Source organism: Nicotiana tomentosiformis, chromosome 12, assembly GCF_000390325.3.
Source record: "Nicotiana tomentosiformis chromosome 12, ASM39032v3, whole genome shotgun sequence".
In the NCBI taxonomy this organism is placed as follows: domain Eukaryota; kingdom Viridiplantae; phylum Streptophyta; class Magnoliopsida; order Solanales; family Solanaceae; genus Nicotiana; species Nicotiana tomentosiformis.
This window is the reverse complement of record NC_090823.1, coordinates 114,680,691-114,752,779: the sequence shown is the minus strand read 5'-3', so window position 1 is coordinate 114,752,779 and position 72,089 is coordinate 114,680,691. Positions and strand designations below refer to the sequence as shown.

Genomic DNA, 72,089 nt, shown 5'->3' with positions numbered 1-72,089 from the left:
GGATGAAGAGCATGGAGAAATTCCATATGTGGTAAGGTAGTAGGCTGGTCGCTCATCGTTGCAATTTTAGTTTAATTGATAACTTATTGATTGGGCGTGTTATGGTATATTTGGGGGTTTTGTTGTATTGAAGGTCCCAAATTGTAGTTGGGTTATTTTTGAGTTGCGGATTGTATTGTGTTTGTATCTCGCCTATAGTACACTTGAGGGAGCAGTGAAATCAGGGGAAACGCTTCCCGTTTTATTTTAGAATCGAGTTATCATTTGAGATACGTGATATACCACCGCCATCTAAGTTGTACACATATTTCTTTGTTATAGGGTTGGCGCGCTAGTTGTCATAAGCTTGTTGTTGAGTTGCATTGATGACTTGAGGTATGTTAAGGCTATCCATTCTTTCCTTTTGGCATGATCCATATGATACAAATGAAACATGCAAACGCGGAACTTTCATAAATGATTCTATTCATAGAAGTACTAGGGGTGCCTATGTTTTCGATTCTCCATGTGTCATATTATTATATCTTCTGTTCATGGGTATCAGAAAAATACGTAAGTTTCTAAAGTTTATCCGAAGGCATATTGATCTTATGATATTCCGAGAAATCTTACTGATTTACTTCATTATGCATTGCATTCATTTGTACATGTACATTGACTCGTGACCAGATAGCATTATATATGCGTATATTATATGTATATGGGATATGGGGAAAGGTTATGGCGTTATATACGCACCACCACCTGATCAGCTGGTGTACACTGATGATTTCGCCCACAGTGTTTGAGATCAGATGATGGGATGTCCACGGAGGCTTGGTGATGTTATGTACGCATATACCTATGCATAGTATGACATTTAAACACACATGCATGACATTATAAATTTTTCATGTTTCATAGAGCCATTCAGAATTATAGGTTGAGTTCTTTACTCCATATTTCTTTCATGTCTTTTATATACCAATTTCATGCCTTACATACTCGATACTTTATTTGTACTAGCGTCCCTTTTTCCTGGGGACACTGCTTTTCATGCCCACAAGTCCCGATAGACAGGTTGAGAGTTCTCCTATTAGGCTATCAGCTCAGCGAAAGGTGTTTGTGCACTCCACTTGCTCCGGAGTTTCCTATTTGGTCAGTATGATTTGAATATGTATTGATTGGTATAGTGGAGCCCTGTCCTGACCTTTATGATATTTATGTACTCTTAAAGGCTTGTAGACAAATATCATATATATGGATACTTGTATGGCCTTATCGGCCTATGTTTTGAGTATACAAATGATCATGTCGGCCTTATAGGACCGTATGTCACATGTATAAGTTTTTATATCATGTTGGGTCATCCTATGTCTAGTATTCCCTTATGCTTTATTCCCGTTATCTCATGACGGCCCTTTTGGCCCACTTACCCATGACGGTATGATAAGAAAGATATGTTACGTTGTTACTCGATTGTGTAAGGCATCAGGTGCCCGTCATGACCCTACAGTTTGGGTCGTGACAATATCCAGTTGGGCCTCGGCGTGAAACCATTCCTCATACAAATCCCGCGGAATATCAGGAAAAGCATAAGTACGGGAAGAGGACGGCGGATCCAATAACTTCACCTTCTCGGCCTCTAGAGCAGCAACTTGATCACTAAGGCGTGAAGCCTCCTTTTCCAGCTCCCTTATCCACTCATCAAGACGCTTCTCTCTAAGCCCGGCCATCTCCAGAGCACCCTCCCGCTCAGAACGGAGAATGTGAATCACGATCTCCAAAGCCTCCGCTTTCCTCATAGCCGACAACTAGGCAAACTCCGCCTTCTCTAAATCCGCTCCCTTCTCAGAGACCTCGCCACTCAGAGCGTCCTTTTTGAGTTGACACTCCTCGAGCTCGGCGCGTAATGAGACCACTTGGGCTTGAAGGTCGGCACATTGGGTCTTGACCCCCTGCTCACCTCAAGATCCTCCTCTTTTTCCCTCAACTCCCCCTCAAGAACACTGCATTTTTCTATGACTTTTACCAACTCGCCATCCTTCTCCTTTAGTTCTTCTCGGAGAGCCTGGAAGCTGCCGCTCTCACCGAACCGTCTGCAGATCTTATGATGCTTGGCACGGTATTCGCGATATTTCCACTCTATATTTTGAAAATAGCCCTACGCCTCTCCACTCGTCGGGCGCTCTCAATCTCCAAAATTACGGTCTGAAGAAAAATAGAAAATGAAGAGTAAGAACAAAACTTTGAACTCTCCATACGAAAACGAAGAGGGATCAAAAAGCTTACCCTAAGAGCGAGGTCGTCTATCCTCCTAGATAGAGTGGCATCCTTCAACTTCTCGAGGGTTTTACCCTCCACATCAGAGCAAAAGGGACCAAAAGAAGGGACCACGTCCTCCGTGTCCACCAGTAAGTCCTGATCCATGGGGATTGCAATAGTCCGCGTGGTCCCTTCCAATCTCACCTCGAGTCGGGTGAATCCTTCTCCCATCATCCTCACCTTATCGGTAACCAAATCAGAGCCCATCTCGTAACCTTCCTCGACTATGCATTTTCCTTTTATGACAGCCCTCGAAGAAAGATCCTCGGCCGGTCGCGAAGTGGATGGCTCGTCCTGCCGTAAGTCTTTAAGGACTCTCTCTGATGGTCCTTCAAATCCCATCACGGTCTCAGGGAGAGATGTACCCTCTTCGACTTCAGACGAGGATGGAATCACGAGCGGCAACTCGGCATCACCCCCAAGCTCTATGGTCGCCGTCTCTCGGACGACGAAATCATCCATCACTGATCTCATCTTGCGGGGAAGAAAGTTATCTCCACTCAGCGTCGAATCCGCTTCATCGTCCTTGTCTACTAGATGATACAGAGGGGAAGTTGGAAGTTTTGCTGCATGTGTGGTCGATGACCGGGTAGACCTAGATGCGGTAGAAGAAGGAATAGAACCGGACAGTTGGGCGGGCTTGGTCATGGTCATAATGGGAACCGACCCCGAAGAAGCAGCATTCCTCTTACGAAATACAGGAGGAGGGGACCTCGGTCTATATGAAGGTCCTCCAGCTAAAAATGTTAGAATAAAAGATTCACTTCCTACACAAAACCACAACGGGCAAGCGACCGTGAGATCAAAACAATATAGATGAAAAGATATACAGGTGAACTCACCGGTCGCGGAAGGCGTAGGCCTGAACTTCTTGAGAAAGGCCGGCCATTCACGAAACCCCATTGTGTGAGGCAGAATCCGACTGACCCAGTCATGAATGTGCCCGAACAAAGGAGGGGGCATAGTCTCGGCTGCACGAAGAAGGTACAGAAAGTCAGACCACGACTGAAACAAGCAAAACAAATGCTTGGGTAAAAAAGAGATACTTACGGGCGTAATTCCAAGTCTCAGGGAATTCGCTCGCGTTAGACACCACTTCCTCCGTGGAGAAGGTGCAGCATCCTCCCCTATAGAAACTAGGGGCGAAGAGATGCATTAGGTGGCGAAGTGTGATCTCGACCCTGACCAATTTTGTGAATTATGTTAACATGCGGATAAGCTTGTAGATGTATGGAGAGAGTTAGGCAGGGCAAATGACATAATAGAGGCAAAATTCCTCCGCCATTGGGAGAAGAGGAAAGGAATATCCGACGTAGAAAGGATACGCATATAATTCCCAATACCCATGGCGGTGTATTTGTACCACATCGCGCCCCGCTGGGATCAGATCGATATGGGCAGGAATCTTGAACCTCGCCCTAAACTCAGCAAGATCGATCTCTTTCATCATCAACTCCGGGACCTCAGGCATCTTCGAGAAATCGGATCTAGTTTTCTCATTACGAGGAACTATTTCCTCCACCATAAGGAAGTTCTCTTTATCAGCAGCGACAAAAATCCTATCTGCGTGAGGGGTATTAGCACCGCCAAAGGGGTAGGATCAGTTGCCATACCAGGAATAGAGGATTCCTTAGTCATGTTAATTAGGAGAATATGCTCGAACATGGAAATGTGGGAAGCAACGAGAATCACTAAAATCAGTAAGAAGTTTCAAACAATGGAGGAAGAAAATGCAGAGTTTGCTGGATACAAGAAATTTCGTAAATGTCAAGATGTTACCCACACACCCCTATTTATAAGGATGCAGCCATAGAAACCAAGAAACTGACCATCATTGTGTGATGTTGTAACTGAATCGGCAGGCTCTATTAGGAGGCACGCGCAAAACAAAGCAACATCTCGGGAAATTGCGCCATGATGACGTCAACCGCCATGATGTCACCTTGATTCACGGGATTTACGACCCCAGAACTTACAGTTCATAATGGGACACGCTACCTTCTCGCCCCTAATCATTATGGCTCATCCATCTCGTCTAAGCACTTCGGTCACGTTACACAGAGTCCGCTCACCAAGGCCTTCTCGTGTCGGCCTTAATAAGCGGAGGGACTAACTGTAATTTGGCATTGAGGAAAGAGTCGATCGAGGTCGCCCAAGATGCAGCAAAGTCATTGGTCGAGGAGTCGACAAGAGCCGTAGTCGAGATGTCAACAATGGTCGAGGTCAAGGTTGACTATTGACGATAGGAGCTGTAACGGCTAATTTGTCAGGATAAGGTATGAAAAGGGAATATTCTAGTGGATATTCTCTGCCTTTGTACTATTAAGGTTTCTTAGGAAAAAGGCCACATATATATAGAAATAAGAGACAATGATAGGGGCATGTAATATTCATTTGATAAGAACACTTCTGAGAAGAAGATTCTCTCTCTTACAAAATTACAAAGATTATATTTTGATAAAGATTCTTGCTCATATTATTCCCCACCTTTCCACCAGATCCGAGAATTGTTCATACGAATCTTGGACCTTTCTGTCACTCATCATTGTCAGGAGAAATATTTGTCTAATCCATCCATTATTGGGCGAATCATTCACCTTATTTACTTAAATGCTATATATTGTTAGTTATATCACCATTAATGTCCATGCTTTAAGAGTATTTTGCACTTATTGTCATCAATCATTCAGGGGATTTGTCCCCATCTCCTGTATGTTTTCGATATTAGCATATAGAGTTGTTATCCTTAACTAGATTTAACCAATTGTTACATAAATTTAATAGTTTAACCGGAAGTTACATTTTTTGGTCAGAAAATTACAAATTTATTTTTAGTTTTATGACCCCATCTATTTTTTTACACATGAGAGATTTACTTTTACACACAAGAGATCTAAAATAGATACTTTCCCTTAATTTCAACATTGTAAAAAGCCATAGAGACCTAAAACCTAAGTATTATTTCTACTCCCTCGTTTCAATTTAGATGAAGTAGTTTGAGTCGGTCACTTGGCACAGAGTTTAAGAGAAAAAAGGAAGACTTTTGAAACTTGTGGTCTTAAAATCTTAAGGGGTAAAAGCTTTGTGGGACCATAACATTTGTGTGATTATAAAAGCTTCTTTTTTTTTTTTTAAATCCCTCCCAATTTAGGAGGATCTATAGTATTTCCACACTTTTTCTTCAGTGTGACTCAAACACAGGACCTAACGGTCATGGGCAGAGGTGCTTTTACTTCTCATTAAGGGTAAAAATGGGTAAAATAAAAAGTTTAAAGTTTAATTATTTTCAATTATAGAAATGTGTCACTTTTTGGAACGGACTAATAAGGAAAATGTGTCGTCTAAATTGAAATGAAGGGAGTACTAAATATTCCTGTCATTTTTAATCATTGTATTACGATCTTATCATTATTGATTTTGAAATAACTTGTGCACAGACCAAACTACCTCTTAGGATAAAATTTTGGGATAATACATAATACATTTGCAGGGGTCCTATGACCTCCCCTGGACTTGTATTGGAGACGATGAAGTTTTGCATAAAAATGTCTAGGGTTTTCAGATTATGAAGTACAAGTACTACATTGTACTTAAGTCTAGGATATACATATGAGGCCACCCGGTTCTATTTTGGGTCATCTTTGCATTTTGGGCCTGCTTACTACTAGCATTCTTACGGGCTTGCTCGGTTGATATTTGGAATTGGGCTTCAGTCACAAAAATATTATTCCAGAATATTCTCATAGTACACAACACATTACACCATGTATTTAAATTATTTTCTCCTTGTATTTATCTTATGTACAACTTTGTACTAGCTAATAGGACATTGCCACTTGGCGAAATATCATGTAGCCCTAGATTCATTCCTTTTATATATAATCCTAGGTATGTACAGTGAGTGATTACACATTATTGAATATACAAAGAATGAATCTTCAAATCATTCTCTCATTTTGTCATGGTATCATAGCAGGTTTGATTCTGCTATCATTTTCTGCCTTCTTAGTCATAAATCAGCTTTCCTTCTTCATTTTTCTTCTTATCTTAAGCTTATATGCTATGGGTTCTTCACCACAGTCGGCTGATACTCTAGCTTTCGCTACTACCACCACCAATTCTATTGCACCTGCAGTTACCATTGCTTCAGGAGTGATTGACTCTACTCACCCTTACTACCTTTAGTGTTCTGACTATCCAAGGATGAAACTTGTGTCCTCAGCTTTTGATGGAAAAGGATATGGGGTTGGAGAAGGGCAGTCATTATTGCCTTGTCTGCAAAGAACAAGCTTGGATTTATTGATGGTACCCTGGTTGTCCCTAAGGCTAATTCTGGACTCCAGCAAGCTTGGGCTAGATGAAATGACATTGTACTTTCATGGCTTCTCAACTCCTTGTCCAAAGAGATAGCTGAGAGTGTTCTCTATTCACAGAGTGCAAAGAATTTATGGAGTGACCTGGAAGACAGATTTGGTCAAGCAAATGGAGCAAAGTTGTTCCAACTACAAAAGGAGTTAAGTTCAGTGGTGCAAGAAAATTCAAGTGTGTCAACTTACTTCACCAAAATGAAGAGCCTATGGGATGAACTAGATGCACTCAACACATTTTCTGCTTGTGTTTGTGAGTGTGAGTGTGAAGCAAAAGTCAAAAGCTTGAAGCACACCAAGATGAGAGACTACTGCAGTTACTAATGGGACTGAATGACATATTTATTGGGGTAAGGAGCAACATTTTGTTGTCATCACCTTTACTTTCCATTGTGATTCAAGATGAGAAACAGAGGGAGATACATGTTTCCCCTACATACTCAGGGCAATCTGCCTCATTCATTGTTGCAAACCAACCAGGAAACTTCAGGAAATTTAATGAGAACAGGATGCAAAAAATAAGATTTGAATCTAAGAAAAATGCAGGAATTTATACCTAATTCAAGAAGCCTGGACATAGCATAGGCAAGTGCCATAGGATTCATGGGTTTCCAGCAGATTTCAAGTTCACAAAGCAGACAAGATTTTAGGGAGATGGCCATGCAAACAACGTTGTCTTTTCAAATGAGAAAAGTGAACAGGGAGCATAAAATGCAACAATAGGTCAGAATCTTACCAAGGAGAATGTGGTTGAACTGCTGCAGCTCCTTCAGCAAGTAAAAATGGGACAAAATAGTGCAGGAACCTCTGATGTTGCAGCAAATGTGAGTTGTGCTGGTATAACCAATATTTTTGACTCATTTTCCTCTTTAATTCAAATCAATGATGATTCTTGGATATTGGATAGTGGAGCAACAGAACATATGTCTTTCAACAAACAATTTTTCACAGATTTGAAAATCTTGCCTTAACCTCTCATGGTTAAACTCCTAAACTCTTACAGAGTTAAAGTCACTCATTCAGGAACTGTTTCTCTTTTGCCTAATCTGATTCTACCAAATGTTCTTTACGTTCCATCCTTTAAATATAATTTGTTGTCTGTACACAAGTTGTGCAGACAACTCAAGTAATATGTTTTATTCACTCCCTCTTTCTGTTTCCCTCTGCAGGGCCCTTCAATGAAGGGCCCACTGGAGATTAGTAAAGAGGAAAAAAGCCTCTACAATCTCAGATCCAGATATACAACAGCAATTTCTAAGAGTTCACCTACGTTTAGGAGAGTTTTCATTCCAAGAAGGAATTTTGTTTCCAGTCATGATTTACATTCATGTTTTATTTTTTCTAATTCAAGTGTAAAGAAAAAGTTGTGGCACTACATATTAGGCCACATGCCCCTTAGCAATATGAAAAATGTTTCATCAGTTTCTATATCCAAGCTTTCTAAATTTTTTACTCCATGTATTATTTGTCCTATGGCAAGGCAATCCAAACTTCCCTTTCCCTCTAGTTCATTTTTACAAAGAAAGTGTTTGAATTAATTCATGTGGATACCTTGGGACCATACAATAGTGCTACATATCATGGATTTAAGTATTTTCTTACAATTGTTGATGATTTCAATATAGGGACATGGACTTATCTACTAACTAATAAATCCAATGCATTCACTATTCTAAAAGGATTTCTAGCTATGGTAGAAAGGCAGTTTAACAGCAAGGTCAAAACTATAAGGTCGGATAATGACTTTGAATTGGGAAATGGGAACATTCAATCAAAAACAATTCTATTAGAGACATACAGATCCTTGTTATACCAATCACACCTACCTATATCATATTGGGGGGACTGCCTTCTTACAACAACCTATTTGATCAACAGGTTTCCTTCAAGTGTCTTAAAGTTTAAAAATCTTATGAAGTTCTCTTTAAAAGCAAGCCAAATTACTCTAACCTTAAATGCTTTGGGTGTTTATGATTTGCTTTTACTCTCTCAAATCATATAACTAAGTTTGAACCAAGGGCTACTCTTTGTATGTTCTTAGGTTATTCTCATGGAAAGAAGGGTTACAAAGTGTTGAACCTCAAGAATTTAAAGCCCTTCATTTCTAGAGATGTTGTATTTCATGAAGAATTCTTTCCATTTGCTTCTATTAAGTCTAGTTCTTCTTCTGATATTTCTTTACCCAGTGCTAAAGTTAATGTAAGTAACCATACTCCTAAAGTTTCACCCTTTGCTACTAGACCTCACACTGAAGTCTCCCAAGAGCCTACTGAATCATCAATTGATTTTTGTTCTTCTCCCATTTTCTCAATTCATCCTAGCACACTTATTTTCTCTAGCTCTTCTTCTAGGTTTTCTCCAGATTCTCTAGTATCATCTAGTCAATCACATACATCTGCGCCTATTTTTCCTTCTCTAAATTCTGATCCTATGATGGATGTTCTTATTAGGAAAACACAACTCCATCTTATCTCAATGATTATATCTGTAATGCACTCCAACTCACAGATGTTAGCAACTCTTGCTTTCTCACACCTATTACACCTACTTGTATATCTTTTAGTGGACTATCTTCTACTAATCAACACATACTAAACACATTGTCCAATATACAAGAACCTATCAACTATTTACAGAGAGCACATCACCCAGGGTGGCAAGAAGCAATAGACAAAGAGATTGAGGCTCTTTAACTTAATAAGACTTGGGAAGTAGTTGAATTACCACATGGGAGGAAATCTTTACCATGCAAATGTATTTATAAGGTTAAACAACATTCAGATGGCAGTGTGGAAAGACTAAAGGTAAGATTGGTCATTAGAGGAGACATACAGAAAGGGGGTATAGACTTCATTGAAACTTGTTCACTCGTGGTGAAGATGACCACAATCAGATGCATATTGGCCATTGCAGTAAAGAAATGATGGGGTCTATACCAACTAGATGTGAATAGAGTTTTTTTACATGGAGACCTAAATGAAGAAGTGTACATGAAATTCCCATCTGGGATTGTACCTCATTCACCTACTAATGCATGCAAGTTAAAGAAATCGCTTTATGGCCTACGACAAGCATCTCGATAGTGGTATGCTAAACTTACAGCTACTTTGAACTTTAAGGGATTCACTCACTCGTTAAAGGACTATTCCTTGTTCTTTAAAAAGTCAAATTTTTCCATTTCTATAGTGGTTGTCTATGTGGATTGATAACGCCCAACTATGCCTTATAAAAAGGACTAAGCGGTCGTTGCAAATATATTCCGGCTAATAAGTCTGGAGTCAAATCCCACAAGGAATTAACCTATCAAACACAGCTATTAGACTCGCACAAATTCACACAATCAATCTTCAGAAATATTTAAGTAACATATTGGGTTTTATTAACTAATTATTACGTAATGAAAATGTAATAATTAATAACTAACTACGAACAGGTTGTAAACAAGAATTGGAATGATCTAAGATTATGATTTCCCCTATTGTCGGAATCCTTTCCGCTATGTTTCCTATAAATTTGCTTAAGTCTTCTCTACCGATCATGAGCACTCTAACTGTCGTAACTCTCTTCCGAGTAATTACCACAATTTACTAGACATATTCTCTCTAATTACGCTAGATGGAATTAAGTACAGCTCACTCAGATCGCACCAAGGTTTCGTTATCCCTAATCCCACATTTAAACCTCTGTATTGATCCCTCATATACGTTTAGGTGTGATGTTGTTTAACAACTACCTAAATATGCACTCTCTCCCGAGTAATACATACTAAATAAGCACAGCTGATTGAAGGGCCCTTCAATCAACCACAAGAATAATATAGTTGAACAAATAGAGAAAATATTACAGCAAATCTATATTAACGTAAGAAGAAAATCATCCTTCAATAGGTTCCATCAAAACCCTAGATTAGAATTTTAGCTACTCATACTCATAGTAAAAATATCCCAAATATTTTACATAATTAAAATACAGAGTAAATATGAAAAGATGTAGAAATAATGATTCTAACTCCAAGGGGTGATTCCACCAGCTCTTCTTGCCTCTAGCTGCCCAAAAATGTGGCTGCTGAAAAAAAAACCCTCCAAGTGGTGTTTTTAGGTCTATTTATATGTGTAGAAGGAACCCTAAACGTGTGGGCCGAGTCTTAGTCAAATCCGGAACGAATTAAATCTTCAAAAGTCGGATTGGACTTGGCCTCAGGCCTGGCGTCGCCAGCCTAACCCCTGGAATTTGGCTGGCCTCGCCAGGCTAAAGCCTGGTCCAGCCTGGCCTTAGGCTGGCCTCGCCAAACTAAAGCCTGGTCCAGCCTGGCCTTTGGCTAGCCTCACCAGGTGTCTCCTTTTCACTGTTCTCGAGCACACTTTCAATGTTTAAGTATCCATTTTGTTCTACTTTCATCTCCAATTCACCTACACATAAAATAGACTCCATTATGCACAAATAAAGTGTAATTTATCATTAAAGCATGTAAAATGCAAGGCATATAATGTACGAAACTATGGAATTATAGCCACACATCAATACCCCACACTTAAACATTGCTCGTCCTCAAGCAATCAAACTACACTTATAGATACGACCTTTTAAAGCAATTCTCCTAACTCATTACACCAAGAATTTTTTAAATAGTTTAAGCACACAAGTGTGACATCCTCGCCTCAAGATTCGACTCACAAATACCATGCCTTATTCACAATTCACTTACTTACTCTAACATGGATGTCAACACCATTACCTTTCCTTTATGAATCACGTGCCCTCACACAACAAAAGAGATTAGTTCTACACACAATAAATTTTAAGACCGTAGGAACTCAAGATAGGAAGTATTCACTCGCTCTCAGAAATAACATCCGTATGCTACCAAGTTGCACCATAGGCTTGCCCGTAGTGTAATACTCTACTAATCGAGTTTATTCAGTCTAAGATCAAGTAGGACTTTCATTGGTTGTAATGTAAGCTGCGGGTCGGGTAGGATACATTTGGATATGAGTGACTACACCTCCCTTAAGCACTTTAATACATATACTTTAACACGCATCCCATACTTATGTCAAACCATAACTTTCTACCTTCACTTCAATTTATATTCCCCATATTTCTTTAAGCATAATTACATTAAGAGTCGCCACTTTTCAAAGAATATTCTTTTTCCCAGCAATGCAACTATATATATATATATATTTTTTTTTTTTTTTTTTTCGATTCAAGCGGCTCTTACTTTTTTAAAACAGTTTACTTTTCTCCTTATTTCATTAGTTCCACTCAAAAACCAAACCAATCACCCCACACTTTAACTTTTACAAAGTTCATAATAATTCGAGTGCTCATTAGAGGTGAAAAGGTTCAAATCTTGTAGTGTGGTTGCCAAAGAAATATGATTACATGCTCAAAGGGGTTAACTACGTTACATAACTTTTAGGTGGGTAAACTATATATATCTGGCTTAACAAAGAAACGCCTATATCACTTCTCAGACTGAACAAGACTACTATTTCGCTTTGCACACACACAGAGCAAGTTCTAGACATCAAATGCAATACACAGAATACATACAAAGCTCACACACGCATGGCAGATAACTCATTCAGGATTGGTTTCATTGCGACACTACAGTCGAAGCAGTTAAGCAAAATTAGGAATCTACGATTTAAGGTACTTATGCGAGAGTTAAAAACCGAGCCTAAGCGTCACAACCATAATACTAACTATTCTCAAGGCATAACAAAGCTAAAAGATATTGCTACAATTAAATGCATAGCTTTGTGGTTCCTACTCCTAAAAATTAAAACTAACTACGCCCGGTTCAACTAAAAGCCCCTGGAAAAGAACCGCGGCCCAAAGAAACACCAAGGGGAAATTACTACACTACCTGTACACAAAAAAAAAAATCTTTTTGGTATTTTCTTTTGACTTACTTCCCTCAAGAAAACTGTCTGGGAGATTCATCGTCGGGATGAGTCTAATTTTTTTTTATAGCCAAATCAATTACTAAACTACTAAAACACATACTAAAACATTTAACACTAAATAACTAAATGACTAAAATTAACCATGTACAAGTCCCCACCCCACACTTAGATCATGCATTGTCCTCAGTGCATGCACAAAATGACAAAACACGAAAAATGAGTAGGGTGTGAAGAAACTCCCTGATCAAGCAACGTCTTCATCCTCTGACGCTCTCCACTCCTCATTATGTTCGTCCTCATAATCATCATCATCATCTCTCTCACCATCTGACTGCTCTGACTCAGCTTCAGACTGCTCCGGTGTGTTGATATCTTCATCATTGGGGAGTCTGTATCCATCTCCTAACCAAACCAGCTGTTGGGCATGAGCATTGAGCGAGTACCGATGCTCCACTTCAGTCCTCTCCTCAGATGTGGCCTGTCGACCTCCTATCCTTAGCTTCAAATCCATCATCCCATAGAGATGGGCCATAAAACTATCATCCCGAGCGTTGCGCTTGGTACTTATCAACGATGTCATGGCAGTCTCTTCTTTCATTCGAAGGCTAGTGATGTCCGTTTGTCGTTGGGGCTGATCAATGGTGTGGTCAAACTCTGGCTCCTCCTCAACCTCCTCGTGTCTTATGTACTGAGTTAGAAAATTGGCAAATGGCATTCGATCGATCTTTTTACTCATTCTGACTACAGACATCTGGTAGCGGATCAGATGACCTACATTTACCCTTTGACCCGTCATGAGGAAGTAGAGTACATAGGTCCTCTCACGGCTAATGAGTGTGTCATGATTGCACGGTAGGAGCCGTGCATTTATCAGTTTAATCCACCCTTGAGCCTCCGCCCTCATCTTCTTCTTGGAAAACCTCTTATGCCGATTAGTTATCTTATCTCGGACCCATGTTGCCGTAGATACGGCACCACAAAGCATGTGTCTCAACTCTCTGTATGTAGGCCGGCAAATGAAGTGGTCCAATGGCTCTACAGGAACATCCGGATCACCTAAGAAGTTACATATGGCCGTAGGCGAAAAATCTATCAATCGTCCATGAATCGACACCAGCTGTTCAGTACTCTACGGATCAAACCCTACATAGAATTCTCGTACTAAGTTGAGATTAATGTTCCATGTGTTCTTGAATACATAGCTCAACCCCATATCCTGAATGCCCCTCCAAATTGCCGGATACTTCGCTTTCAAGCTGCATTTACTGATAGCTGCTTCCGGGTGTACATGTTTAGGCCTACAACGCCTATACCAATCCTTAGTGTGTGGTGGTATGCTGTTGATGCCAAACTCCCATTGGCCTTGTGGTTGTTGACGCATAGCTGCTATAGCTGCCACAGCTTGTACTCCACTTAGATCGGAGGTAGCTTCCCCCCCTTTTCTCTTCTTTGGGGGAGGTGCTGAGGTCGCCTTTAATTTAGCCGGCGCAGTGGAAGTAGCCTTGGCTTTGCCTGTGTCTTTTCTGGGAGGCATCGTTGTTCCTACACAAATAAGCAGTAGTTAGATAAAACTGCATTACACATTACACATAAAAATTTTCCCGACTTTCCGAGGTTACTCAGACTTCACCTCATCTTTTCTTAATATTAGAATCAAAGAAGAATACATGGGCTACCCGCGAGCCACCCCACACTTAAGATTTTATCGTGGTGTATGACTTCATAATACTAGTCTATTAATCCCGGAGACTCGGGCTCCAATGGGGACAAGGAATTCCATTGAGGCATTATATCAATCACTTAACATGCATTAGTGCCATGGGATTTCTTATGGTCATAAGGGATTTCCTCATCCTCCCAAATTGGCTTGGGAGTTCCGTACTACCACATGTTTTCATAATCGCAACACCATTCCTATGGGGTTTCATGGGGTTGGGGCATACAAACTCAAAACCACAGTGAAGAACAACCACCAATTTTTGTGTGTAATTACCTGTACCTCTCTCGAAATTACAAAGTAAAGAGATTAAATCATACCTTTGAAGCTTTTGAGAGGAAGAAGCTGCCTGAGAATTTCTGATTAGTGTGAAAGAATAGCAAGACTAAACTTGACTTCAATGGGGATGGGGGAGACCACTATGGCAATGTGTTGTTGAGTGTTTGTGGGTAAGGGCAATTCATGTAGTGTTTTTGGTTAAGAGCAACGTTGATGAGAAGATGTGTGTGCTTGTGAATTTCTTTTCTAAAGCTTGATGTGTTTTTGGCTTAAGTGAGGTTAGGGTTATATGTATTGTGTTCAGTGTTAGGGCGTGTAATGTGAGGAGGTTCGGTTAAAATAACGTAAATTGGGCCGAAATAACTTACCTGGCGTCGCCTGACCCAGTACCTAGCGTTATCCCGGCGTCTCCAGCCTAAGGCCAGGCAGACCCTGGCGTTAGCCAGGCGTCTCCCGCTCCAGCGCCTGGTGTCTGTAAGGTGATGATGAAACCCTGTTCGACTTGCCCAGCTTGCCTGCAAACTTGTTAGTACCTAAAAACAAAACAAACAAAAGGAAAAATTCTAACTACACTAAAAAAAATCAACTACGAATTGGGTTCCCTCCCAACGAGCGCCTGATTTAACGTTGTGGCACGACGCAGATAATTACACTTAAGGCTCGCTTAACCTTGGTGGCTCGAGCAAATGAGTCACCAACACTACCTTCGCATCTTCCATGCCCAAATAATGTTTTAACCTGTGCCCATTGACTCTAAACGTGTGAGAGTCATTTGATGCAGCAATCTCTATGGCTCCGGTGGGGTGAATCTCCACCACACTAAATGGTCCCGACCATCGTGACTTTAACTTGCCCGGAAATAACCTCAACCTCGAGTTGTATAGCAATACCTTATCTCCGGGTTTAAAACTCCGCTCAAGAATATTTTTATCATGCATTATTTTCATTCTCTCCTTGTATAATCTTGTGCTCTCAAAAGCGTGGTAACGAAATTCATCAAGCTCGTGCAGCTCTGTGACTCTACTTGTGCCCGCAGCTTCTATATCAAGATTCAACTGTCGCAGTGCCCATAAAGCTCTATGCTCCAACTCCACTGGTAGGTGACATGCCTTCCCAAATACCAATTTATATGGAATCATACCAATCGGAGTTTTGAAAGCGGTACGATAGGCTCAGAGTGCATCATCTAACTTTCTTGCCCAATCCGTTCTTGTAGCATTCACAGTCTTTGTCAAAACACTCTTTATCTCTCTGTTCGACACTTCTACTTGCCCACTCGTTTGTGGATGATATGGGGTGGCAACTTTGTGACGTACACCATACTTTTCTAACAGCTTTGCGAAGGCTCGATTACAGAAGTGAGTGCCTCTGTCACTGATTATCTCCCTTGGAGTGCCAAATCGGGTGAATATGTTCTTTCTCAAAAAACCAATTACTCCCTTAGCATCATTTGTCGGGAGCGCTGTAGCCTCCACCCATTTCGACACGTAGTCCACAGCTACGAGTATGTATTTGTTGCTATAAAAGCTGATGAAAGGACCCATGAAATCGATTCCCCACACGTCAAACACGTCTACCTCTTGAATTGGGTTCATAGGAATTTCATGTCGGCAGGAAATATTCCCAGTTTGTTGGCATTCGTCACAACCTTTCACCCATAAGTGTGCATCCTTGAACATTGTCGGCCAGTAGAAGCCTGATTCCAGCACTTTCGCGGCGTTCCTTACTCCTCCGAAGTGGCCACCATATGGTGATGCATGACAAGCCTGCAAAATAGAAGATTGGTCTATCTCGGGAATACATCTCCGGATCATGTTATCAACACAAATTTTGAACAGTAAGGCTCATCCCAAAAAAACATGTGACAGTCACGAAATAACGTTTTCTTTTGAACAGAGGAAAGGTCATAGGGAATAATACCGCTTGCTAGGTAGTTTGCAATGTTTGCATACCATGGCGCTTCCTCCAATATCACTGTTAGCAATTGTTCATCTGGGAATGTCTTAGTTATATCTTCTACCTCGACTTTCTTTTCAGCTCCCTCCAACCTTGAAAGGTGGTCTGCCACTTGGTTTTCTGCCCCTTTTCTATCGCATATCTCCAAATCAAATTCTTGTAACAAAAGAACCCAATGGATCAAGCGTGGCTTTGACTCCTTCTTTGCTATCAGGTACCTAGGTGCTGCATGGTCAGTATAAACAATCACTTTTGAACCAATCAAATAAGACCTGAATTTGTTGAATGCAAACACCACAGCCAACATCTCTTTCTCAGTCACGGTATAATTGAGTTGTGCACCACTTAGCGTTCTACTTGCATAGTAAATTGGGTGAACCAGTTTTTCCTTCCTCTACCCCATGACTACTCCTATAGCATAGTCACTCGCATCACACATGAGCTCAAATGGTTGTTCCCGGCTGGGTGCAACGATGATTGGTGCAGTCACCAGTATCCTTTTCAGCTCCTCAAAGGCTAACCTGCAGTCATCAGAAAACATAAAAGAATGATCCTTTTCAAGGAGTTTACATAAGGGGTTAGCAATTTTAGAGAAATCCTTTATAAATCACCTGTAGAACCCAGCGTGCCCAAGGAAACTTCTTACTACCTTAACTGAAGTGGGCGGTGGCAACTTCTCAATCACCTCAACCTTAGCATGGTCAACTTCAATACCCTTACTGGACACCCGATGCCCAAGCACTATACCTTCTTGTACAATAAAATGGCACTTCTCCCAGTTCAACACTAAATTTGTCTCCACACACCTTTTTAACACTCTTTTTAAATTGTGCAGACAGTCTTCAAATGAATCCCCCACCACAGAGAAATCATCCATAAAGACTTCCATAATATCTTCAACCATGTCAGTGAATATGGCTAACATACACCTCTAAAAGGTGGCCGGTGCATTGCATAGGCCAAACGACATTCTCCGAAAGGCAATGCCATACGGGCAAGTGAATGATGTCTTCTCTCTATCCTCGGGGGCTATGGAAATCTTATTGTACCCTGAATATCCATCCAAAAAGCAGAAGTGAGACCTCCCTGCTAGTCTATCCAACATTTGGTCAATGAATGGTAAAGGAAAATGGTCTTTCCAGGTGGCTGTGTTCAGTTTTCTATAATCCATACAAATTCGCCAACCCGTAACTGTACGAGTTGAGATCAACTCATTATTATCATTGGGCACTACAGTCATTCCACCCTTCTTTGGCACACACTGAACTGGGCTAACCAAGTTACTGTCAGAGATTGGGAAGATGATTCCCGCATCTAACCACTTCATCACTTCTTTATTCACCACTTCTTTCATGTTGGGATTTAGCCTTCTTTTATGTTCTCTGGAAGGTTTGTGCCCATATTCTAATAGAATCTTATGCATACAAAATGTCGGGTTGATCCCCCTAATATCTGCAATGGTCTAGCCAATTGCAGTCTTGCATTCCATTAACACCTGCAAAAGTTGTTCTGCCTGCACATCTAACAAGCTGGATGAGATAATAACAAGTAAAGTGGATTTAGGTCCCAAGAAAGCGTACCTGAGGTGAGGAGGTAACGGTTTTAGTTCCAACTGTGGTGGCTCTTCAATTGACGGCTTAGCTGGAGGTGTTTTTCTTTATTCTAAGTGTAAGGGCTCAAATTCGAGCTCTCTTTTCCAGTACCCTTGCCCTTCAAGGGCCAAAACCCACTCTGCCAAGTTTTCACCATTCATTTCTTCTAAGTTCATGAGGCATGCTGCTAGAGGGTCTTTTGCATTTAGAGTCTCATCTTCCTCCTCCAAGATCACATCCACAGCTTCTATCAGAGAGCAGTTAGCAAACTCACTGGGTCGCCGCATAGATTTCTGCACATTACACGTTATCTCTTCATCGTTCAATCTCATCTTTAGCTCCCCAGTTTCACAATCAATTAGGGCTCTACCAGTGGCCAAGAATGGCCTTCCCAAAATTATGGGAATCTCCTCGTCAACCCGGCAGTCTAAAATGATAAAATCTGCTGGGAAAACAAACTTCCCCACCTGTACTAATACGTCATCAAGGATACCAGAGGGCCTCTTCACTGTCCAGTCGGCCAGCTATAACAACATAGACGTGGGTCTAGCTCTTCCAATGCCTAACCTTTTGTATATAGTCAAGGGCATCAAGTTTATGCTTGCCCCCAAATCACAAAGTGCCTTAGCAAATGCATAGTTACCTATTGTGCATGGGATTGTGAAACTCCCTGGATCAGATAACTTCTCAGCTATGGGTCTTGTCACAACAGCACTACATGTCTGAATCAGTGTAACCATGGCCAAGTCTTGAAAGTTGAACTTATGAGACATCAAGTCCTTCATCATTTCTGCATAACCAGGCATCTCCTTTAAGGCATCAATCAATGGAATGTTTACCTGAATTTGCTTCAACATCTCCAAGAATTTCTTATATTGCTCATCTTTTTGATATTTGGCCAATCTTTGGGGGAAGGGTGCTGGAGGCCGCTTCTTTAATGTGGTTTGATTTTGAACCTGCTCTGGCACTGTTTCTATTGCCTTCTCTTGCTCTGACTCACTTTCCTTCGCGACTTCTTTTTCTTTGCTTGTTTCGGCTGGCACATGTTGTACCGTCACCTCTGTTAACCCTGTTGAGTCATCTATCTCGATGGGTATAGGCACAAGTGTTTCAGTAGGCCGGCTTTCGCGAGCCATCTCTTGCTCCAGATCTAGGTCTCTACCATTTTGTAGACTCACTGCCATAAGCTGTTTCGGGCCCTATTCTTATGGATTGACTTGTGTATCTGCAGGTAATGCCCCTTGGGGACGATTGTTTAGGGCCATAGAAATCTGTCCTAATTGAATCTCAATACCCTTTATCGCTGATTCATGTGAGTCTACCCTCTGTTGCATTTTTCCTATGGACCCAATCAATTGTTGTAGCATTCCCTCAAGTTTAGTAAACCCATCCTCTGGCCTCATAATCTGTTGTTGTTGAGGTTGTTGATAAGTCAGCTGCTGATTTTGCTGGATGTAGCCCTGTTGCCTTTGGTAAGGCGCAACTTGACCCATTGGTCGCATAGCTCCAGGATTGTTGTTGTTATTGTACTGCTATTGCACTGGTCTATATTGTTGATTATGTTAACCCTAATTCAAACCACCTTGCCTCTGTCCCCCATAGTTGGCTACATAGTTCATATCTTCATGATATTGCTGGTTGTCACCTTCCGCACTCCACGAGAAAATATATAGTTGGTTAATGCATGGTGTACATAAGCCCCCATTAGTTGTGTCAACTATGTGAACCTACTGCCTCTAGCCTGATTCATCAATCTTTTTGGTGAGGATACTCATTTGTGTCATTAGAGTGGCCACATTCTCAGCTATGGAGTTGTTTGGGTCCAACGCCACTGAGTGAACTACCGGAGTGATCGTGGAGGCTCTAGTCATCCATCTTGAGTTTTGTGCCATCTTATCAAGTAGGATCTTGCATTCTGGGAATGTTTTACTCAGAAATGCTCCACCTGTTGAAGCATCAACATTGGCCTTTAAGCTGTCAGCCAGTCCCATGTAGAATCTCTGCCCCAACATCTGATCTGGAATACCATGATATGGACACTTAATCAGCATGCCCTTGAACCTCTCCCATGTTTCTTGTAGTGATTCTGCTGATCTCTGCCTGTAGCTTAATATATCATCAATCTGTTGGGAAGTTTTATTTGGTGGGTAGAATTTGTTCAATAATTGCTTGACTAATTCCTCCAAAGTAGTGATGGAATTTATGGGGAGTGAATTAAGCCAAGTCTGAGCTTCTCCTGTCAGCGAGAATAAGAACAACAAAAGCTTTATTGCGTCTGGTGTTACGTTAGGTTGCCTTTCCGTTAAACATATTGACATGAAATTCTTCAAGTGCTGTTGAGGATCTTCTGTGTGACCCTGAGAACAGTCCCTTGTTCTGCAACAAATGTAGCATGTTATTTGTGATTTGGAATGATTCTGCTTATATCTGAGGGACTGCAATTGCGGTTGCCAGATTGTCGGCGGTGGGTTGTGCCCAATCACATAATGTTGTTTCTGGTACAAGAGGCACCACACCCCGAATGTTTGGTTCATTCTCATTGTTTTTGTTGTTTATTGGATTTTCTATTCCGTCCGCCATGTTTGGTTCGATTTGTTCTCTCGAGTTTCGTTGTTGTTTGCTTCTGTTGTTTGCACGATTTAGTGCCTCGAAAACTTTCTCAGGATCTGATATCGCTTCAAGCAATTCACCAGTTCTTGAGGAATTCCTAGGCATGCACCTGTAACGCCCAAGACTACAAACGTTAAAATTTCAATGTATTTGGTTTAAAATAGGAAAATTGACTACACTAAGAATTCTAGCACTTCTTTTAGCTGTAATTAATATCGTTAACTCCCCGGCAACGGCGCCAAAATTTGATAACGCCCAACTATGCCTTATAAAAAGGACTAAGCGGTCGTTGTAAATATATTCCTACTAATAAGTCCGGATTGAATCCCACAAGGAATTAACCTATCAAACACAGCTACTAGACTCGCACAAATTTACACAATCAATCTTCAGAAATATTTAAATAATATATTGTGTTTTATTAACTAAATATTACGTAATAAAAATGTAATAATTAACAACTAACTACGAACATGTTATAAACAAGAATTAGAATGATCTAAGGTTGTGATTTCCCCTATTGTCGGAATCCTTTCCGCTACGTTTCCTATAATTTTGCCTAAGTTTTCTCTACCGATCATGAGCACTCTAACTGTCGTAACTCTCTCCTGAGTAATTACCACAATTTACTAGACATATTCACCCGAATTACGCTAGCTGGCATTAAGTACAGCTCACTCATATCGCACCAAAGTTTCATTATCCCTAATCCTACCTTTAAACCTCCGTATTGATCCCTCATATACGTTTAAGAGTGATGATGTTCAACAACTACCTAAATATACACTCTCTCCCGAGTAATACATACTAAATAGGCACAGCTGATTGAAGGGCCCTTCAATCAACCACAAGAATAATATAGTTGAACAAATAGAGAAAATACTACGGCAAATCTATATTAACGTAACAAGAAAATCATCCTTCAATAGGTTCCATCAAAACCCTAGATTAGAATTTTAGCTACTCATACTCATAGTAAAAATATCCCAAATATTTTGCATAATTAAAATACAGAGTAAAGATGAAAAGATGTAAAAATAATGATTCTAACTCCAAGGGGTGATTCCACCAGCTTTTCTTGCCTCTAGCTGCCCAAAAACGTGGCTGCTGAAAAAAAAACCCTCCAAGTGGTGTTTTTAGGTCTATTTATATGTGTAGAAGGAACCCTAAACGTGTGGGCCGAGTCTTAGTCAAACCCGAAACGAATTAAGTCTTCAAAAGTCGGATTGGACTTGGCCTGAGGCCTAGCGTCGCCAGCCTAACGCCTGGAATTTGGCTGGCCTCGCCAGGCTAAAGCCTGGTCCAGCCTGGCCTTTGGCTGGCCTCGCCAGGTCTCTCCTTTTCACTATTCTCGAGCACACTTTCAACATTTAAGTATCCATTTTACTCTACTTTCATCTCCAATTCACCTACACATAAAATAGACTCCATTATGCACAAATAAAGTGTAATTTATCATTAATGCATGTAAAATGCAAGGCACATAATGTACGAAACTATAGAATTATAGCCACACATCATGGATATTATACTCTTGATAGGAAATGACAGTGCAGAATTACATGCATTGAAAGAATTTCTCAATCAAGAATTCAGTATTAAAGATCTCGGGGACTTAACATTTTTTTCTAGGGATGGAAGTTATCCGAGAAATAGATGGACTCATCCTTTCTCAGTGCAAATTCACTTTACACATTCTCCAAGAATTTGACTCCCTCCATTTGTCACATGTTTCTTCTCTACTTGATCCATCCACTTGTCTGTCTACTCAAACAGGGGAACTAGTGAAGGATCCCACCTTGTATTGTCATCTCCTTGGAAGGCTTAACTACCTCACTCACACCCTGCCAGACTTGTCCTTCACAGTCCAGCACCTCAGCCAGTACATGCAAAACCCAAGACAGCCACACCTAGATGCAGCATTCTATGTGCTTCGCTATTTGTTCAAAGATCCTTGGCTTGGGTTCTTTAGGTCTTCTTCCTTATCATTCTGATTGGGCAACCTGCCCAGACTCGAGGAGGTCGGTGAGTGGTTTTTACATTTCCCATGGTACCTCTCCTATGTCTTGGAAATCTAAGAAGCAAACTTCAATCTCGCTTACTTCGGCCGAGGAAGAATACAGATCTATGAGGTGAGTGGTCGCAGAGCTTACATGGTTGGTTCATCTTTTTGAAGATTTATCAATTCCTATTTCTCTTCCAGTCACCTTCACTCTAACAGCCAAGCAGCAATTTATATAGCGAAAAACCCCGTTTTTCACAAACTGAAGAAGCACGTTGAAATCGACTATCATTTTGTGCAAGAACAATATCTAGCTGGGATGATTTCATTATCTTTTGTTCGATGTTCTGCCCAGTTGGAAGATCTCTTCACAAAACCACTCACATGACCTTTACATCATGATTTATTGGGCAAGTTGGGTGTGTTTTCTTCCTCCTCCAACTTGGGGAGGGGGGGTATTGGAGACGATGAAGTTTTGCACAAAAATGTCTAGGGTTTTCTGATTATGAAGTACAAGTACTACATTGTACTTAAGTCTAGGATATACATATGAGGCCACCCGGTTCTATTTTGGGTCATCACTTCATTTTTGGCCTGCTTGCTACTAGCATTCTTATGGGCTTGCTCGCTTGGTATTTGGAATTGGGATTCAGTCACAAAAACATTGTTCCAGAATATTTCCATAGTAAACAGCACATTATACCCTGTATTTTAATTATTTCCTCATTGTATTTATCTTATGTACAACTTTTGTAACGGCCCGATCGGTTATTCTGAGCTCTAGCTCGTCGTTCAGCGGTTTGAGACCTTGAGTAGTATGTTCGGGTTAAGTATCGGGTGGTCCGGGAGTATTTCGACGCTTATTATGGAAAGTTAAATTTTGAAAGTTTAAGAATTCCTTAAATTTGATTTAAAGTGGACTTTGGTGTTATCGATGTCAATTTGAGTTTCTTAGTCTTGGAATAGATTCGTATTGTGATTTGTGACTTGTACGCAAAGTTTGGCATCATTCCAGAATATTTTGGTATGGTTCGGACGCGTTCTTTGAAGTTTGAAAGTTTAAAAAACGATTTCGATCATCGATTCGTAGTTTTGATATTGTTTGGCATGATTTAAAGAAACGACTAAGTCCCGTGTCGTGTTTTGGGATATGTTGGTATGTTTGGATGGGGTCCTGGGGGGCCCGGGTGCAGATCAGATTGAAAACGGATCAAGTTTGGGCTTGGGAGAAGTGCTGAGGCAACTTGGATCTAGTTCAATCGCACCTGCATAGAAAGGGACGTAGGTGTGAGCCCGCAAAAGCGGCGCCGTGGTCGTAGAAGCGGCATTTGGACTGAGTTAGGATGGATGCAGATGCGAGGATATTTCCACATCTGCGGGCTCGCAGATGCGACGAATGATCCGCAGAAGCGAAATGCGAGCTGGGCAGCTGGGGTCGCAGAAGCGGACAATCTCTGCACGTGCGGGAGTGCAGGAGCGTGAGGTGGACCGCAGAAGCGATCGCGTAGGAGCATGATTATTTTACTTCGACGTGTATTTACCTGGCCTTAGAGGGAATCGCACCTGCGATGGATTTGTCCGCAGGTGCGACATTTGGGCCGTAAGTGCGAAAGTCGGGCTGGGCAGTGTGGTTGTTTTAAAGACGAGGGTTTGGCCCATTTTCATCTTATTTCTTCCATGGGAGCCGACTTTGGGGCGATTTGTGGAGTGCCATTTCCATCATCAACCCCGAGGTAAGTGATTTCTACACATTGTGAGCTAAATACATGGATTATGTATAGATTTAAGCATGAAAACTAATAGAAATTGTGGGGGTTTAGTAAAAAATCTAGAAATTTGTATTTTTGAATTTTTGACCATGAAATTGGACATAGAATTTGTAATAAAATTATATATTTGAGTTCGTAATGTTATGAGTAAAGTTTATCTTCGAAAATTTTTGGAATCTAGGCACGTGGGCCCGAGGGGTTCCTTTATTGACTTTTATAGCAGAATTGGGGATTGTTATGAATTGATTAATTATAAGCATTGAAGTATATTTTGATTGAGTTGCACATTGTTTGACTAGTTATGTATCGTTTGACTTTGAGTTGAGGTGTTAGAGAGGTGTTGGATCCGGTTATGGAACTTCGTAGCGAGGTAAATTTCCTGTCTAAATTCGTGAGGGGGAAACTACCCCTAGGTGATATTTAGTGTTATGTGCAACTAGTTGTGGGTACTACATACGCACGAGGTGACAAGAGTCCGTACATAGTTAAAGCATGTTTGTGTCTGGGCAGACTTAGGACTTTATAATGTAATATTTGAATTGTTTGGACTCATTTTGCTAGCTTAATTAATTAAAATTTTAACTGAAATTGATTTAGAAACATATAAATATATTAGGCCGAATTTTGTCACTTTGAGTTGTTGCCAAGATATTTGATAAATGTAAAGAGGTATATTTATTATTGTGCCCATGTACTGTGTTGTAAGCACGTGTCTCGTAATTCGATAACTTCCTTTCTTGTGGAGCGGGCCGAATGCCTCGGCAGTATAATAGATGTATCTATGGTTTGTGCCGCTCGATCCTCGGCAGTGTACATATTATTCTGAATCGTGTCGAACGACCTCGGCATAATCATGCTTTATATCATTGGTAATCCGAAGAGTCACGAGATTATCTTTCCACTGATGCCCGACATTTTATATGGTATTCCTTATTCATTTGATATTGGCACTTGACATTTTCTGAGTCGTTAAGGTAGAATACAAGATTGAGAAATTTATACTTTAAGAGAAATATTTGGAAGATTATGTAACTTACAGATTCACCCCATTATTATTATGTGCTTCATATCTGCTTATGAATTATTATATTGCTCTATTGGACCTATAGTAAGTGTCGATGTCGACTCCTCATCGCTACTTCTCTGGGATTAGGCTAGATACTTACTCGCTATGCGTTGATTTACGTACTCATGTTGTACTTCTGCACTAAATGTGCAGGATCTGACAGGTTTATTTGGTGATCATCTTAGCGCGTAGGCGCACATGTTGAGGGGATTTTATGTGGGTTTCATTCCAGGCTACGCATCGTAGTCCTCCAAGTCTCCATCGTACTATGTATTTTATTCTGTCTATTTACATTCTAGACAAATATTGTATTAGTATTGTACTCCTTAGAAAATGATCATGCACTTATGACACTGGGTTTTGGGGTTAAATTAGTTGATGCTTACGGTTTCATATATTATTATCGTCTTCTATTTCTTTTATAAACTACATATATTTTACGTTTTCGTGGATTAAGAAGTGTAAATATCCATCCTTATTAAAATCTATGTTTACGAAAGTAATAAAATGAGTAAATACATTGATAAATCACTGTTGGCTTGTCTGACGGTGGCGTTAGGCGCCATCACGGCCTATAGTGAATTTTGGGTCGTGACAGCTTGGTATCAGAGTGTTAGGTTCACTTAGGTCTCACGAGTCATGAGCAAGTCCGGTAGAGTCTTATGGATCGGTACGGAGACGTTTGTACTTATATTCGAGAGGCTACAAAGTTGTTAGGAGAACTTCCTTTCTTGATTTCCTCATCGTGCGATTTGATTCCATTGAGGCTTGTGCCTTTATTTCCTTCCTACACAATCTTGCGCGACGTGGGACGTTTGTTATCAATTTGGTCTTTAAGTCATTGTAGTGGTACTGCATACGTGGTGCAGGATGTTTTTCCCTGCGTGTTTGGGCGGGCTATTATTGTCGCCTTGCGGAAGGATGTTCTTTTGTTCCAGCTCAGTAACTGTATTTCGTATGGTTTCGAGACCGTGAATGGATTTATATGATGTCCATGCGTTGTTATCGTACAATATTGGTGTAATGGTAGGGTGCTTGTTTATGTGTCAAGGCAATGAATGACCTGAAAGGAAGATTTCTCAGTGAATGATTTAGAGGTTCAGCATTAAATTCCAACAGAGGAAAGGCAATCGATCTATGGACGTTCAGGTTTGGGTTGATGGGGTAACGAGACTTGGTATTTTCGGGCATGGTGGAATTCTCAATTGTGATGTGGTGTCATCATCTTTGTTGAATGCATTAAAGTTTGCCGGTGTTACGGTCTTCTGCGATTTTTCTTCGGGGAAGGGTCTTATGAAATTGTGTCGGGGGAGCAATTGTCAGAGATAGTGGTGTGTAGAGCTTTCGGGATCAAATTGGTGTTTCTAATGGTGATGGCTTGAGAAAGATAATCTTCCAGGAGGTTTAGAGTTGGAAGCAATTTATTAGTTCAGGGGCTACAGAGATGGATTTTGATTTGATGCAACATTTGGGTAGCGAAGGATGAGGAAAGACATGGTGAGAGGTGTCTCGCGATAGTCAAATTACTAGTACGTCAAGTATGAAGAGTAGAGGTCGAGAAGTTGCTTAAAGGAGGTGGTTTAACCGAAGTGGGAGTGACAGAGTAGCATATGGATTCTGTGGTAGGAAGCCACTTGCCTTGAAGAAAGTTTAGAGTGATTTGGGAATCATGGTGGATAATGACTAAGCCTATGCATTTCATTTAGGATGGTGGTTGCTGGATGAAAGAAGCTTGATTATGGCAGGGGGGTTTGCTGGAAATGGAGAGGTGTGAAACGTGACTTCGAGTTTGGAAATGTATTGTCGGACTGTCAGTTGATGTCAAAGGGGGATGAACAGACTTTTACAGTTGGTGGGCGAACATGGGCTCAGGAGAGTTTACTGATTTCGTGGTAGTTGATCAAGGATGATCTAGTGTCCGTGTTCTATTTTTTTAACTGTTAGTTGCTGTATTTTTTACTGTTAGTTGTTCAGATTTCGGTGGAAACAAATCTGGTGGTAGAACAGGTCTTCAGCAACCAAAAAGCTAGGTAACAGACTTTTAAAAAGCTCCTGATTTTTGGCAACAGTCCTGATGATTTTTAGGAACAGAATCAGACCCTAAGTGGTATATAAAAAGATATGTGTAGCTGCTTGAAAAACACAGAGGGATAGATGTGTTTTGCTATGTAACTCCTCTCAATTTCTATTATAAAAGAAGGTCTTTCAGTTTGAGTTTCATTGTCTTTTCTCTTCTTTTTCCCTGATGTTTTGATTATACTATAGAACTATTGTGTTCATTGAACACTACTCACTTAAGAAGATCATATTTTGGTATCAGAGCAAATAGATCCTGCCTGTGGATGGTGCAAATGAAGTCCGGGTACAAAACAACAGGTGAACAACTTTTTGAATTGCACGTACATCGACGTTTAGTGCAACAACTATTCCCTGCAATGGCCAACGATGACGAGGCTCTAACTTCTAATTTGCTTGAGTAAGTTTCAAAGCTTACTTCTGATATGGTTGTTGTCCTTAATTGGATAAAAAATCAAGCAGCTATGCCTCCAAGAGAAGGAGAGAATATCAATTCCACTTTCAGGGAAATGGTCGACACCCAGAGAAGACGAGAACTTGGCGATGTTGATGATGAAGATGCTAGCAGTGATGGTACAAACACAGCCACCTTAGTTCCAGAAATATTTAAGGTGGAAGCGAAGGTTGAAATCCCTGTGTACAATGGAGTAGTTGATCCAGAGAAACTAGATTCATGGCTAGACTAGCTGGAGACATATTTCACTCTTCAGAGGTTTAGAAATTCCCAAAACGTCTCCTACACACCGTTAAAAATGACGGGACATGCAAAAACTTGGTGGAAGGATATTACTAAAACTAGAGAAGTTGATGGCCTTACTTGGAGTCAATTTAAGCGACTCGTACGAAAGGAATTTTATCCTATGGGGTACTTAGAAGAGCGGTGGAACTAGTGTCATCGACTACGACAAAAGAAATATCAAACAGTACAAGACTACACTACTGAGTTTAGGCGATAAGAACTAACCTTAGGAGTATCCTTGAATAACCCGTCAACCTGCACAAAGTATCAATCTGGTTTACATGAGCAAATTTGGGCTGAACTAAGTCTGTTTCCAGTTCAGGATTTATCTAGTGCAAGCACCACAGCTATGGCTATTGAAAGAAAAAATAGGGCGTATGGCGAGAAGAAGTCACAAACATGAAATTTCAAGCAGACCAAGAAATTCAGACCTAAAAATCAAAAGATGGGTGACTCTTCTTCACTAACATCCAAATCTGAAAAGTATTATGGGCACTATAAAATTGCAGGTCATGACAAGAAAGAATTCTAGAAGTTGCATTCAAAATTGTTCCCTAAGAACTGGAAGAAAGAGGAGAAAGGGAAGCATACAGCAACACTAATTGTTGTTGAAGATCTTGTTGAGCTCGGGAAAGTAAGTAATGCGGACATGAATTTGTCTTTGATGGCCATGCCGAAGGAGATAGGCTCGCGACCTCCCTCTACACCAGACATTAAAGAAGAACTATTCGTTGTGCGTATTCAAGTTAAACAAGATGTGATTGGAGCTATATTCGACCTAGGAAGCCAGAAAAATCTGATATCTGCAAGCTTAGTGCAGAAGCTAGGATTGGAAACAGTGACTCATCCTCGTCCTTATAACTTGGTATGGATTCACAAAGGAGCAGAGACAAATATCCAGAAGCAATGCAAATTGCGATTCGCCATCACTGGCCAATTCATTGATGAGGTGTTGTGCGAGATAGTTCCCCTTTATATTTTCCAAGTGATCTTCGGTAATCCATATCTCTGGGAACGAAATGCAATCTATTATCAAAGAGCTCAGAAATATCACCTTCGAAAGTATGGAAAGACATATGTCGTCCATGGAGATATTCCCAAGCAAAAAAATAGAATTGGTAACAGCTGGTCAGGCTAAAACATTACTAAATGCAAGTCAACGGTTCGTGCTAATGTTGATCAGGTCAATAGAGTCTATACCCAAGGTTGAATCTGTTACTTTTTATTGCAATGAAATAGAGGGTGATTTTCAGCATTTATTAGATGAATATGCTGATTTATTTGAAGAAATGTGCAGATTACCACCAATGAGGGCAGTAGAACACGAGATTCAGGTCCTCTGTGACTCAACCTTACCAAACCTCAGCATGTATCATAACTCGGTATTGGAAAATGAGGAGATTAAGCGGCAAGTGCAAGAGTTACTAGAAAATGGTGTGATTAAGCCTAGCAGCTCACCAAGTGGCTCACCAGTTGTCTTGGTTCCAAAGAAAGATGGAGGATGGCGTATGTGTATCGATTACTGAGCACTTAACAAGATCACCATCAAGAATTGTTGCCCCCTTCCTCGGATTGATGACTTGCTGGACCAACTAAAACCAGCAACTGTGTTCACCAAACTAGACTTGAAGTATGGTTATCATCAAGTTTGAATTCGTGAAGGCGATTCCTCGAAAACAGTATTTAAGACACACCAAGGGCTATATGAATGGATGGTAATGCCGTTTGATTTATGCAATGCTCCTGCAACCTTTATGCGGTTGATGAACGATGTATCGAGGCCTTATATTAAGCAGTTTGATATTGTATACCTTGACGATATTTTGATCTATAGTCATTCAAGGGAAGAGCACATTTATTATGTGACGCAAGCATTTCTTCTATTACGACAACATCCGTTGCATTTCAACAAGAAAAAGTGTGAATTCTGGAAGAAAACACTGGTGTATCTTGGGTTCGTGGTAGGAAATGGCTACTTGCAGATTGATCCAAATAAAATCAAGGTGATCACAGAATGGCCAAGACCAAAGACAGTAACAGAGGTGCGAAGTTTTGTGGGAGCTTGCCAATATCTTCGAAAATTCATCAAGAATTTCTCCATCTTGGCATCACCTTTACATTCACTGACAAAAGCTAATCAACAATTCCAATGGAATAAAGAACAAGAAAAATCTTTCCTTTTGCTGAAAAGAAAAATAAATGAGGCACCAATATTGGCGCTACCCAATCTCCAGAAACCTTTTGAGATAGAAGTAGATGCTTCAGGTTATGACATGGGAGCTGTGTTAATGCAAGAAGGGCGGCCAAATGCTTATCATTCTGAGTTATTTCAAGGATCTCAGAAAAATTATCACACTTATGACAAAGAGCTATTGGCCTTATAGCAAGCTGTCAAGCATTGGCGGGTTTATCTTTTGGGTAAAGAAACTGTGGTTCATACCGATCATCGCCCTTGACAGTATTTACAAGTGCAATATCGTTTGCAGCAAGCTCGTCATATGAAGTGGATGACATACTTGCAGCAGTTTAATCTTGTTATTAGGTACAAGAAGGGAGCTCATAATAAGTTGGCTGATATGCTATCACGACCTCCATTAGCAACTTTATGCTTAGCTTTATTTATGAAGATAGAGCCAGTTCTCATGAATGTCACGACCCAAACCGATGGGCCGCGATGGGCACCCGGTGTCTTACTCAACCCAGTACCAACGTAACGTATCTTTATTATTACATCATCATATACACGTGACATACGGGCCTAATAGGCCAACATGATCATTAATAAACTCAAAACATAGGCCGACAAGGCCGTACAATCTTTCATATACATGACATCTGTCAACAAGCCTCTAAGAATATATAATTGTCTTAAAGGTCGTGACAGAGTCCCGCCATACCAAATAATATACATCTAAATCATACTGACCAAACAAGCAACTTCGGAGCAAATGGAGTGCACTGACATCTTCCGCTGAGCTGATTGCCTACTTGGAGGACTCTCGACCTGTCTATCGAGACCTGCGGGTATGAAACGCAGCGTCCCCAGGCAAAAGGGACGTCAGTATAAATAATATACCGAGTATGTAAGGAATAAAAACCAGTAAATAATAAATATGAGAGATACATGGAGTAAAAGACTAGACATGTACGTCTGCATAACTTTGTGAACCATTTCATTTTTATAATGTCATGCATATGCGTATAAATGTCATACCAGGCACAGTTATATGCGTTCATAACATCATCAAGCCTCTGAGGGCATTCCATCATATCAATTCGGCCATTGTGGGCAATTCATCAATGTATACCAGCTGATCAAGTGGTGGTGCATATATAACGCCGTAATCTTTTCCATATCCCATATACATATATATATATACATATATATACGCGTATATAACTGGTCATGGGTCAATGTGCATGTATATATGCATATGAAATACGTTAATAAGATTTTCCAAAATGTCATAAAAATAATATACTTGTCGGATAAACTTAATCAAATACGTATTTTTCTGAGACCCATGAACAGAAGATATAATAATAATTCACATGGGGAATGAATAATATAGACACCCCTAATACTTCTATGAATAGAGTCATTTATGAAAATTATGCGTTTACTCATTTCGTTTGTATCGTATTGATCATGCCAAAAGAAAGAAGGGATAGCTTTTAACATACCTGAACCGATTCTCTTGACAATCCTTCCAACACACGTCATTTGCGACAACTCACGTAACGCCGGATCGAAGTAGGGAAAAATTCATATGATATTCTTGAGAAAGATTGCATCATACTCCCTTAGAATCGCGAAATCCCGTTGCTATAATATTACGTAGTCTCGTATGATTTTTGTAGCAAAATCACGTTGCCAATATTTTGAATAAGTTGTTGAATCTTTCCTTTGAATTGCAAAACAAATATCACGCTGCCAAGATGAACTTTGTCTTTGAACTATTGTTGAAGATACTATCTTGCATATGTGACTTACTTTCGTGACTTATGTTTGTAACATACAAACACTTACGTTTGAATGCATATAAGAATGGATATTTGACTTCTATTTCTTAAGGATGGATATGACTTCATGTCATATGTGTCTTTCCTTTATTAAAATGGAACTGACTCATATTGTTAAGACTTGCCACATAACATAGTGACTTATGAGTCACAACTCTTGAATTGGTTTGCTGCCACGTGATGATCTTATCCAATAATTAATCACCAATTATCTTAATTTATTGTTAATCTCCCATTAAAATCAATAATTATCCACTTATTCACATAATTAAGAATTATCTCAAATTACTTAAAATACTACTTACTTTTAACACACTTTATACACCTTACTATCACGGCCATGTGGTACCTTGTATGGTACTAGTCCATAAATACCGGGTATTTTAGCTCGGGCCGTATTTTACCTCAAAATGACAAACTTCAACGAAATTCATTTTCTTCAATTCGCTTACTCCCCTCACCTTCACGAATTAACTTATCACTTGTTTGAAATAGCGTAGTACTTATAATCCCAAAATAAATCTCATTCCCGAACTTACGTCGATTAACTTACGATGAAACTTCAACGTACGAAAATGCGGGATGTAACATCTCATTTCCGAGATTTCATTAATTTATTTATGGCGTACTTTCACGTACGAAAATATGGGGTGTAACATCATTTCCCCCGTTGGAACATTCGTCCTTAAATGTTGACTGATGTACTTATCATTCTCATAACGCATAGCTCTTGAGAATACTCTAGTACTCCTCTTGCCATCTAGGAGACTGTTCTGTGAATGAATCCCTAAGCCCAGGGCATTTCCCCTTTAAGCCTCTTTCTCACACCATGACTTGTGGTCGTAATTCTTCCAATCTCGTAACTCTTGCTACCTTCTGTCATGCCGCCTGTACGACTTTTTCCTTGTAAGTACGCCTATGCGACTCTTCTCTCCTTTTTCCTCCGGCTTTTAGCCAATCTCTAGACCTCACTTGTAAATATATACAGAGCTTGATAAGATGTCCCTCTGGGCATCTATGGGTATACTGAAGTCCTTCGCTTGGTACTTTGTTGAACTTACGAATATTGTTATACCTTATTTCATAGATCCGTTTATCCATCCGTATGAATTTACTGCCATAACTCTTACTTTGATTTATCGTTACTAAGGTCTGCTACCAAACTCCAGGTTACTCTCGTTGCTTATCCTATATGCATAAATCTAAGTCCTTTAATGCCTCTTCATTACTTTTCATATTAAGAATGATGGTCTAATCTCATCTCATACTTTGTAACTTTTATCCATCCATTGTTGGTTCACCTTAATACCGATAACTTGACTTCTTATGTAATACTGCCGCTAGGGCTTACGTCTCATTGGGGAACATCTTAAATTATTAGACTAATCCACCTGGGGGCGATACCATGCTTCCATGACCGTATTTCATAGCATCCCAATGTGATTCACATTACATGGGTATTTTAATCCTGTACAATTCATCAAATCATTACTCAATCGAAGGCCCAATCGTCATCCTTTATCTATCACAATTATATCCTCATTGTACTATCAGGGCGGTATTCCATCTCTTCTAAATGTCATTAGTCTTAGACTTCTTTGAGTTCAGTCAGGCTATATTGCGCTTTCTATAACTTAGAAAAAAATCATCAACTCTCTTATTTTCATGGGCTTAATCCTGAGGACTTATCCATTCTCGTCACCTTCTCACTCGCCTTTTCTTATCCTTATTCCTGTCTTCCTAAAACCTTGTCGCTTTACCATACTTTAGCTTGCGACCTACACATATCTAGTTATACTACTCGCAACCTTCTTTTAACTTGCTTGCACCATAGATTTCCTTGTGTTATTTTGGAACATCAAGTGAGACATCACAAAGTCTCAAACTCTTCTTTATTCTCTTAACTAGGCCTCTTGGTACCTAGAAACCATAGGCTGGAAGATATATGCAACTGACGATGCCGCTATCATTCTTGGATACTGAATCCCAACGCTTCTAGCCCTCTTTCTGAAGTATAGATTATTCACAACCTTCTGCACCTGAGTATCTCGTACGTTGTTCACCTTTACCTTACTTACCTTAAAATCTCGCATTACATCTTCTATCTCTTTCATGACCTCCTTTCCACATAGGTATAATTCACATCCACAACTTGAAGCTCTATTATAATACTTGCACCTCTGGTGCATACACAATCCGGTGGGAGCTTCATACTGACTTCTTATAAGGCTGGCACTTTGTTTTTAACTTGCTTTATCATAGAGCCGTTATAGAATATGGTTATTGTACCATCTCTCTTGTACCTCTGATATTAAGAGTGATTGTGCAATGTTCTCAATCATGATTTTTATAATTTTTCTGGGTCCAATAATCAGATTCCTGATTTACTTAGTTAATGTAACTCTTTAGTTTCCTCTTCCCTCTAAGCAACCTTTATGTAGGCTTAAGCTATCTTCTAATATGCGTCTCATGGTATTAGTTATTACTTTAGCCCTTCATGGACGTTATGGAATATCCACGATACAATCTTCTAACAATTCAATCCTTTGTCTATGACCTGGGCTCAATTCTTTCTTTTAACTTATACCGGGATCTTCTACGGTTGTATGATTGTCAACATATATGCTGCATGGATAATATTCCGAAATCTTGAGTGCATTCATAATGTAACTAACTCTGGATTATTAATCGGATAATTCCTTTTGTTCCTTCTCAACTTTCTTTAAACGTAGGAAATTTCTTTTTCTAGTCTTTCTGCCCCCTTGTTGCGTGCATACTTAGCTTACCTTAGTGCCCACACATATTGGAATTCCATACAACTCATATGATCTTAAACATCACTCATGATTTTACTTCCCGTTCATTAGCCACGGTAGGTGCCATTTTCTTATGGAGTGCATACAATGTTGTTTGTGAGACTGTTGTTATAAGGCCATTCCCTCTTTTAGGTCACTGAGCTTAGGTTGAAGCCTTATTCCTTATTTCCTCAGCCAGTCTTTCATTGTAGTACTTTAGGGAGGATCCTCTGACTCTTGTAAAGCTGCAAGCTTATTACATCATATACCCGATAGAATTTTCGATGTTCTTCCTCGCCTATAACTATCCGCAATTACTTACCTCCAAGCCCTTGCGCTCGTAGGGTTGCTCCTGAATTGAAGTTTTGACAGTCTTCCCAATGGCACTCTCTTTTAATTCTGTAACACTCATACGACACCTTTAACTACCCCAACTTCTATCTGAATATTTCTCAAGTATTACAATGTCATATCTGCGAGACTGAATTTCCCATGTTGGGGTTCACTATGTTTATCTTGCACGATCTGTTGATTTGTTTGTATCCTCTTGTCTAGCCATAACTAGGCTCTTCCTGAATCAACTACTAACTATTCATTGGCTCATTCTCATATCAATAACATCTCAGGCAGGAACCCTTACCTCCTCTCCTTGACGTCGTGTTTGCATAATGTTCTGGAATCGTAGCATATCTGTAGGATTTGAATAAGTACAATCTTATCCCTTTCTCATTCTTATCACATTCTTCCTTTATTAATCCATAGTTACTAGAACCACTTAATTCTGACTTAATGCCACATCACTCCATATTCTCCCCTTTAAGGGAGTACTAGGAGTTAGAGCCACGAGGATCTACCTATAGATATTTTACCTCTTCATTTTTGGCGTCTTTTCAAATCATCGATGACCCTTAATCGCCTTGCGGCAATCCTTCTGTATCAAGGATAATAAAATTCCTTATCTGCGAGGGTGACACTTAGTATAACTGGCACATACAGTCCCTTAAGCTTAACTTTGCTCACATTGCTTGCTTTAGGGAAGCGTATTCCTGAATGACCATTCTCTGAATTTCTCATGAATCTTCTTATGTTATCCACTCTATTATCGCCGGAACGAAATCTGAAATTCTCATGATGCTGACTATTACCCAATCACTCAGTCCCTTATTCATGTTTAGTTTATCTTGTTCACTAGTCCATACTGATTTCTATTATTCTGGGGTCTAACTTTTCCTTCCAGTAGTTGCGTTGGAGTCACAAACTTATTTCTCGAAATGAGAAAATGACTTTATGGCCTATACTCTTTGTTGTCTCAAGGTCTGTCATCTCTTGTCTTTTCCTTCACTTGACTATAGACTCTGTAATACTATCATCTTTTGATCTACCGTTGTCATCCATGTATCATATCTTACTCATAATGCTCTATTAACTCTTTTCTTATTTTTCGCTAATATTTATGTCTATCACTTTATTCTGAAAATTCAAACAAGACATTCTTTCGCTTTTAGCTCCCCTTTGCTCCATCTAGTGGCTCTTCGGGTTGCTTAACTTTCTCGCTCTACTAGGGGACGCGAGCCACACTAAGGTAATATTTATCCCTTCCAGGCTTTCAGTGCCTATCTTCTGAATTGTTTTGATCATGCTAGTATTCACATCTAATTGTAATATTCTAGAGTGCACCATCTGGGTGCCTCACACGGAGATCTATTAGTATATTTGTAATATCTTTCGGAAATGTCAACTAACACAAACAATTCATTCACCATTTTGGGTTACTCTAACCCCAGCCGGATCCTGATATCCCGTCCTTTTCTTAAACTACACTTGTTAGCCCCCAATAGGGTATAACTGAGATGGGTGTGGTCAATTATACATACCTCTGTTATTGTTGAAGGTAACCCAAAAGGCTTATATTCCTCTTCCTGGATTGTAAATACTGATAATCTTCATTAACTGGGCGCCTCCTACCCTTCTTCATCTTGCTTCTTTTACTTGTTGAAACTTGTATCTACCTTCTGAATCTCTCATTGCTTTTCACCATAGGGGTGGATAGATATCCTTGCCTTAAGGCTCCTAATCAAGAGGCTTACACGTCTTAGTACACATATGATCTACTGAAGACCTTATATTTACTCATCATAAACATCATGTAAATCGAGTCCCTCTGACTCAACTATTCCACAACCACATTTAATCTCTTACCAACTGTAGGTATCATCTTATCACGAATGAAATAGAAGCTAGGAGTTTGAATTCTTATAAGCGAGCTCTACCACACGATCTAGAGTAAGAAGAAAGAGTGACAGTCCTAAATGCCCTGTAGCATCCTGCTTATAAGTGTGGTGTACGACACACCCATAAACAAGACTCTACTAGACACGACCTGTAGACTCCCTATGACAGAACTGCTCTGATACCACTTTTGTCACGACCCAAATCGATGGGCCGCGACAGGCACCCGGTGCCTTACTCAACCGAGTACCAACGTAACTTATATTTCTTATTACATCATCATATACACGTGATATACGGGCCTAATAGGCCAACATGATCATTAATAAACTCAAAACATAGGCTGATAAGGCCGTACGATCTTTCATATACATGACACCTGTCTACAAGCCTCTAAGAATATATAATTGTCATAAAGGTCGGGACAGAGTCCCGCCATACCAAACAATACACATCTAAATCATACTGACCAAACAAGCAACTCTGGAGCAAATGGAGTGCACCGACATCTTCCGCTGAGTTGATCGCCTACTTGGAGGACTCTCGACTTGTCTATCGAGACCTGCGGACATGAAATGCAGCATCCCTAGGCAAAAAGGACGTTAGTACAAATAATGTACCGAGTATGTAAGGAATGAAAATAATATGCATGTCGGATAAACTTTATCAAATACGTATTTTTCTGATACCCGTGAACAGAAGATATAATAATAATTCACATGGGGAATCAATAATATAGACACCCTTAATACTTATATGAATAGAGTCATTTATGAAAATTGTGCGTTTACTCGTTTCGTTTGTATTGTATTAATCATGCCAAAAGAAAGAAGAGATAGCCTTAACATACCTGAACCGATTCTCTTGACAATCCTTCCAACACACGTCTTTTGCGATAACTCACGTAACGGCGGATCGAAGTAGGGAAAAATCCATATGATATTTTTGAGAAAGGTTGCACCGTACTCCCTTAGAAACGCGAAATCTCGTTGCTATAACATTACGTAGTCTTGTATGATTTTTGTAGAAAAATCACGTTGCCAATATTTTGAATAAGTTGCTGAATCTTTCCATTGAATTGCAAAACAAATACCACGCTGCCAAGATGAAATTTGTCTTTGAACTATTGTTGAAGATACTATTTTGCATATGTGACTTACTTTCGTGACTTATGTTTGTAACATACAAACACTTACGTTTGAATGAATACAAGAATGAATATTTGACTTCTGTTTCTTAAGGATGGATATGACTTCATGTCATATGTGTCTTTCCTTTATTAAAATGAAAATGACTCATATTGTTAAGACTTTCCACATAACATAGTGACTTATGAGTCACAACTCTTGGATTGGTTTGCTGCCACGTGATGATCTTATCCAATAATTAACCACCAATTATCTTAATTTATTGTTAATCTCCCACTAAAATTAATAATTATTCACTTATCCATATAATTAAGAATTATCTCAAATTACTTAAAATACTACTTACTTTTAACACACTTTATACACCTTACTATCACGGTCATGTGGTACCTTGTATGGAACTAATCCATAAATACCGGGTATTTTAGCTCGGGCCGTATTTTACCTCAAAATGACAAACTTTGACGAAATTCATTTTCTTCGATTCGCTTACCCTCTCACCTTCACGAATTAACTTATCACTTGTTTGAAATAGCGTAGTACTTATAATCCCAAAATAAATCTTATTCCCGAACTTACGTCGATTAACTTACGATGAAACTTCAACGTACGAAAATGTGGGATGTAACATCTCATTTCCGAGATTTCATTAATTTATTTATGGCGTACTTTCACGTACGAAAATATGGGGTGTAACAATAAAGAATATGCAGGATGGTATCTTGAGGATCCTTTGTTTCAAGACAAGATAAAAGAAGTTAAGGCAGGAAGAACTTCAGGATTCAACATCCAAGATGGGCTGCTATTCAAGGATGGAAGCTTGTGTGTTCCTAGAGCTGCAGAATGAATAAATTGGATGAGAGAAGCTAATACATCTAAAGTTGCCGGACATTTTGGAGAAACAAAGCCGTTGTTGAATCTTAAATGTTATGTATATTGGTCGGGTATGCAGGAAGATGTCAGACGATTTATAAATGGATGTGGATTATGTAGTGTCTCAAAGCCTGCTAACAGAAAGTTGGGATTGTACACTCCACTACCAGTTCCTACTCGACCCTTGGGAAAGCATTTCTATGGACTTTTTGGGAGGTCTTCCAAAGACTCGACGTGGTAACGATTACCTATATGTAGTCGTTGACAGATTCTCTAAGATAGTGGTACTTATTCCATGCAAGAAAACTGTTACTGGAGTGGAGGCAGCAAAGTTGTTCTTTGAAAATATGTAGAAGATTTTTGGGTTGCCTAATTCAATCATATCAGATTGTGATACTCGGTTCTTGAGCAAATTCTGGAGCACTGTATGGGAGTTAATGGATACTAAGTTAAAACGGAGCACCGCTTTCCATCCACAAATGGATGGTCAGACATAAGTGGTTAACCGGACGTTGGTTCATCTCTTGCGCGGATACAACTTACGCCACCCAAAAACTTGGAAAGAGAGCATACCATTTTTATAGTTTGCCATCAACCACATAATTCATGGTTCAACAAACAAGGGCCCAGCAGAAGTTTGCCTTGGATTCTTACCACAAAGTCCATTTGATTTGGAGTTTACGGTTAAAGTATCTTCACAAGATGGCAAATATGAGGCTGACGTACTCAAGGCTCAACGATTCATTGATCATATCCGACGAGTGCATCAGGTAGTGGAATAACAACTTTTCAAATCACAATAAAAATATAAGGAGCGATAAGATAAGCATCGAATACAGGGAGATTTCCAGGAAGGTGACTTGGTTTGGCTTCACCTAGGGAAAGAAAGGTTGAAAGGTGAAGGCAAAAATCTCAAGCCTATCAGGTATGGTCCCTTTCGGATTTTAAGAAAAATTGGAGATAATATTGTCCAACTGGAATTGCCTGCTATATGCAAATGTATTCAGTTATGAATGTTGATAAATTAAAGTTGTTTGAACCATCGTTGCTTGATGATGAAACAACTGACATGCTTCCTAAAATTGAAGATTTGGGTATGGGTAAGGAATTTGCTCTTCCAGAGGAACTATATTGGAAAAGAAAATCATCACTACCAAGCGTGGTAACCGAGAATTGTATCGCATCGGAGTAAAGGGTCAACACCCCAAGGCAGCTAAATTAGGGGTGGGCGTTCGGCACTTCGGTACGGTATTTAATAACTACGATTCAGTAGTTCGGTATTCGGTATATCAATTGTGCATACCAAATACCGTACCAAAGTAGTTCGGTATGGTTTAGTATTTTCTTATTTGGTTCGGTACGATTTTGGTACAGTTTCGGTTCATACCAAAGTCTTTCAAACCTCCCAAGATAATACCTAACGTCTCTTCTTCTGATAATTCAACCTCTTTGTGCACATAAATATATTTTTTCTTCTGCTTTGATTTCATCAAGAGCTGCTTTGACTCAAAGGCAAACTTAAAAAAAGATATACAAAAGGGGAAGAAAAACAAAATTGCCTATTGCCGTAAGTCTCTAAGCCTAAGGGAGGTCGTTGGGCGCTAAGGGGTTAGGTGGCTTGGGGTGTTGGGCTTAGGTTTATTGGGATGAAAAACAGAAATAGAGATAAAGGTAGACTTAGACTTAAAATTTTCGGAATTTCGGTATACCGAAATATCAAAAACTCAATACTGAATACCGTACCGAAATACCGTAATATCTATACCGAAGTATACCGAAATACCGAAAAAATCGATACCAAAATATCAAATTAATTCGGTTTAGTTCGAAATTCGGTTCTTCGAATTTTATGCCCACCCCTAAGCTAAATGGTTCCCAAAAGAAACTGGATAAAAACAGTTTCCTCATCTTCAGTTATAAAGAACAAACAGGAGCTGGTTCTTCAGAGTGAAAGGGAGTCATGATCAAGGATGATCTAGTATCCATGTTCTATTTTTTTTAACTATTAGTTGCTGTATTTTTTTTACTGTTAGTTGTTCAGATTTTGGTAGAAATAAATCTGGTGGTAGAACAGGTCTTCAGCAACCAAAAATCTAGGTAACATACATTTAAAAAGCTCCTGATTTTTAGGAACAGAATTAGACCCTAAGTAGTATATAAAAAGATCTGTGTAGCTGCTTGAAAAACACACAGGGAGAGATGTATTTTGATATGTAACTCCTCTCAATTTCTACTATAAAAGGTCTTTCAGTTTGAGTTTCATTGTCTTTTCTCTTCTTCTTTCCCTGATGTTTTGATTAAACTATAGAACTATTGTGTTCATTGAACACTCCTCACATAAGCAGATCAGTAGTTGTACCCAGTGCAGCGTCATTGGAAGATGTCGTTAAGGAATTCCACGGGTGGGTGATCTCCTATGAGCATATTAGCAGTTGCGTGATTCTGATGAAGTTTCTGCGAATAGTTCTACTTACTACCCAGTAGAAGGTCAAATATGCGATTGTGGCGGATAATTCGGAATGTTCAGGAGAAGTTTGACCAAAGACTTCGAGGAATTTTGCGGGTTAACGGTGCGAGATCATGGTAATTTAGAAGGAGAAATCGTTGTGGGATCTACATTATGTGATGGTAGCTTAAAGCTAAGTAGGGGAGCCCATCGTCTACGATTGGATCACATGGTTGTCTGCTTGTGCGGTTTATGGTTATCGATACATTGGTAGGTTATTATGACTAAAACAAATGTGTGTTATACTTTGCCTTATTGATTGAGGTGCAGGTTTTGGGAAGACTCAAGGTTTATGCTTCTTATGTATGTGATGTACAAGGAAAAGAATTCATCTAGTTGCTTCTTTGGGAGTGTTCATGTGCCAGTAGAGTATTGGAGTTTGATTATACTCGGGACCAGGTCAGAGTGGGTGACTCCCAATAGTGGTTCTAATGGGTTCAAGGATGTAAGCGCGGTGTCTAAGGATTTTGGGTCCGTTATGTGGTTAAAGATCAAGTCTTTGTAGTGGGTATTGAGACAATGTGATATCGTGATATGGGTCACTCGGGATTAGTGCGATTTTGGTTCGTTACGTTTTTGAATGGAGCTATTATTATTATTATTTCTAAGGTAAGTCGAGAGTAAATTGAAAAAAGTTGGGTTGGTTAGTAATGGTTGAATCGACATGATTATGGCAATGATCAGTTCCTTCGGTGTGTGAAGTTATACGTGTGGTTGTACGTACGGGCTTGGCAGCCACCATAACTTGATTGAATTAGGAGATATTTGATTCAAATGGACTTGTTGTGTAAATGGATTTCGGAAGAGTCATGATGGTTTAGACCACAACTTGAGGTATGTATTTTCTGCGGTTTGGGAATTCAATTGCGTGTTGCAATGGTCCTTCCAAAGTAAGTTAAGCGAAAGGAATCTAACCAATAAAGTATTTATTCTACTAGTAGTTCAGGGGTTATGATGAATTCTTGCACTCTCGTGTAGCGGTGCAAAAGGTGTAGTGAGCGGCATGGGACTTGGAAGTTGAGGATCAAGGTTTCGGTTCAGTGTTGACAAGAATGTCATGAGCTCGGATGAGCAGGGAAGAATTCAGGTGTTTAGAGTAAGCTTGCATTTTCTTTAGTGTCACCTGAGAACGGTGTCCTGTGTAACAAGCTCTGTGTATTGAATTGCGGACTCTTGGTTGGCTTTACAAAACTAATACGGTTGATGGTGTGAAGGTTCATACTTTACTACTTTGTGCGAAACGTCGTGGGAGCATAACACACGGAGAAATTGGTATAGGTGTGACATGATAGTCACTTGATTGTTAAGGATTGAAACCAATTATGGAGATTTTTGGTAATATCGCTAATGTGAGGGTTTATGCGTGAGAAGCGTTCTATTCCTTGGGTTGTGGACTGTGTGAGTTTGTTTCGGATTTGATGGTTATTCTTGTGTGTCATGGAAAATGTTATTGTGGATCCTTGAAAGGTTATTAGCCTAGTATGGTATCATCAAAATCGGTTTGAGGTCCGTGGATGGGTCTAATATGAATGTGTGCTCTACATCATGTCGGATGTGTTCATTCAGCATAGAGTTGCTTATGGAAGAGTCTTAGGACATTTAATGTTAGTCCCGTCGTCATTTATTCCATGTAATACTCTATTGTGTCATGTGAGTTGTGCAACGGCTTGACTATCCGCACATGTGTTGAGATCACGTGTAGCTTGTGGTATTATATGAGCATGATGGCTCTCGAGGTGCAGGTAATTTATCGCACCTTAGTTATGCTTGGGTTTCGTAGCGTATGGCGCTATCCGTCTCCTCAGGATTTGTATTATGCACTTGGCGTGCTTGTGGCCGATAATGGGGTATTTCGTAAGTATAAGCATTACGGCTTGATGTGTGTTTTCTTCTTGATTGTTATGTGTGGATCGGGTGGTACGCCGCCACGGGTATATTATTTGGATAGGGCGGCATGCCGCCAGGGGTATGTTGTGTGAATCGGGTTGCACACCACAACCGTGTCATGTTGGATCGGGTTGCATGCCGCAACAGTGAGATGTCGAGCATAGTTCCTTACACTTATCTTGTGTGCCTTGTTTTTCATCTCTGAGAAAGGTTCATAGCGTCTCTTCGGTCATTTTATTCGTTACGCGGGCTTGGTAGTTCTTTTCTAGAGTTCATTCCTCTTTATGTGTCACATTCGAGTTTGTAGCTTGTTGGCGCGTTGATGGCGTCATATGAGATTTTTGGCAGTGTTTGAGATGGCTTATTACCTGAGCAACTTGTACTGGGTGAGACGAGATTATTGGACCTGGGATCAGTGTGATCAGAGTTATGAAGGGTATATTAAAGAGCAAATATCGTTATTCGGTTCAGAACAAGGTAATGGTTCCTGTCAGGAGGATAGACTCCATGATTTATTGATTTGGTTAGAAGGTTGTGAGTTTCTACATATCTCTTCCGTCGTGGCGGTATCGCGAGAGTTGGAACATGCTTATATGTGTTACGAGGTATACTACGGGCTTCGGGTCAGTGAAATTTCAGCTGTTGTGCTTGGAGGAGGTTGCCTTGGGCAAATGATTTATGTGGCGCATTGTGTGATGTCAGCATGGTTGCATGATCATGTGTGGATTCAGCATGTGGAGATTTATACGGTGTTCAAATGTTAGAATCAGGTCTTGTAAAGAAATTCGAAAGTTGGAATTTGGTTCTAAAGCTTGTTAGCTAAGGTTATAGGGAGGATCTTAAGTCTGGCTCGAGAAAATATGCTCAACTAGGTTGTGGTGTCACGGGCAGGTGCAAGAGGTGTTAAACAGTAATTTTGGACAACTCCGGAGCAATTCGTAGCACGTTCGGGGACGAACGTATGTTTAAGTGGGGGAGAATGTAACGATCCGACCAGTCATTTTGAGCTCTAGCGCATCATTCAGACGTTTGAGGCCTTGAATACCTTCACTTCAGGTATTATGACTTGTACATATGGTCGGAGTTGAATTTTGGGAAGTTCGGAGTCGATTTGGAAAGAAAATTTTAATTTCGGAAGCTTTAAGTTGAAAGAATTGACTAAGGTTTAACTTTTGAGTAAACGACTTCGGAATCGGGATTTAAAGGCTCCTATAGGTTCGTATAATGATTTCGGACTTGAGCGTATATTCGTGTTAAGTATCGGGTGGCCCGAGAGCATTTCGGCACTTATTATGGAAAGTTAACATTTTGAAAGTTAAAGAATTCCTTAAGTTTGATTTGAAGTGGACTTTAGTGTTATCGATGTCTGTTTAAGGTTCCAAGCCTTGGAATAGGTTCGTATCGTGATTTGTGACTTGTAAGCAAAGTTTGGCGTCATTCCAGAATGTTTTGGTATGGTTCGGACGCGTTCGTCGAAGTTTGAAAGTTTGAAAGTTTAAAGAAGGATTTCGATCGTCGATTCATAGTTTCGATATTGTTTGGCGTGATTTGAGGCCTCTATTAAGTCCATGTCGTATTTTGGGATGTGTTGGTATGTTTGGACGGGGTCCCGGGGGCCCCGAGTGCGGATCGGATCGAAAACGGATCGAGTTTGGGCTTGGGAGAAGTGATGAGGCAGCTGGGATCTGGTGCAATCGCACCTGCGTGGAAAGGGTCGCGGGTGCGAGCCCGCAGAAGCGGCGTCGTGGTCGCAGAAGCGGCATTTGGACTGAGTTGGGATGGCCGCAAAGGCGAGGATATTTCCGCATTTACAGGCTCGCAGATGCGGCGAATGATCCGCAGAAGCGGAATGCGAGCTGGGCAGCTGGGGTCGCAGAAGAGGACGATCTCCGCATGTGCGGGAGCGCAGGAGCGTGAGGTGGACCGCAGAAGCGGTCACGCAGGAGCGTGATTATTTTCCACAGATGCGGATATACCTGGCCTTAGAGGGAACCGCACATGCGATGGATTTGTCCACAGGTGCGACATTTGGGCTGCAGGTGCAAAGGTCAGGCTGGGCAGTGTGATTTTTTTAAAGACGAGGGTTTGGCCCATTTTCACCTCATTTTTTCCATGGGAGCTGACTTTGGGGCGATTTTTGGAGTGCCATTTCCATCATCAATCCTGAGGTAAGTGATTTATACACATTGTGAGCTAAATACATGGATTATGTATGGATTGAAGCAAGAAAACTAATAGAAATTGTGGGGGTTTAGTAGAAAACCTAGAAATTTATATTTTTGAATTTTGACCACGAAATTGGACATGAAATTTGGAATAAAATTATATATTTGAGTTCGTGGTGTTATGGTAAAGTTTATCTTCGAAAATTTTCGAAATCCGGGCACATGGGCCCGAGGGTTGCCTTTATTGACTTTTAGAGTGAAATTGGGGATTGTTGTGAATTGATTAATTATAAGCATTAGAGTATATTTTGATTCAGTTGCACATTGTTTGACTAGTTACGGATCGTTTGGCTTAGAATTGAGGTGTTAGAGAGGCGTTGGAGCCGGTTATGGAACTTCGGAGCGAGGTAAGTCTCTTGTCTAACTTTGTGAGGAAAAAACTACCCCTAGGTGATATTTAGTGTTATGTGCAACTAGTTGTGGGTGCGACGTATGCACGAGGTGACGAGAGTTCGTACATAGCTAAAGCATATTTATGTCTGGGTAGATTTAGGACTTTATCATGTAATATTTGATATGGGTAGTGGCCAACCCATTTTCCTCTCACTTTTCCTTTTTCTCCACTTCCTAAAATAATTCTTAAAAAGGAGACAATCTCCGAACCAGGAGCGGCGACTGGCCATAGGGTTTGACCAGAATACTTCACTAGAAATACCCCTGGTGATGATCTTGCTCCTCTGCTTTCTCTTTTATTTTCTCTCACCTTCCCCGCTCCTTATCTCATCTTCCCCCACCTAAAATAACAAAGGAAACTCCAACAAAGACTACCAGGAATCACATAAAAATCCCTCATTTTCAAACATCATTGTTAAACACTATCTTGTTAGTTTAAACATGTGATTCAAAATGGAAGAAAGAGAGAAATTGCTGGAAGAGAAAATGGAAGAAAAAGAGAAATTGATGGAGGAGACGGGTGGATCCAGTTAATGGGTCAGATATGGGTAATGGTTCAAAATTAAACCTAGTTTGGTTTCTGGGATAAGAGTGCCAAGTGGCCTAGTAAAAAGATGCCAACGTATTAATTTGAAGACTCACTTGGTCTGTCGTTAAACGTATAGGTATTTTTATTAATAAAAATAATATAGTATTAATTTTTGTACCGATAGATGGATGAAAGATAAATATAAACTATTTAGCAAATAATAGGGGTAGTTTAGGCCATTTTTTCGCTAAAAATATATATATATATTTCCAAATAAAGACCAAAATTTGACTATTACCACGCTTTATCATTAACTCCTGAAATTTTGTAAAAACTAAAAATATACAGATAAGGAAAGCCACAATAATACAATTTTTATTTGTAGCACATCCAAAAGACTCAAAAGTTATTGGCAATACAAAATTAAGGTAACAAGTTGAACTCATAAAACTAGTTATGACTGAGATTTTATTCTTCAATCCTCTCCCACAATTTTATCGTAATTCAAACTGATTTCACTCTACAATCACGTAGTAGTATCTCCACTCTTTAAAATGCTACAAACTAGTTTATGGCAAAATGAGAATTAAGATAGAAAATAAGCAACATCTCTACTCTCCAACACAAGGCGAGATATGTAGAAGCTCAAGCTGCCAATGCTCTGATCTTGAGTTGTCTTCTTTTCGTCATCTGTCAAATAGCCATAAAGCAGGCTCACATGTGGCATAAACATTGTATTTCATTATATACATAACGGTAAAAATATAAATATAATAATTCTTAACTGGTAACAGTTTAGCCGATAAAAAAATTGACTAATCCGCCTCCGAATGATAAACCGTTAATTATAAATTTTCAATCCGTTTACCAACCGTTAATCCGATAATCTGATATCAATAAATCAATAACTCCATTTTGAACACCACTAATTACTCGCCTACTTAAAAGCGGATTGAATTATTGTATGGGTCAATCCATATCAGTGTTCTAAAAAGCAAAGGCGTAAGGCGAGGCGTAAGCCTCGAGACATGGGACGCAAGCCCCACATATCTTTATCTTTTAAAATTTATATATTAATAATATAGCATATAACACAAAAATATAAAAAATACATTAAAAGATCAAGAAAACTAAAAAGAATTAAAGAAACTCATAGAAAATAAAATATCTAGTATGTTTACAAGTATAGCCAATGCCATACTATTAAAGCTACCCTGAAATATAAATCAACTATAACATCTTAACTTTCAAATAGTTAAAAATTATAATTTAATTTCTTAAAAAATATTATCAAACTGCATATTATACCTCCCTAAAAATAAATACTCAATAAATTTTATCAATACTATAATTTAAAATATCACTCCTTCATGAATAAATACAAAATTATTTTTAAATAGTAAAATAATAAATGTATGATAATTTTGAGACATAGAACTAAGACATGAAGATCTAGCAAATAAAGATATAAATTTTTTCGGAGAAATATTCAAATGATATTCATTCTCATAATGTGCTCAATTAATAAATATGCAATACAATGGTTCGTTATTTGAGTTATTCAGAATTTTCATATTCCTATATATAAAAAGAACTTTAATTATTTATTTATTAAATAATTTTGGGAATCAACCGTGCTAATTAGTGAATCACATGATTTGCATAGTAATTATTGGGCGAGCTCGAGTGATAGATGCCTTGGGCAAGTTCAAGGCACATAGTCGAACGCTTTGACAGCGTAATCATTACACAACTAAGCCCCACACGCAGTAGGCGTTTGGACATAAGAATTGTAAAATTTAAAAAAATGATGAATTTTTTTTTGTGAAAATGGTATTTGAAATTTAGAGTTGTGTTTAGACATAAATTTTAGTTTGGGTTATTTTTAAAATTTTGTGAGTGATTTGAATGAAAATTTTGAAAAATACCTTTTTGTAATTTTTCAAATTTTCGAATGCAGCTTGAATTGAAAAAATTCGAAAATGTATTTGGAAAAATCTTCAAATTGTATGTCCAAACGGGCCCATAGTCTCCGGACGAGCCGTACGGCGAGTACCAAAAAAGCGAAAAAAGCACGATAGTTCTTCAAAGCTCAACAACCCGTGACCCATCTCTTAGAAAGAAAGGACGACAGGACGAGCAAATCTCAAATTCCCAATCCTTCCTGAAACCCTCGGCTCAGACTGGTCGCCGCTATTCCGTCATCCAACACCGTCGGCAAATTCTCCGGTGAGTCCCTTTCTGCCGTCTCTTTTTCTCTCTCTCTTTTAACCTGTCTCTATGTGGGGTTTCGACTGTTGTAGTTTCTGGTGGTGTCATGGTGTTGTACGACTGTGTGGTACTGAGTTGCTTTAGTGGAGGTCAGGGAAGTCTTGAGAAGGTGGTTCGGGGTAGGATTAGAGTGTATATCTGTCGTGGTCCGTTTGTGTATATACTACTTAATCTTTATAACCGTAGTTGCATATTTCATCTCGATTTGCAGACTAACTTTCCTATTTCTGAGTGAGACTGATGATTTTTGCAACTGCTGCCATTAGTTTCTTGCCTTTTTTTTTTAATAATTATTTGGTTACTAGCGGATATATTTGTCCATCTTATACTGTGTTTCCAGTAGAATGTGTTGATTTGCAGAAACTTTGTATATGTGTCTGCATAAAAGTTATAATCTTTACCAGGTTATTTTTCTCAGCAGTAGTATTTTACATTGACATTGCTATCAAACTCGTTAAATCTAGTTTACCTTATAAAAAAAATTGTCACATCTAATTAACAAGAAGCACATGATGTTTACAGAGATTGCGAGATCAGGTCCTGATTCAGTAACTCCATAATATTCTCTAGAGAAACTACTTAAAATGATTACTTACAACCTGCAAAATAATTGACTTGTAGCAGATAGCATTTACATAGCTCTTTTCCATATAACTAGTGTCAAATACCAGTAGTGAATGCTCCTAGAAATTTTAATGGCCACGATTGATCTCTTCTCCTCCACCCATGTAACATTCTTTTTCTTTCCCCAAACAAAGAATAGCCGCACAGAACCCCAACATAATGAAAAGCTTTCCCTGCTAAATTTTGCACTCCAAATTCGAAACAGATTCACTAGAAAATTCCAAATCTGTTATTCTTTCTTTGAACCCAACAGGTTTTTGGAATGGGTAGACCAAGCTTGTGGAAAATAAAATTGGATGAAAACTTTAAATATGAGTAGTGTAGCAGAGAAGAAAAGATCTTGTGTCCATCTTCCTGTAACTCTTTTCCTCTACAACATTTGCTTCATACTGTCATGAAATTGTTTTAAAGGAAATAAGGTGTAGGGAACTTGGAAACGAAAAGAAGCAAAAGGATTGGGTATGTTTCAACTAAATTGCTCTCTGGAAAAAGCATAATGAATTCTTATTTCAAGCTAGAGACCGAAATGGAACAACATACAGTTTGTTGTGAACAAGTGAGCATATGTTTGGTTTTCTGAGAAAGAGTGTTACATGGTTGGAGGAGAAGAGATGCAATCAGGCCATTAAAATTTTGTAGGGACACGTGGCTTCTATGAAGATGGGTATTGAGCATTACTGGAGCAGTCACTACCGGAGGGGATCCAGAACCGTCAAATACCACTTGGGTCGCTTTCTTAGTGAATGTTTACTCTGAAGGATTTGATTTACTGGACTTTGAATCCAAATTAGTTGAATAGCTTTTTCTTTTTCCCAGATATCATTAAATCCTTAGGATGGAAAAGAAGAAAGTCATGTAATCCCTTCTATCTACGCATGTACCCGTTCCAATCTTATTGTTTTGAAATCTCAACTTTTAGGGCCTGTTTGGTTACAGGGTTAGGGGGTTATCCTAGTATACAATTTGGAAATAAGTTTGTTTAGTATTTTTTGATACTGGTACCAATATATTAAGAAAAGAAAAGCACTAAGGCAGTGCAAAGCCATATGTACAAGGGGGAAAATCAAATCTGATCCACCAAACTTACAAAAAACCTAACATGTCAACCAGGGACTCTGTATTCTCCACATGCCTTTCTTTACACCAAAAACCTAAGTTTGTTTAGTATTTGGTTGTGGGAAATGGGAATTAGCTAAATCAGGATAAAAAATATATCAAAATCATGGGATTATCACATAAAAGGTGAGATTATCCATCCTGGTTACAATCCCACGAGTATAATCTTGGGATAACCTAATTTGAGCCAAATGACTCCTTAAATTTCTTCTCCTCTCCCCTTTCTCCCTTCATGTTATTTTCTTTGGTTTCATAGGATATTGCTTACTGAATTGAGAAAGTATATAGTGTTTGCACAATCATATTGTTGCTCACGGCAAACGTGCGAAGCTGGAGTAGATTGAGTACGTAACCGGTGTCCGATGCTAGAACAAGACAGAGTCATATCACGAGGAGTTAATAAAAGAATAAATAACTAACTGCAACTTATCCCGGTTGATCTCTTGTTTCAGAAATCCATTCATGACCGCTCTTATTCTTTGGACTAACATTATGGAGGTACATAATAAGTTTATCATAGCTTAGAAATAACTATTAAAGAAAATAATATATATTGAACTTAAAAACAATTGGTTTTCATGGCCTTAAACCCACCACCATTTATGAGCAAAAATTAATTGTCCCTTCTATAAAAGTTGTTCAGACCTTTTTATGGCAAACTTGGCCTTCTCATCTAAAGATATTTTGGGGCAAAAAGATGCCAATTGTTTATTTTATTTTGTTATTTTCATTCTTCTTTCTCGTAAGGTTCATTGTATTATTAGTTAGTACCTAGAGAGTATTGGTATACAAAATCGCAACAGTTAGTTACAAGCTTGCTCCCGTCCTGCTGCTTTCTGTCCGTACTTCCCTTGTTATTAAACCCATCTTCTCTTGTCCTGTTGTTGCTCATATAACTGTAAAAAGGTAATAAATGGAACAATACCTCTTAATGTGAAATGAGACATTTCTTTCAAACAAGTTTAAGTACTTTCCAACAAGTTTAAGCGGAGCATCAAAACTTTGGAGAAAATGACACTGCCTAGGAGTAGATTTACAAATTGTCCAATGATGTTAAAAGTGCCTTATATTTTTTACTCATTCTCTGGACATCAAGGGGTTCTTTTTTTACCCTAACTTCTCTGATGATATCGTTGCATTTTCAGTATGACTACTGAGCATTTGGTTCAAATTATAAATAAAGCTTGCTGGAGTCTAGCTAAAAGGAATTGCCTTGGTCTATGAAAGTGAAGAATGAAAGCGAGTCTTAAATGATCTTTGAGTTGTAAATCCAGTACTTGACTTGAAGCTATCTCATAAAAATGTGGCTTTTGTACTCTCTTTAGCTATCTGTTACAATTAGTAATAATTACCTTTAGAATAAGATACAAAATTTCATTTCTTGAAAAAGAGAAATACTCCCTGAATGTTGAGCTCTATCTGAGACCTTTTGATATTTCTGTTGACCTCCTTGTTGATACTCCGTTGATGTCTTTGTTTCCTTAAAAGCAGAAATGGTGATACCTCCGCCAATTAGACCAGACAGAGTGACGAAGTATCTCAAACCGTATGTGCTGAGGATGCACTTCACAAACAAGTATGTAAACGCTCAAGTAGTTCACACGCCAACTGCAACAGTAGCTACTTCTGCAAGCACACAAGAGAAAGGCTTAAGGCTTGCCATGGTAGAAGCAAAAGAAAATACTAGAGATGTTGCTGCAGCTGCAAAAATAGGCAAGTTATTGGGAGAGCGATTGCAGGCTAAAGGTATTCCTGCCATATCTATTTTCTTTAAGAGAGAGCAAAGATACCATGGAAAGGTCAAAGCAGTTATTGATTCGGTGAAAGAAGCAGGCATAGAATTGGTTTGATTTGGAAACACATAACCATTTTCTCTTTTCATGGCCTGCTGGATTTCCTCCCCAAGGCAAAGAATTTATTTGTCTATTGGCTCTGCAAATCCATTTTTTCCTAGTTAAGCGTTTTTTGGACAATTTCTCGTCTCGCTTCTTGCAACTGGAGCAATGTGTGGTTTGCTATGTATAAGATGTCACATTTGGCATTCCCTGTGTTCTGAATCTTATTCCAAGAGCAAGGTCAGCCTCTTTGCCCCCCCCCCCCCCCCCCGGGCCAGTCACATGACTATTCACCAGTAACTATTTTCCTTGTCGAACCTGATAATTATAAATCATATTCATCATTTGCGTAAAGTTGAAGTTAAACTAGGAAGGAAAAGTTGTGGTTTCTGCTTCGGGTTGATAACCTGAACTTGAAAATCAAATTAAGAAACAAAGGGGAATTATGCAACATTATCACATGATACTTCAATTAACGTATAATAACTTATTAGGCTTTCAAATTTAAGGATAGTGATTGCCTGATTGGAAGATGTTTTAATTAAGCAATAGCATGAATGTTATCCCCCAAAATAAAAGAAAAAAAAGGTGCACTAATCAATCGCAGGGAATAGATGAGTCACTATAACTTTAAAATTTGTTGGTGAGTCGTGGAAGATTCGCCATTTACGATATTCTAGATAACTTTTTTCCCAATATTTTTTTAGTTCTGTGAATGGAGTCGCCTTAAGAGCGTTTTACTCACAAAATGAGACTCCACTCCAGATAAGTCTGGTCCCAAAGCCAGTATCCACGAGACCAAAACAATGGCCTTTCTTTGATGATGAGAATCTAGTCAAATTGCAAGAAAAGATGAAAAAGAAAAATAAGAAGATCCATAAAGCTGGTGCCAGAGAGAGACATTGGGGTGACTCATTGCCGTTCTTAACGGTCTATTGGCTGTACAGTCAATTATTAAAGGATCAGTTGGTCACCCAAATAAAAGCAGGGAACGCACAAGCGAGAGCGCTTTTGTTTAACTTTTTTACTTTTTGAAATATAAATTTTTTAGCCAGCGTTTGAACATATATTATGTATGTTATATACAAAAATTATATAAGTTACACTTTTTCGGCTACCAAATATAAATAGTTTCTAACGTATGCTAAAAGTGATAATACCCCCGAGGAAAATACTCTTATTAAAAGCCTTTACTGCTCTTAATTTTTGAATGAACCTTGCCAGACGGGCAATGACTTTCATTTTTAGAGTTAAAAAAGATACAAAGTCAAATCTCTCTATAACAATCTCATTTGTTTCGATATTTATTTGGCTGCTATAGTGAAGTGTTGTTATAGAGGACATATATTATAATATAATACAAAAATTGGTTCGGAAAAAAACTTGACTTTTATAGTGAATGACTGTTATACAGTCAAACCTCTCTATAACAGCCTCATTTGTTCCGAATTTTTTGACTGTTATAGCGAAGTGCTGTTATAGAGAACATATATTATAACATACCAAGAAAATTATTCCTTAAATAACTTGGCTATAGTGAATGGTTATTATATAACGATGTTGTTATAGAAAAGTCTGACGGTAAATTAAATCCACAACGACAGAAAGATTGAAGATTAATATTGGTACTTGTTACACAAAAAAGAAGAGAGAACAGACAAAAGAAATTGCAATTAAGAGAAAATAAGATTAAGTCCATTGCACATATTGTCCGCTTTGACCCAATAGACTTTACAGATTTGTCCCTTGGGCTACGCCATCATCGACCCGAAAAGCACGCGTACTATTCCGATATGGGATTTGCCTTGTGTCATGTCTTATAAAGCTTTTCACTCTCCTCTCTCATTCCGATGTGAGATTTGCCAAACGTGACATGTGAACCTCTTTTTAAAAAACTTGCCAACCTAGAAACTTACAGGTCCTAGGCGTCCTACCCGCCCTCCGTCATGGGGCGTCACAAGAAAACTACTTTTGGCACCATCAAATCGTTAGTATTCGAAAAGTTATAAAAAGCAATTAGTAAATAATTCCTTTAAGATATGTGATGATGTGTTACGCTACTGAATTATTTGAATGTAGGATCCACTGGAGTGGGGAAACATTAGAAAGTATCATACATATATTTATCAACTTTCACTTTCTAATATTTTAACTGCTCCCGCAGACTCCTTTTATCTCTTTTCCCCCAAATGACATATAATTTCAGTCGTTTTCGTTTTCCATCTTCAGAATATGGAGACACAGCTTACTTTATTCTATTACTCCTATTTCAAATGCTTTATTTTTGTGGTTTAGTGAAACAAATACTTTTGAGTTAATTTTTTTTTTTTTTTTTTTTTTGGAACTTATTCGGACCAGATATGTATACCAAACCATACTAATATATATATATATATATATATATATATATATATGGTTAGTGATAAATTGAGGTAAGAATATGTATTAATTAACTGTGATTTAGTGATAGACTTATATCATGTATCCTCGCCGGGTTGATGCAAAACACTAGGTGCAAATAAAGTTTTATGGGAGGGCAGTAGAGACATTAAGCTTTCTGAGCTAGATTGAGCTACAAGGTTTACTGTATGGATTCACTTCATCTTCTTACTTTTAGGTTACAATGCTGACTCAAAGATTGCAAAAGGAAAGTAGATTAAAGCTCGTGGATACATCATTTCATCATCTCTAAAGGGCAGTCACGTGTCACTGACGGGTCTAAGATTTTAAAATCATGGATGCTCGATAATAATTTCGAAAGAAGAGGAAAAAAAAGTTTAGTCATGGATGCTCACTCAATGAATGTCCTGGCCCACCCTCTAGGCAAGTTAGACGACGGCTTTAGGCCTCATATATTTGGGGGGCCATCTTATAAGTAATAGGATAGCGGATTTTTTCTTTAAATCAAAATTGATTATTTGGTCTCACATTAAACTTCACAAATAAGAGATATTTTATTTAAAATTAGTAGAAATTCATCAAAAACTAAAAGTGTTACTTCTATATTTGATGGCACAATGCCGTAATAAACGTGAACATATATAAAAAAATAATTTGACCAGTATATTGACAATAAAATGACAAAATCTCAAAAAAAAAATTAAGTTGATTATGCCTACTTCTTATACATAATTATTTTTTCACTTCAAAATATATAACAAATTTAGAGAGTATGCAAAAAAAAAATATTTAATAATGAAAATTTAAGATCTAGATGATTAAAATCTAAAAAAAAAAATAATGCCCCGTGAAAGTTTCTTAAAAGAAAATAGTCATTATGACAGTATTGGCTTAGACTTATTCAAATTAAAAGTATTAAGGAAAATAATTAAAGTAGATGATAATACTTTAATAGATATACTGAATCAAATAAAATGATTTGATTCTTTTTCAAATGCCTATATTATTTAGAATAATGTTAGTAGCTCCTGTGTCAACTATCTTTGCAATTTTTAAAAAAAAATAAAATTGATAAATCTTCAATAATGTGTCAAGTGAGATAAAATGGATTGATTATATTATAAATTTAAAAGGGAATTATTATTAAATTTGCATTTCAAATAATAAGAAAATAGAAACTATTAAAAAATATATAATAAAAAAATTAAGGCCTTTCATCTAAATTTGGCTTTAGGCCACAAATAGTGTTGAGCCGCTCCTGCAGTGCCTGGTACACTAAGCTCTCGCTATGAACGGGGTCTGAAGAAGGGTCGGACACAAAGGATATATTGTATGCAGTCTTACCCTGTATTTCTACAAAAGGTTGTTTCCACAGCTCGAACTCGTAACCTGCTGATAACATGAAAACAACTTCATTTCATCATCTTTCCTTTTCTAAAAGCATGCTTTTCCGGTATTTGTTAAATTTGTAAAAAAAAGATGTTTTAAGCTCTAGTCGTAAATTTGTGCATGTGGGGACAAGTATATACATGTACTAATGCATAAATGTGAAGATTAACCTTCTATTTTATATGTTTTTATAAAATTTAAACCAATAATGACTTGAGTGGTAAAAGGGTAAAAGTACTACAGCATTGCCTTCCGCAAAGTTAAATCTCACAGCAGTAAGACCGTTAGTATCGTTAGTGACAAAGTTTTACCTCATTTTTCAGAAATGGAGTCAGAACCAAACTGCTAAGCCAACGGCTATGCTGCCGCCCACTCCACTCTCTCGACATCTTTTAATTGAAACTTTTGAAAAATAAAATATTAATAAAAGCGGACGAAGAAACCGGGAACCATTTTTGAACCATTTCAGAAAAAAAATTATAGCCGATTTCGGATATAACAACAAAAAAATAAATAAATAATGGATAACTAATTTTCCAAATCATCATCTTCTCAGCAGTGGTAATATATAAAATCATCTTTATCAACTCATTTCCCTTTGATTCTTTCCCACCGGTAAAGAATCCACGTACCCTCCTTTGCCAAAAACAAGAAAAACAAATTCCTATTTCTCAGTAAAGCAACCCCCCCACTCCCAAACCCAACATTCTCATTCACTCTTCACATTCTTCTCCCACTCTCCTCATACATTTTCCTTGTCAAATTTTTAAGGGGTGGTCTTGAATTTGAAGCATATCTTAATTAGTACTTGAATTTTCCTGAAGGAAAAAAAAGGAAAAAAAGAGAGGAAAAAGTATATATTTTTAGAAGAATTAATCGGAAGCTCTTGCCTTTTGAGCTTCTTGATCATCATGTTCTTGATCTTCACCTTTTTTTCATAGTTTTTTTTGGGTGTGTGTGTTTGCGTAGCTAGAGGTGTTTGATAATTAGAGCAATAGCATGTTCTGCTGCATTTTGCACAGATATTAATGCCCTGTTTGATATATTGAAGAAAAGGGGGTCCTAACATTCAAAAAATGTCAGCTGTTGATGTGGCTTTTAGTCCTATTCAGGCTAATAGACATATCAACAATGGCCCATTGGACCATTGCAGTAATGAATCAATTGTAATATACATTACTATCGCGGGTTCAGTGACTCCAATGCGTGTATTGGAATCCGATTCAATCGCGTCAGTGAAGCTTAGGATCCAAACAAATAAAGGGTTTGTAATGAAGAGACAGAAGCTAGTATTTGGAGGAAGACAGTTGTCAAGAAATGATTCTCTTGTTAAAGACTATGGTGTCACTGATGGGAATGTTTTGCATTTGGTTCTTAAGCTATCTGATTTGCTTGTTATCAATGTTAGGACCACTAGTGGGAAGGAATTTGAATTTCATGTTGGTAGGCATCAGAATGTTGGGTACTTAAAGCTTAGTATTTTGAAAAGAGGGAAAGATTTTGTTGGCGAGGAGCTTGAGGTTCAGGAGTTTTTCTGTGATGGAGAAAAGCTTGAGGATCAGAGGCTCATTCATGATATTACTAGTACTACTGATGCTGTGATTCATTTGGTGGTTCAGAAAAAAACTGCTAAAGTTCGGGCTAAGCATCTCGAGAGGGATGTTGAACTCTCCGTCGTTGCTGCTAATTGGAATGAAGGACGTGGAGGTGGAGGAGGGGGTGTTGTACATTGTGATGGAAATAGAAATAGTGCATCATCACCTGATAAAAGTAATTCTTTTGTCGAACCAATCATTCTCAATCCGAATAATATTGAACTGCCTTCATCCATTAGGGATATGATTACCTGTGCATTTAATGGTTTGGCAAATGGAAAAACTCCCATTAGATCGTCCGAAGGTTCAGGAGGGACTTACTTCATGCAAGATGTCTCGGGCGACAAGTATGTTGCTGTATTTAAGCCTATAGATGAGGAACCATTAGCTGTGAATAATCCTCAAGGATTACCATTATCATCCAATGGTGAAGGATTAAAGAGGGGAACTAAAGTGGGAGAAGGTGCACTCAGAGAGGTTGCAGCCTTCTTACTGGATCATCCAAAGGCCCCGGGGAGGAGTCGCTCGTTGTACAAAGGGGAGATCGGCTTTTCAGGTGTGGCCCCCACAGTTATGGTTCAGTGCTTGCACGAAGGGTTTCACCATCCGGATGGATTTGAGTGGTTGGCTAAGTACATTAAGGTTGGCTCACTGCAGTTATTTATGAAGAATGAAGGGAATTGTGAGGATATTGGTCCTAGGGATTTTCCTGTGGAAGAGGTCCATAAGATCACTGTCTTCGACATAAGAACCGCTAATGCAGATAGACATGCTGGGAACATACTAATCAGCAGGCATGGAGAAGAAGGGCGAATCGTGCTTACTCCAATAGACCACGGCTACTGCTTGCCTGAACATGTAAGGGCTTATTTTGTTTTTTTTAAAGGCTGTTTGAACGGCCTTTTGAGTGCTATCTTTCAACTTTCATGAAATTGATGATTGGTGATTTAGAAAGTGGTTAGAACTCAAAGAGAAAAATTTCAGAGTTCCAATTCTTTATCTGGTGAATTGATTGTTTAGGTATATATGGAAGTACTTAAAAGTTTCAAGTAGTTTGTTCTCTGCAGGAATGTTACATGCGATGAATTTGGAGGCTTACAAAAGTATGCTTACGCTGTATAAGAGCTAAATATTTACTCCGTATGATGTGCCTGAAATAGAAAATGGTTCAATTGGATGTTTCCTCACTTGTTATTAGATCTAAGTTTCACCACTCGAGTTACTTAGAGGTCTCTAAAGATAAGAATTGATGTTAATTTCTGAAGTATTAACTTGCACTTCATACCATCTATAATAGTGCTCTAGAGTGAAATTTCTTCTCTTAAGAGTCTTGACTTTTTCCTAGATTTCTATTATTACCTGGATGCTTGTTCTAGTTATTCTGTTATCTTGTTGGTATTACTGCATTTTTGACTTTTTCACTACTGCATTTCTCTCTCTATTCTGTTGTGATTGATTGTGCATGCTTCTGTTGAGCCGAGGGTCTATCATACACACTCCCGTCCCGAGACCCCACTTATGGGATTATACTGAGTGTGTTGTTGTTGTAAGAATCTTGACTTTGTACGAATAAATGTGTCTTGCAGTTTGAAGATTGCACATTGGATTGGCTTTATTGGCCACAAGCCCGGCTTCCTTACTCATTGGAAACTATTGATTACATAAAATCATTGGATGCTGAAGAAGACATTGCACTTCTTAAGTTATGTGGATGGGATTTGTCTGTTGAATGTGCTCGTACTCTTCGTATCTCGACCATGCTTCTGAAGAAAGGAGTAGAGAGAGTACTTACTCCTTTTACCATAGGAAGCATTATGTGCAGAGAAACATTGAACAAGGAATCTGTTATTGAGGAGATTGTTAATGAAGCTCAAGATTCCATACTTCCTGGCACGAGTGAAGCTGCATTTCTTGAAAGAGTCTCCAAACTTATCGATATCAGGCTTGAGAAGATAGAGAATTAACTCTTCTCTAGAATTGTAAGTATGTATTTGTTGTATATATACAGTGACCAGTCCATAATATGTAGATGGAACTGAAGGCAGTACCAAAAGGTGGATGACTGACTATGTCGTCTATCGGCAAGAAAACTTGTTTCCTTAAACTTCTGCTCGTTATCAGTTTGATGGTTTCTCTAATATGGGAGAGAAGTTATAATAACTAGTTAAATAAATGGAGTTACTTGATTTAAATGCTAGTTCTTTACTGTATGTTCTTTCTTCCGCTCTGATCCTTTCCTTCAAAGTAACAAGGACTTTTTGATGCAACTGCAGACACTATCTCTCTGCTTTAGTTTAAGAACCTAATAAGTCAAAACATGAATGAATATTCCACAAGGAATTATAGCAGTTTAGTGGTTTGACTCGTGGTAGCGACACTGTTCTGGTTCAGAATACTTAATGGATCAAAGAGATACAAAACTCCACAATAAATAAATGGTAATGTAGTGGTAGCAACTCCAGTTTGGGATACCGAATGGATTAAAATGCAGAATAGTTTACCACAAATTGTTGTGGTTAATGGATAACTTCACTCAACGAAGGTAACTTTATTCTAGAGATGGAGTCCGCACAAACAGGGATCAGGCTGAGCCTGGACTAGAGAAGGGCAAGAGGCTTGATCTGCTTCCAACAGCCCATCCCGGTGGGGCTATTATTTTGGGATTGTTTCACAAATAACCGGTGTTTAATTTTTCTATCAGGTATACATAGATTATACGTAGTTATACATATATTATACATGAATGATACATATATTACACATCCGCCGGCTATTTCTAATTTAAGATGTGAGTCTATTTGAGAGCCTTCTGAATCAACAAAGTGATTGAAATCATCCTTAAAACTCTTCATTTGTTCCTCGTATAAACAATGTGACCCATGGAATCTTAAGCCATGCAAGTGATACATTCAGCCAACAAATGACAGATATTCAAAGGAACTGGACTCCTTTTTTGTTTAGGGCCCCCTTTCAACATTCAATTATTTATTGGTCTAACGAGCTTTCCTAGCCGCATGATGAAAGCAAAATTCAGGTCAAATCCTCCCACATGTTCAATCTTTTTTTAGCGATTTCTCCAAAAGATTTTTAATCATGAATGCAACCTTTAGTTCGCCCATTCATGGACTTGTATTTAATAACTCCAAGAAAAATAATTATTAATCATTGGTCTAATGTGAATTGACTCGAATTACTTAGTGTTGCATAAAAAAGGAATAAAACAAAACTTAGTGTTGCACGCCTAAGAGGGCAGCACAACTCCTTTTCCTTTAGTTAAGTTGAATAAAACCAAACATTGGCATTGACATGATTATGAAATAGGTGGTCGAATGTGGTACTTACTGGTGACAAATAAACCACAACTGCACATGGGGTTACAAGATATTATAATGGATACTCTAAACCAGTCAGCTGCACAATCAACTGTGAGTTGTAGGCATGTTCATCCTTGAGCATAATAAACTTTCCAACTACTAAATAGAAGATATACTGCCAGCAAATTGCTTAACTTAACAGGCTTACACAGTGGACCAGTATAATAATTGAAGCAATAAATATAAATAGTTTCTTTAAACAAATATGATTGTAATGCTGCTAGTTACAAAAGAATAAAAGAACGAATAAATGCCACTATAGGTTTCAGCTAAACGAGCTACTCCATTATTCATCAACTATCCCTGTTTCTTCAGGGCGGAAAAAGTTCCACCACTAGCTTCGGAACTCCAGTTAGAAAAAATATAAATGTTCCGACCATTCTGTAATCCTAGTAATATACGTGGAATCCTTACCCCGAAAAAAGATTGATGGTCTACATGTTGGTGATTAGCAGTAAGGATAAACGAACCAACAGCTGGAATGATGCGATCATGAAAATAAATTGCAGTTAAAGGAGTATACTGCACTGTTAGTTTGATTCTTCAGATCCTTCATAGCCATAAGGGTTTTTACTGGCCCAGTTCCACTGATCGCGGCACATCTCATCAATGCCATACTTTGCCCTGAAAAATAAGCCGGACGTTTAGTACAAAACATATCAAAAGCGGATTAGTATATGTCACAGAGAAAGGGGAGGCAGGAAAGTTCTAGCTGAGGGGCATTATCAGGCTTTACCGCCTCAACAAGCAGTTAAGTAATTAGACGATTAAAGACCAGACATTTGGTGTATGTAGACAGGTAAACAGATTGTTCTCTAGCCGAGGGTCTTATCGGAAACAACCTCTCTGCTCTTCCAGGGGTAGGGGTAAGGTTGCGTACATCTTACCCTCCCCAGACCCTACTTGAAGGAAACTACTAGGTTTGTTGTTGTTGTTGTTGTAGTAGACAGGTAAACAGATTGATATATTAGTTATTATCACTTACCTCCAATTCAATTCTCGTTCTGCTTTCTCTGTTGCTGCATATACAATTTCAGCATCCCCAGGCCGTCGACCAGACATCACCAGTGGAATTTTCTAGAAAAGCAGAATAAGGAGGTATTTAGTGCACCAAGAACACTAATTACTGCTACAGTTACTACAAGAATGTTCCACAATGAGCAAAGCATTTCCGCACAACGTGGACGGTCAGTAACATAACTATCGGTCAGTGAGGATATAAAAAGAGCTAGAATTATGTGTGAACCAAATAAAGCTGTTCAATTATAAGAGAAGTGTGTCCAATTTCTTCCCAGATGAGAAGAACTAGAAGCAACTCTAGCACTCATCCAAATTTGCAGGCATACATCAGATCAGAAAAATTAAACAGGCACCCTACTAAAGAGGCTTAACTTTAATAACTTATCAATATGCATCCAGCCAATCTATTTCATTCTAATTCGATCTAAGAAGAAAAAAATCACGCTCACCATTATTATAATTAGCAATGAAATTTATAACGCCCTCTATTTACGTAAGTGAATAAGGCAAAGTCTCTTCCTCGAATGCGTGACTTATGTCTCTTTTTTCATTTATAAAAGTTTAACTCACTGAACTGGGTGTTCCTATAGAGATGATGCCCAAGGATTAACCGAACTGATTCCAAAAGTACACTACCTTTCCTGATGCCTTCTCAAATGCTGACACCACTTCCAAGACTGACGATCCTTTTCCAGTTCCCAGGTTGTAAACTTCACAGCCTGAAATGATTTAGCAAATCTTAGGTAGAATCCACACCAAGCAGAGAGAAATTTTCCACCTTGGCCTATTAGATAGGTTTACTACTGCTTCATCATACAACAAGAATAATGTCTCTGGAGATATCCAAATAACATTGCCCTAGAAAATGCAAAGACAAGCCAAACTAGAACATGATTTAGTTAAATAGAAGCAGCATGGCAGAATAATATGATCACACCGGATCAAAACTTGATGTTTCTCACATAATACTATCTGTCTAGGATATTAGTGACACTCTCATGTTTAACCATGCCACGGGGAACAAGAATCCAACAGAAGAATTGAAAAATATCTTTCAGGGCAAACAGTCTTCAGAAAAGAAAAGCAAGAGAGCTTTGTGGTCATGGACTCAGAAGCTGCTGGGAAAATTAGCACCAGATAACTTAGACAGAGAAGTAAAATAAGAGTCAAGAAATGGCAAGTACTCACCTGTCAAAGGATCAAACAGCTTCTGCAAAGCAGCAATATGGCCATCTGCTAAATCAACAACATGAATGTAATCACGCACCTGAAAATATTGCCACATGATCAGTCATATGTTCAGGCAAACGACAGCCACATTTTTTCCCATTATCATAACTACAAAACTCTCGGCGCACCTCAATTTTTTCCTACAAGCTAACTAACGATTGAATAAGAAAGAGAAGTGGCCATGCGTCCTTTTTCTAATTTTGTTCCGAGGTACATGGTAGAGAAAGAGCAAGAAAATAGTAAGATGCAAGAGAGTCCACATTCATTTGGACTCATAGTTTCATGCAGCTAGTCAAAGACTCCAATTTGTGCGAGCTAATTTCTCATAATCTAGAACACTTATTAAAAAAACTGATAATCTAGAAAAAAAATCGTTACATAATAGTAGTATCAGAAGTTAACACATTAATAATAATAACTAAGGATTGGCTAATGAAAATTGGGAAGTGGCCATGCGTCCTTTTTCTAATTTTGTTCCGAGGTACATGGTAGAGAAAGAGCAAGAAAATAGTAAGATGCAAGAGAGTCCACATTCATTTGGACTCATAGTTTCATGCAGCTAGTCAAAGACTCCAATTTGTGCGAGCTAATTTCTCATAATCTAGAACACTTATTAAAAAAACTGATAATCTAGAAAAAATATCGTTACATAATAGTAGTATCAGAAGTTAACACATTAATAATAATAACTAAGGATTGGCTAATGAAAATTGGGACATACCGCTGTACCATCCTTTGTTGGATAATCAGTTCCATAAACTGTCAGTGCTGGTCTCCTGCCAACAGCAACTTGTTGAACAAAGGGCATAAGGTTGTTTGGAATTCCACGCGGATCATCACCAATATAGCCACTTGGATGTGCACCGATAGGATTGAAGTACCGCAACAATATGACTTTCCATTCATGGTCAGAATGGTAGACATCCCGGCAAATTTCTTCGGTGAAGAGCTGAAAATTAAGTCTACTTAGCTTTGAGTATAAACGCATGGCATACGCATAACCAGAATTCTGATATTCAGGAAAAGAAAGAGCACAGACTCCTCTCACACCCCTCTCTCCCTTAAAAGAAAAGGACAAGTGGTATAAAATTTGGCTGTTCAGAACCTCAATGGAGAGGCAGCCAATGAAATACGTTTGAATTTTAGAATCACAGATATTCACTCATAAAATAAGCTGAGCACTGAAATGACCAGATGAGACAACTCAAAAGATACCTTTGTCCTTCCATAAGGATTTGCAGCACTTATGGGAGATTCCTCAGTACACGGAACCTCTTTTGGCCAGCCATAGACAGTAGATGATGATGAGAACACAAGCTGAAGAGTTGACGACAGAAACCAGTAAATACAATAATTTGCAAGGGAGAAAAGATGCATAATTAATATAATCAAAAGAGTATAGAGAAATACATTTTTGCATCCACGCGTTGCCATGACTTCCAGCAGGGTAATTGTACCTGTAATATTATTGTTATAGTACATCAAAGGTTTCTGGCAACTTTCACCCACTGCTTTTAGTCCAGCAAAATGGATAACAGCATCGAACCTGCATTACATATGAAACTGATGTTGAACTAAAGAAATAACGTAAAGCAAGGGAAGCAATAGACAAATACAAACACTTCAGCCATCATGTTGGAAAGTGCTAGACAAGAGCATATTTTCCGGTCAACAGTATATAATTCATGAAAATGTTTATCAAGTTTTCGGCCTATTGTGCCGTAGATAAAAACAACATTGGCTAGAATAACAACGGAATGGTGATCAACAAAGAGGAAGATTGTACAAGAAAAATTCAGAATTAAAGTATCATTATCCTTGCAATTAACATGGTATAACTTACTTGTTAGACTCGAAAAGCTTTTCAACTGCAGGCTTGTCACGCAGATCTATCTGTAGTTTAAGACAAAGCTATAGAAATCAGGAACTTAAATGCAAGAAATGAAGAAACTATCAAGTGCCTGAGGCTTGAAAACATCCTATATTACTGTGTAACAGCTTTTGAAACAGAAAATGACACAAAGATTACAAACTTTTTTTTTATTTTTTATGACAGTGACGTTCGGGCCAGTTTGCACGCACATTGACTATTCCACCGGGTATCTGCTTTCCCACCAACACAGGTTATCGGGTAACTCTAATCACCAAGGCTTAGGAGATAAGAAGAACTCAACTAGTGCTTTTTTGCCTCTGCTGAGGGTTTGAGCCTGACACTTCATGGTTCTCCCCCCCCCCCCCCCTTCATTGACCACAAAGACTACAAACTCAATACTTCCGAGCAGAGAATTTCCCCAAGTTCAATAGATTTCTGAATTTAATTTCCACTTTAAGCTTTTGCATTGTTAGCTATTTGTCTAATCCAAGTACACAAATGTACACATCTAACATTGGAAGAAGCAAAAAACATGATAAACCATAAATCATCACAGTTGATTAAGACACAGATGCAACATTAAATCAATTCAAAAAATTCAACCCAAACCAAATAAAAATCCAATCTTTTATAATAAGAATCCAATCTTTACACCCAGATATATGTGACTCGACATTTTCAAGAAAACCCACGATTATGGATGAGGAAAAGGGAACGTACATTGTAAAAGGAGAGGTTAGGACCAAATTGACCCGCAAGTTCCTGGACCCTTTTGATAGCAATTGCAGAAGAATTATCCAAATTATCAACCACCACTGTCTTGTAACCACCCAACAGTAATTGTAACACCGTGTGACTCCCAATGTACCCAGCTCCACCTGTCACTAATATATTCTTCGACATTGATCCAAATCAGAATTTCAAAAACAAAGCGAAATATATGGTTTCGATTTGGGTTTGGAGAAGAGAATCTGATGTTATGGTTTTTGAAAAAAGAATGAGACTTGGGAAGAGAGTCCAAAGTCCAATTTTTATAATGGTGATTTGTGAGAATGAAGAGGGAATTTGGTCACCTCTGGAGTGTCATTGGGTGGCAGAATATATGAAAAAGGAATAGCTTTAAGGAAAATAGAGCAAGGGTAGGGCCATGTGGAGAGGAGGTTTCATCACGTCGGTAGTATTCTGGGGAAAAAGATTTGTATCGGCGGCTGCTTTCACTCCACTTACTGTTGTAATTTCACATACGAATCACCAATATTACAGTGAGGTGTCTTCTTTCATTAATTGGGGGATCTGAAAAGTGGAGGGGTAAAGGAGTAATGGAAATGAATGCACATTTATTGTGTCACACAGAGCCCGTTTGCCCAAGCTGCTGCAACAAAACTATGCTTCAACAAAACTAATAGCTCAGGTTCACAATAAGTAAAAAAAAGCAAATTGGTCAATTATTGTTGACAAGAGTGAGTACTTATTTTAAAAAGTACTTTTTGTTCATAAGTATTTTTCGTAAAAATACTTTTGAAAATTAGTCGTTTGTGTTTGACCAATTTATTTGAGAAGTACGTTTTGCAAAATTTAATAAGTAAATTATGTTTGGCCAATCTTTTCAAAATGTACTTTTGAGTGTTAAATTACTATAAAGGATGATAAAAGTTTGTTTACAATTAGCATTATTTAAAAAGAGAAATTTTTAATTTTTATTATAAAAGAATTTAACATTTTTTTTATTTTTATGTAATTAGAGTATAAAATATAAAGTAACATGTATTAAAGATTTTAATCAATATAAATATAAGTATATAAAAGCAATAATATTGGTAGTAACATATGTGCTTATAAGTGCATGTATGAAAAATACTACTAATTCTTAAGAAAATAACAAACTGAGTAGTATTGCATTATAATAATTATATTATATGCATGCACGCAAAAAAAAAAAATCTACAATCTGGAGATCACACAATATTGGTATACTATAAAAGAAAAGAAATCATACCTTATGAAGAAAGTGTTTAAATCTAGTGATTAGCCTTGTTAATTCAAAAAGTAAAAGGAGATAAAGAAAAAGAAGAAATAGCGAAAGAGAAAAGAAGAGATCTATTTATATTAGAGAAATTATTCCAAATAGGAATAAGAGAAGAAGAATAAAATAAGGTAAAAATAAAAAAGAGAAGAAAAGATGGTAGAGATAAAAAAGAAGAAGTAAAGGTTAAATTAATAAGGGATAATTTAGGAAATATAATTTTTTGGTACAGATATTTTCGTCTTGAAAACATTATTTTTCAGCTTATGCTTCTTTTTTTGGAACAAGGTAGAATTTATAGTTCTTCCCAAAATCAGCAAAATTGTTGCTACTCAAAAGCACTTTTCGTTTTTGGCCAAACACCTCTTATTTTCAAATAAATACTTTTTTTGGGGCAAAAAAACGCTTTTGGCCTCTCAAAAGCTTGGCCAAACATGCTCTAAGTCTGGACCCCCTTCTGATCGTGCTGATAAAAATTACTTATTTTAAAAAATATTTTTATTTAAAAGTACTTTTTGAAAAAATTCTTTTGAAGAATAATAGTTTGTGTTTTGTCAAATCATTTAAAAAATATTTTTTGCAATACTTGATAAGCAAATTATGTTCAATTAATTTTTCCAAAATGTATTTTGAGAGTCAAATCACCGAAAAAGAACAATACAATATATATTAAATATATTAAACAATGTAAAAATTACAGATATCCAAAGCAAAATGATAGGTATGTGATATTACTTATTATTTACATGATAATATAAATATATCAAAATACATTATTTAGTATAAATTAAAAATATATTAAATAAATTGCTATATATATATATATATATATATATATATATATATATATATATAAGGATCGGAGGTCTCTTTATAGTGGAAAAACTATCCCAAAGAGAAATGGAATAAGGCTTAAATAAAAAATTAATTTGAGAGTATTTGTCGGGGTACTAAATGGAAAAAATATTGGTAAAATTTATATCTCAATTTAGGTATGTTATTTTATATTTATTTTATTTACTTAATTGAGAGCATTTGTCCGGATACTGAATTTAAAAAAGAAAAAAATACTTTTTAGCGCATACCAAAAGTATCATTAGAATTTATGGCACTTAATTTTTTATTTTATCCTTTATCACATACTCTTATAGGCCACAAGACTTTTGGGCAGAAAATCCTTTCTTTTCATTGCTTTTAAATTATTAAAATTTAAACAGTGAATCAAACTATATTGTTTTTCGTATATGAATTGGTGTCTTGTTTGGTGTAACTTTTTAATTTGTGTCGGACATCTCTAAGAGAAAGAGAAAAAAAAAAAAAAAAAAAGAGGCCAGAGAGGATGTTTTGTCAAGTTCTGCGGCATTCGGGAAATGATTAGTATCGGCCAGCTGACTTTTTGGACGGAAATCATTTTTATGTAGAAACGTAATACTTTATATGAAGTTGTTTGGATTTCAAGAGCTAACAAATTATATTTTGATTGTAATTTCTTATATATTTTTTTAAATATTTTAAATTATTAATTCTTGTGACTTATATTACTTTTTATGTAGTTTCTAAATATGTAAATTTTATTTCGAAAAATTAATAAAAATTTATATCCAAATATATGGTCAAAATTAAAATATTTAAATCTCAAAAAACAAGAAGATGAAGTATTGTATTGTATTACTTCATATTTTATTGCACCTGTGCCTTGTATTCATTTTCGAGAATATTGTTTATTGAGGGTACTCGCATCTTTTTTACAACATGATCAATAACCAAAGAATATGCTAAAAAGGAACTTACATCTTTTCAGTAAGATTATTCCCTTATGCTACAATACCTTTTTCACTGTTCGAGGACAGCATAAAATTAAATAGAGATAATTTTAGAGGAAAAAATAAGAATCAAAACATAGATTGATAAAATAGAAGATAACACTTTCAGCGGGGAAAAAAAATCAAGAGATTGACCGCTCTTGAAATTCCTGAAATATTTTCAATAATATAAAAAGACTTTCGATCATCGAAATATCTTTGCTTGTTTCTTTTTGTTTCTTTTCCAATAATTATGGATCTCCAAATAATTTAATCTGAATTAGGAAAAGACGTAGGCGTCAATCATTCTTTGAAATGAAATGAAATGGGTTAAGCCTTTTGTCGTTGTTGTTAACTGTCCGATTGTCACGTAGCATTAGTAATAATTAGCTAAATGTTGTTTCCTCCTTTTTGCCTGTCACGAAGAATTGGCCACGTGAAACCCTATCATCACCACCGACGCAGAAAGAAAAGTATTACATCTGTTCTTTTTTTATTTTATTGGGATTCTTACACTTTCTTCTTTATTTTATTAAATAGGATTTTTACGCAAATAACTAATCGGATTCACTGATTACTTTTTTTTAACAGGTAGGTATATATATATATGTGTGTGTGTGTGTGACGAGCGCAAAATCAATATATAAAACTTAAGTTTGCTAGTCAAAGATAGTATAATATTAAATCGTCTCCACAGGATTTGATTTAAATAATGTTCAAATAAATCTTCACGTTAACACTATTCAGGAAAATAAACCTTTGTACTTGAGTTATCAACAAACTAAGAGTGAAAACTAAGATTATCAGTTAAGAATGAATAATGGAAATTGGATAGTTAAGTAACAACGATTGAATATCAATGAGAAAAATAAAGGCTTTGACAAAAAATGTGCTCAACTATTATTCGAGATAATTCTGTGCTAAGCACTCTTAAGTTCTGTTGACTCTTTCGATTTCAATAAATGATTTTAAGGATTCAAATTCTTCTTCCGAATGAATGAAAGTTCCGTTAAACAACCTAATGACAAGTGCTATGAAGCGTTGAATGAATGATCTTACGAAGAACGTTTCTCGACTATTTCTCTAAATTGGGTCAATTGATAACTCTACAAGTTTTTTCTATTACCTATATGAGTCGTGAAATTAACCCAAACAAGATAACAAAATGATAATTGCAGCAACACTTCTATTTCGATTAAAGTAAAACCATAAATAACTTTGTAATTCAATTTAAAACTCTTTCAACGAATTCAAGCAACTGACAAAAATCAAATCCTCAAATAATAATCAAGTCGCATTATTTGTCAATAACCCTAAGAAGGACTACTCCATAGTGGAGAATTTGTTCATCATAAGAGTATTAAGAGAACAAAAAAATATTACAACCCACAAATTTAAACAAACTTTCGTATTGAATGATTTAGATGAAATATTCAAAGTCTATATTGTTTCCTTGACTTCTTCTCTCCAAAAGTTGCTCCAAAATCCAAGATACCTCCTCTATGACACTAAACTTTCTCGGAGGCAGACATGCGTTGCCGTGCATATGGGTGCGCATAACCTCCAGACCGCCTGTGACTTGTGCGCGCTCAGGTGCGTGTTCACATCTTCAGTTGCGCGGCCTCACTTCTCTTTTCTTCATTCCTCATCTAGTTTTTCTCCCACTTCATGCATTATCTGTCCATTGATCATCTCTTCAATACCTAGATCGAAAAGTAACATATTAAGCCACAATTCAGGCTAAATCCCTATCAAATCAATCCAATCCAAGAAACAAAGAAGGTCTAAATATCGAGTAATTTTAAGCTCATCAGTGTGTGTACGGATTATACTATGAATTATATATATTATATAATCTTCGGCTAGTTTTAATTTTAGTCATTAGATGAGCGACTATTTACGTTAATTTCTTATTGTTTTATTTATTTGAGCATAAAGTTTAAGAAAAAAAAATTGGTACAACTAAAAATATTCTCAAAATATATGATATTAATAGCATGTTAGGCCAAGCTGGAAAAATCAGCTTATTTTGAGAAGTGTTTTTTTTCAAAAGCACTTTTCGTGAGAAGCTGTTTGTGTTTGGCTAATTAATTTGAAAAGCACTTCTAAGCAACAATTAGTAGCCTTGGCTAAGCTTTTAAAAAATACTTCTAATAGCCTGTTTGACCAAGTTTTTTGGGGGGCCAAAAGTGCTTTTTTTTTTTTAGCCAAAAGTGCTTCTTTCCAAAAATTGAGATGTTTGGCCAAGCTTTTAGTAGGAAAAAAAAATGCTTTTGAGGAGAAGCAGAAGCAGTTTTTGAAAAGCAGAAAAAAGTAGCTTCTCTCCAAAAGCACTTTTCTCAGAAGCACTTATGAGAAAATACACTTAGAAACAGTTTTTAAAAGCTTGGCCAAACCCTAATTACTGCTTAAAAGTACTTTTCAAATTAATTAGCCAAACACAAATTTCTTATCACCAAAAGTACAAACACTTTTCAAAATAAGCTGATTTTAGAAGCTTGGCCAAACAGGCTATAAGTGTATTTTTCTGCTTTTTAAAA

At 38.1% G+C, this 72,089-nt stretch overlaps 4 protein-coding genes and 1 long non-coding RNA gene across 6 annotated transcripts; 2 read left to right on the top strand and 3 right to left on the bottom strand.

The window, feature by feature from the left end:
• Positions 1–17,466: 17,466 nt before the first annotated feature.
• LOC138903250 (uncharacterized) lies at positions 17,467–19,311 on the bottom strand. Its single transcript, XM_070191186.1, has 3 exons — positions 18,751–19,311; positions 18,432–18,651; positions 17,467–17,987 (listed from the first exon to the last, which is right to left on the bottom strand). The coding sequence occupies exons 1-3, from the start codon at positions 19,309–19,311 to the stop codon at positions 17,467–17,469; spliced, it is 1,302 nt and encodes a 433-aa protein (XP_070047287.1).
• An 11,781-nt stretch (positions 19,312–31,092) lies between these two features.
• On the bottom strand, positions 31,093–38,622 carry LOC138903731 (uncharacterized). Its single transcript, XR_011413105.1, has 3 exons — positions 38,287–38,622; positions 37,907–38,022; positions 31,093–31,407 (listed from the first exon to the last, which is right to left on the bottom strand). It is a non-coding gene; the product is annotated as an uncharacterized lncRNA (long non-coding RNA).
• Positions 38,623–40,367: 1,745 nt separating this feature from the next.
• LOC104096610 (uncharacterized) lies at positions 40,368–53,049 on the top strand. Of its 2 annotated transcripts, XR_011412793.1 has the most exons (3): positions 40,368–40,382; positions 48,958–49,226; positions 52,500–53,049. XR_011412793.1 is itself a non-coding variant. In XM_009602994.4 (2 exons), the coding sequence occupies exon 2, from the start codon at positions 52,502–52,504 to the stop codon at positions 52,856–52,858; it is 357 nt and encodes a 118-aa protein (XP_009601289.1). In that variant the 5' UTR covers positions 49,023–49,226; positions 52,500–52,501; the 3' UTR covers positions 52,859–53,049. The 2 variants fall into 2 exon arrangements, 1 of the variants encoding a protein (XP_009601289.1); XM_009602994.4 differs by lacking the exon at positions 40,368–40,382 and having other exon boundaries at positions 49,023–49,226.
• A 4,172-nt stretch (positions 53,050–57,221) lies between these two features.
• Positions 57,222–60,419, top strand: LOC104096611 (phosphatidylinositol 4-kinase gamma 4-like). Its single transcript, XM_009602995.4, has 2 exons — positions 57,222–59,085; positions 59,814–60,419. The coding sequence occupies exons 1-2, from the start codon at positions 57,709–57,711 to the stop codon at positions 60,189–60,191; spliced, it is 1,755 nt and encodes a 584-aa protein (XP_009601290.1). The 5' UTR covers positions 57,222–57,708; the 3' UTR covers positions 60,192–60,419.
• A 1,350-nt stretch (positions 60,420–61,769) lies between these two features.
• On the bottom strand, positions 61,770–67,026 carry LOC104096613 (UDP-glucose 4-epimerase GEPI48-like). Its single transcript, XM_009602996.4, has 9 exons — positions 66,445–67,026; positions 65,695–65,744; positions 65,262–65,397; positions 65,067–65,168; positions 64,573–64,800; positions 63,810–63,888; positions 63,258–63,340; positions 62,587–62,678; positions 61,770–62,225 (listed from the first exon to the last, which is right to left on the bottom strand). Exons 1-9 carry the CDS (start codon positions 66,625–66,627, stop codon positions 62,132–62,134), a joined length of 1,047 nt encoding a protein of 348 aa, XP_009601291.1. The 5' UTR covers positions 66,628–67,026; the 3' UTR covers positions 61,770–62,131.
• Between the last annotated feature and the right edge of the window lie 5,063 nt (positions 67,027–72,089).

Coding starts and splice junctions, on each gene's coding strand:
- LOC138903250 (XM_070191186.1), bottom strand. CDS start 19,311: ATGGCAGTGAGTCTACAAAATGGTAGAGACCTAGATCTGGAGCAAGAG. Junction 18,652..18,750: donor GTAACTATGCATTTGCTAAG/GCACTTTGTGAT, acceptor ATGTTGTTATAG/CTGGCCGACTGGACAGTGAA. Junction 17,988..18,431: donor GAACGATGAAGAGATAACGT/GTAATGTGCAGA, acceptor AGACCATTGCAG/ATATTAGGGGGATCAACCCG.
- LOC104096610 (XM_009602994.4), top strand. CDS start 52,502: ATGGTGATACCTCCGCCAATTAGACCAGACAGAGTGACGAAGTATCTC.
- LOC104096611 (XM_009602995.4), top strand. CDS start 57,709: ATGTCAGCTGTTGATGTGGCTTTTAGTCCTATTCAGGCTAATAGACAT. Junction 59,086..59,813: donor GCTACTGCTTGCCTGAACAT/GTAAGGGCTTAT, acceptor TGTGTCTTGCAG/TTTGAAGATTGCACATTGGA.
- LOC104096613 (XM_009602996.4), bottom strand. CDS start 66,627: ATGTCGAAGAATATATTAGTGACAGGTGGAGCTGGGTACATTGGGAGT. Junction 65,745..66,444: donor CTAACCTCTCCTTTTACAAT/GTACGTTCCCTT, acceptor CTTAAACTACAG/ATAGATCTGCGTGACAAGCC. Junction 65,398..65,694: donor AAGCTTTTCGAGTCTAACAA/GTAAGTTATACC, acceptor TATGTAATGCAG/GTTCGATGCTGTTATCCATT.